Source organism: Felis catus, chromosome B1, assembly GCF_018350175.1.
Source record: "Felis catus isolate Fca126 chromosome B1, F.catus_Fca126_mat1.0, whole genome shotgun sequence".
Classification (NCBI taxonomy): domain Eukaryota; kingdom Metazoa; phylum Chordata; class Mammalia; order Carnivora; family Felidae; genus Felis; species Felis catus.
Genome location: NC_058371.1, coordinates 106,759,757 through 106,831,845, shown reverse-complemented (window position 1 = coordinate 106,831,845; position 72,089 = coordinate 106,759,757). Strand labels below are relative to the sequence as shown.

Genomic DNA, 72,089 nt, shown 5'->3' with positions numbered 1-72,089 from the left:
ATTCAAAATGGATGAAAAGCCTAAATGTGAGACCTGAATCCATCAAAATCATAGAGGAGAACACAGGCAGTTACCTCTTTGACATGAGCCATATCAACTTCTTACTAGACACATCTATGGAGGCAAGGGAAACACAAGTACAAGTGAACTATTGGGATTTCATCAAGATAAAAAGCTTCTGCACAGTGAAAAAACAATGAACAAAAGTAAAAGGCAGCCTACATAATGGGACAATACATTTGCAAATGATATCTATGACAAATAGCTAGTATCCAAAATCTATAAAACACTTACCAAACTCAACACTCAAAGAACAAATAATCCAGTGAAGAAATGGGCAGAAGAGATGGACAGACATTTTTTTCCAAAGAAGACATAGAGATGGCCAACAGACACATGAAAAGATGCTCAACATCACTAAATACCAGAAAAATATAATTCAAAACCTCAATGAGATACCATCTCACACCAGCCAGAGAGGTTAAACGTAACAACACAGGAAACAAAAGATGTTGTCAAGGATGCCGACAAAGGAGGGACCCTCTTGCACTGTTAGTGCATATGCAAACTGATGCAGCCACCCTGAAGAACAGTGTGGAGTTTCCTCAAAAAACTAAAGAATAGAACTAGCCTATGATACAGCAATTGGACTACTAGGTATATACCCAAAAGATACATAGATACTGATTTGAAGGGGCACATACACCCCAGGGTCTATAGCAGCATTATCAGCAGTAGCCAAATTGTGCGAAAAGCCCAAATGTCCATCAACTTATGAATGGATAAAGATGTGGTGTATATACATACACACACACACACACACACACACACACACACACACACGAGACTAATCCTCAGCTATGAAAAAGAATGGAATCTTCCCATTTGCGATTACATGACTGGATATATAATGTATTATGCTAAGCGAAATAAGAGAAAGACAAAATTTCACTCATATGTAGAATTTAAGAAACAAAACATATAAACATAAAGAAAGGGGAAAAAAGAGAGGGAAGCAAACCATAATAGATTCTTAACTACAGCGACCAAACTAAGGGTTGTTTAAAAGTGGGTGACAGATGGGCTAAATGGGTGATGGTTATTATAGAGAGTACTATGTGATGAGCACTGGGTGTTATATCTAAGTGAGATATATATATATATATATTACTCATATTAGCATTATTGCTTCTATTATGAAATAGATTAACCCAGTACTAGGTTAGGAGTTGGTTGCATATTTTTGGTATTAAGATATTTTAATTGTTGAGCTTGAACACTTTGTTAATTGATGGCTGCTTTTAAGACAACTATGGTTGGTGTGTAGGCTTACTCTTTAAAAAAAGGCTGTATCCTAGTTCTAAAAACCTGTACCTTTTTAGATTATATTTTAAACTTGCATTAGAATTTTGAGGTTTTTGGGGCGCCTGGGTGGCGCAGTCGGTTAAGTGTCCGACTTCAGCCAGGTCACGATCTCGCGGTCCGCGAGTTCGAGCCCCGTGTCAGCCTCTGGGCTGATGGCTCAGAGCCTGGAGCCTGTTTCCGATTCTGTGTCTCCCTCTCTCTCTGCCCCTCCCCCGTTCATGCTCTGTCTCTCTCTGTCCCAAAAATAAATAAATGTTGAAAAAAAATTAAAAAAAAAAGAATTTTGAGGTTTTTGGGTAAGTTTAAAGTTGAACTAAAATTCTGTTCTGGGTAACCAGCTATTACCAGGCTCGTTAGGCTTTTCACCTCTACCTACAAATCTTCTCACTATTTTGCAACATAGATGAGTTTATCCTGTAAATATTGTTCATAGATAGCTCATCTGGTTTCGGGGGGGCTACCTTAAGTTCTCTTTGTTAGGTTGTTCTAGCTAATTCATTATGCAAAAGGTACAAGGGGTAATCTTTGTTGTGTAGTGCTTCTAATTTTTCTTTCATCTTTCCCTTACTGTACTCTCTCTATAGTACCAAGTTAAATTTCTATCTTCTATACTTTTAAGAATTGACTAAATGTTTTGGTTTATTGTCTTGTATTAGTTGAATGTATAGTCGTTTGGGCTAGTTTTGGCTCAAGATGGTCAGTTTGATATGAAATCTTCTGGGTGTAAGCCAGATGTTTTGTTTAAGCTACATCTTGTTTATCCAAGCACACTTTCCAGCATGCTTACCTTATTACAACTGGTCTCCTCTCGTGGTTTTTGTAGTTTGAATAGGTTGTCTTTGGGTTTTGTCACTTGAGGAGGGTGACTGGTGGTGTGTGCGTGCTTCATGGCCCAATTCAATTGAAGTCTCTGTTCTCAATTTACTACTAAATCCTCCTTAGTAGTTTCATAGGGACTTTAGTCCTTAGTTTCATAGGGACTTTGGTGGGGGAATGTTCTAATATAGAAAATGTAACTCATTACTTCCCACCTCATGAGCTATACCTTGACCTAAGTTTTTTTGTTGTTGTTGTTATTGAGATACTTGTGCTTACTTTTCTTCCTTTTTAGGGTTTGCTGAAGATGGCGGTATATAGACTGGATTAGCAAGAGGTGGTGAGGTGTATCAGGGTTGATAGATTATACAACAGTCTCCACTAGAGGGATATAAAACACCACCAAGTCCTGTGAGTTTTAAGCTGTTGCTAGTAGTTCTCTGGCAGATAAATTTGGTTAATTATCTAAATTTAAGGCTAAACATAATGGGGTATCTAATCCCAGTTTGGGTCTTAGCTATTGTGTGGTCGGAGATATTAAAGTTACTTTCGTGTTGTATTTTTGCGTTAACTGTAGGTTTTTACAGCCTGAAGTTTAACTTTAGTGTGGGTTTTTCTGCAACACGTTTTACACTGTGAGTCTATTAGTTTGGGTTAATTGTATGACCGCGGTGGCTGGCAAGAAATTTGCCAACCCTTATTTAATATGGCTTAGTCGAACTTTCAGTCATAGCTTAATTTTTATCACTGCTGTATCCCGTGGGGGTGTGGCTAAGGCATCATGAGATACAATAGTTGTGTGCTTGACACCCGCTCCTTTAGATCATTAATGACTTAGAGGGCATTTTCACTGGGGTGCAGAGGCTTGCATGTGTAATCCTATTAATAGCTAATGGAAAGGCTCGGACTAAACCTTTGTGTTTATGGAGTCTGGCGACTCATCTAGGCATTTTCAGGGCCTTGCTTTGTGTGTTTAAGCTACATTAACAAGGAGTGTTGGATTAGTTAGTTGGTTGTGGGAAAATACTGCTCAATCGGGACGAATTAGAACTCAAGGCTGCCTGTCTACAGATAGCTGCGATGGAAGTGTAATACTGGTATTTGTAGCTAACGTTTAGTTAGGATTTTGGTGCACTTATAAGTATTAATACTTAGGCCTTATGTTTGGCCTAGATATAACATTAGGAAAAAAAAACCCTAATCTGTTATATATATAACATTATGTTTTTAATGTCATATAAATGTATGAAAAAAATTATGTAAAAACATAATGTTTTTAATTCACATATATATGTGTATTTATGTATACATGTATATGTATATGTGTGTGTGTGTGTGTGTTTATACACACACACACACACACATACATATATGGTTAGGTTTTAGTTTTGTAATGTTCATAAAAAATGTATGTATCTGTCAGAATGGCCAAAATCAAAAACACAAGAACAAATATTGGCAAGGATGTGGAGGAAAAGGAACCCTCTTGCGTTGTTGATGGAAAGAGAATTGGTGCAGCATCTATGGCAAACAGTACGGAGGTCCCTCAAAAAAGTTAAAAATACAAGTGCCCTATGATCCAGCAATCACATGAGTGGATATTTACCCTCAAATTACAAAAACTCTGATTTGAATGGATTCATGCACCCCTATGTTTATTGAAGCATTGTTTACAATAGCCTAATTATAGAAGCAGCCCACCTGTCATCCAGTAGATGAATGGATAAAAAGATGTGATATATATATATATATATATATATATATATATATGTGTGTGTGTGTGTATATATATATATATATATATATATATATATATATGTAAATTGGAACACAACTCAGCCACAAACAGAATGCAATCTTGCCATTTGCAAGAACATGGAGCTAGAGTGTATAATGCCAAGTGAAATAACTCAAAGACAAATGGTATGTGATTTCACTCATATGGGATTTAAGAAACAACAACAAAATAAGCAAAGGAAGAAAAGGAGATAGAGACAAACTAATAAACAACTCTTAGCTATGGAGAAAAAAAAAAAAAACAGATGGTTACCAGAGGGGAGATAGGTGGAGGGATGAGTGAAATAGATGATTGGAAATAAGGAGTATATTTGCTGCACTGGGTGATGTAGGCAGTTGTTGAATCACTATATTGTACACCTGAAACTAATAATAACACTGTATGCTAACTATACTGGAATTTAAAACAAAATAAAAAACAGCCCACACTTCTCTTAAAAAAAGAATAATGAAAAGAAATGACTCTAGAAGCAAACCGCCCAGATTCACACAACTATTCTGCTAACTGCATGCTAGGCAAATTTCTTTTTTTGCTTTTTTTGCTTTATCATCATTTGTTTGTGTTCAATATTTCTTATTTATTTGATACGTAGAAGATGCTGGAGAGGATGACATTGCATAATGATGAGTGGTTGTTATTACACATTTTCTTCATCTACCTCTGCATTTCATTTTGTTTTGTAGTGAGCATGTTACTTTTTAGAATTAAAAATTAAAGAATCACAATTCCTGTTTTACATGACATAAGTAATTTATATTGCTAAATTCTATTTTTTATTTATAAAATACATATTTATTCAAATAATTTAAGAATCCAAAGTATTCCTAGATCATTCTACTGCTTTATTGAAGTACTCCATTGAAAATATTTATCTTTAGGGGCACCTGGGTGGCTCAGTCGGCTGAGCATCTGACTTTGGCTCAGGCCATGATTTCGCCATTTGTGAGTTCAAGCCCCGCTTCGGACTCTGTGCTGACAGCTCAGAGCTGGTGCTGCTTCAGATTCTGTGTCTCCCTCTCTCTCTCTGTCCCTCCCCTGCTCATGTTCTCTCTCTGTCTCAAAAATAAATAAAACATTAAAAAAATTTAAGAAAATATTTATCTTTATGACCTATTCAGTGTTAGATAAATCTTATGGATTATTCTTTCAACATTTCTTCTGAGAATGGTCGGTATAATCACTACCTTATGGTGTTGTCATAAGTAAACATCCAAGATTTGGATACCTAATTCCACCACCAAAATGGATATACTACCTTAAAACATTAGTCAAATACAGATATGAGGATGCCAAAGTCTTTGTCTGCCAAATATCTTTTACTGACCTGACCCCCACTCTCTTGCAGTGAGAACCATCACGGTGGGGTTTTAATGCCTGAATTGGATTTTTTTTCAAAAATAAATGCTTACTTTTAAGCTATAACTTTTTTTATATACCAAGATAAGCCTTTGTAGAACATCATTCAGGCTAGCCTATATGAGATTATATGTTTCCAACAAATAATTCCATTACTTGTCGATACATATCTGCTTTAGTTTGACAATGTAGGCAACTTTGCCTAAAGTTAATTGAAAGTTTTTTTCATGCATGATGACATAAATTTTAACATCTCATGTATAGCAACACATATTTTATATTACTAAAGCATTCTTTTAAATTTATCCTCTTGGAAAAATTCCTCAGCCTTTCATTATCTCATTAGATTTCCAGTCAAACCAATGAGATTTATTTCAAACAACATTTAAAAAGTACTACCGCCAAAAATATATTGTCAGCTTTTTGCAAAGGTGAACAAAATGAACCCTGTTATCCTAAGGTAACATAGTTCAAAAAGTAATGTGTTATTTCTTTACCTTCACAGAATACTCAATTTGAATTCATGTACCCACAGGCTAATAATTTCATGAAATGTTATAAAGATTCAAACCAATTGGCAAAATAAACCTAAGCTGTATAAATAAGAGAAAGAGTTGTTTTCAATGACTAGACAAGAAATCTTGTTTATGATTTTAAAAATAAGTTATAAGGAAGGCTCCATAACCATTAATTGTTTTTTTCCAATAATTTATTTCCATTAAATTGTAATATTCTAACTTAAAAGTATGTACAATAAGAATTTGGGCAAATGTTTGACAACTTATGAATTCTATATCTGTGAATTAAATACAGATCCAGAAATTATGGGAAAGTTTTTCACTGAGGACTACTTTTAACACTATACTTAGAAGTTAAGTTAATAAGCTCATCATTCTCATGAGTTTAAAAACAGGATTGTATATTCTGAGAGGCAGTGCCAAATGAATTATCTTTATAAACTTTTCTAACATGGAGCTTGCAATGTATTTTTCCATATCCATTAGAATATTTTGGAAATGTTTGTTAAAATAAACCCCAAACATCATCATTTTATATTCCTCATATATTAAAACCAATCATCAAGTACTGGGAGCCATATTTTGAAACCTCAGTATTAGAGCTATGTAAACAATTTTGTTTTAAGAAGTAATATTAGGAAGCTGTGGGAGGGAAGATGGCGGCATAGGAGGACGCTGGGCTCACCGCGTCCTGCTGATCACTTAGATTCCACCTACGCCTGCCTAAATAACCCAGAAAACCGCCAGAAGACTAGCAGAATGGAGTCTCTGGAGCCAAGTGCAGACAAGAGGCCCACGGAAGAGGGTAGGAAGGGTGGAGAGTCAGTGTACGCTGCACAGACTGGCGGGAGGGAGCCGGGGCAGAGGGGCAGCCCGCCAGCCAAGCAGAGGCTCCAAGTCTGGCTTGCAAAAACAGAGGGGCCGGACGGAGTGTGTTCTGACAGCAAGCAAGAATTAACTTCTGGAAGGTTATAAGTTAACAGCTCTGCTCAGAGAGCAGGAAGACTGGAGGACAATGGGAGGGAAGTTGTTGAGTCCTGGACAACAGAGGTTAGCCTGGCGGGGAACAAAGGCGCTAGCCAGTGCCATCTCCCTCACCCATCCCCCAGCCAAAATCCCAAAGGGAACCAGTTCTTGCCAGGGAATTTGCTTGCACTGCGCAAACACCCAAAGCTGTGCTTCTGAGGATCCAACCCTCCAGTGGGTCTGATTCCCTCCCAGTGCTGCAGGGCCCCTCCCAAAGCAGATCACCTAAGGATAAACAAGCTGAACCTACCACTCCGGCCCCTCAGCACCTTGCCAATCCACCCCAGCTAATACGCCAGATCCTCAGCACCACAAGCCTGGTAGTGTGCAAATAGCCGAGACGGGCCACGCCACCCCACAGTGAATCCTGCCCCTAGGAGAGGGGAAGAGAAGGCACACACCAGTCTGACTGTGATCCCAGCGGTGGGCTGAGGGCAGACATCAGGTCTGATTGCGGCCCCGCCCACCAACGCAAGTTATTCAAGACAGCACAGTGGAAGTGCCCTGCAGTTCGGCAAACTCCAGGGACTATCCAAACAGACCAAACGGAAGAATTCCCCTCAAAAGAATCTCCAGGAAATAACAACAGCTAACGAACTGATGAGAAAGGATTTAAACAATACAACAGAAAATGAATTTAGAATAATAGTCATAAAATTAATTGCTGGGCTTGAAAACAGTATAGAGGACAGCAGAGAATCTATTGTTACAGAGATCAAGGAACGAAGGAACAGTCAGGAGGAGCTAAAATATGCTATAAATGAGCTGCAAAATAAAATGGAAACAACCACAGTTCAGATTGAAGAGGCAGAGGAAAGAATAGGTGAACTAGAAGATAAAATTATGGAAAAAGAGGAAGCTGAGAAAAAGAGAGATAAAAAATCCAGGAGTATGAGGGGAAAATTAGAGAACTAAGTGATGCACTAAAGAGAAATACTCTATGCATAATTGGTATTCCAGAGGAGGAAAAGAGAGGGAAAGGTGCTAAAGGTATACTTGAAAAATAATAGCTGAGAACTTCCCTGATCTGGGGAAGGAAAAGGGCATTGAAATCCAAGAAGCACAGAGAACTCCCTTCAGACGTAACTTGAATTGATCTTCTGCATGGCATATCATAGTGAAACTGGCAAAATACAAGGATAAAGAGAAAATTCTGAAAGCAACTAGGGATAAACACATTCTAACATATAAAGGGAGACCTATAAGACTTGTGATGGATCTCTCTACTGAAACTTGGCAGGCCAGAAAGGAATGGCAGGAAATCTTCAATGTGATGAACAGAAAAAATATGCGGCCGAGAATCCTTTGTCCAGCAAGTCTGTCATTCAGAATAGAAGGAGAGATAAAGGTCTTCCCAAACAAACAAAAACTGAAGGAATTCATCACCACTGAACGAGCCCTACAAGAGATCCTAAGGGGGATCCTGTGAGACAAAGTACCAGAGACATCGCTACAAGCATGAAACCTACAGACATCACAATGACTCTAAACCCATATCTTTCTATAACAACACTGAACATAAGTGGACTAAATGTGCCAACCAAAAGACATAGGGTATCAGAATGGAAAAAAAAAAAACAAGACCCATCTATTTGCTGTCTACAACAGACTCATTTTAGACCTGAGGATACCTTCAGATTGAAAGTGAGGGGATGGAGAACTATTTATCATGCTAATGGAAGTCAAAAGAAAGCTGGAGTAGCCATACTTATATCAGAGAAACTAGACTTTAAATTAAAGGCTGTAACATGAGATGAAGAAGGGCATTATATAATAATCACAGGGTCTATCCATCAGGAAGAGCTAACAATTATAAATGTCTATGCACCGAATATGGGAGCCCCCAAATATATAAAACAATTAATCACAAGCATAAGCAACCTTATTGATAAGAATGTGGTAATTGCAGGGGACTTTGACACTCCACTTACAGAAATGGATAGATCATCTAGACACATGGTCAATAAAGAAACAAGGGCCCTGAATGATACATTGGATCAGATGGACTTGACAGATATATTTAGAACTCTGCATCCCAAAGCAACAGAATATACTTTCTTCTCAAGTGCACATGGACCATTCTCCAAGATACATCACATACTGGGTCACAAACAGCCCTTCATAAGTATACAAGAATTGAAATCATACCATGCATACTTTCAGACCACAATGCTATGAAACTTGAAATCAACCACAGGAAAAAGTCTGGAAAACCTTCAAAAGCATCGAGGTTAAAGAACACCCTACTAGGGGCGCCTGGGTCGCACAGTCGGTTAAGCGTCCGACTTCAGCCAGGTCACGATCTCGCGGTCCGTGAGTTCGAGCCCCGCGTCGGGCTCTGGGCTGATGGCTCAGAGCTTGGAGCCTGCTTCCGATTCTGTGTCTCCCTCTCTCTCTGCCCCGCCCCCGTTCATGCTCTGTCTCTCTCTGTCCCAAAAATAAATAAACGTTGAAAAAAAAAAAAAAGAACACCCTACTAAAAAATGAATGGGTCAACCAGACATTAGAGAAGAAAGTAAGAAATATATGGAAACAAACGAAAATGAAAATACAACCATCCAAGCGCTTTGGGATGCAGCAAAGGCAGTCCTGAGAGGAAAATACATTGCAATCCAGGCCTATCTCCAGAAACAAGAAAAATCCCAAATACAAAATCTAACAGCACACCTAAAGGAACTAGAAGCAGAACAGCAAAGACAGCCTAAATCCAGCAGAAGAAGAGAAATAATAAAGATCAGAGCAGAAATAAACAATATAGAATCTAAAAAAACTGTAGAACAGATCTACGAAACCAAGAGTTGGTATTTTGAAAAAATAAACATTTGATAAACCTCTAGCCAGACTTGTAAAAAAAGAAAAGGGAGATGACCCAAATAGATAAAATCATGAATGAAAATGGAATTATTACAACCAATCCCTCAGAGATACAAACAATTATCAGGGAATACTATGAAAAATTATATGCCAACAAATTGGACAACCTGGAAGAAATGGACAAATTCCTAAACACCCACACGCTTCCAAAACTCAATCAGGAGGAAATAGAAAGTTTGAACATACCCATAAACAGTGAAGAAATTGAATCAGTCATCAACAATCTCCCAATAAATAAGAGTCCAGGACCAGACGGCTTCCCAGAGGAGTTCTACCAGATGTTTAAAGCAGAGATAATACCTATACTTCTCAAGCTATTCCAAAAAATAGAAAGGGAATGAAAACTTCCAGGCTCATTCTATGAAGCCAGTATTACTTTGATTCCTAAACCAGACAGAGACCCAGTAAAAAAAGAGAACTATAGGAGAGGAGGGAAGATGGCAGCATAGGAGGACGCTGGGCTCACCGCGCATCCTGCTGATCACTTAGATTCCACCTACACCTGCCTAAATAACCCAGAAAACTGCCAGAGGATTAGCAGAACAGAGTCTCTGGAGCCAAGCGCAGATGAGAGGCCCACGGAAGAGCGTAGGAAGGGAGGCGAGGCGGTGCGCGCTCCACGGACTGGCGGGAGGGAGCCAGGGTGGAGAGGCGGCTCGCCTGCCAAGCAGAGCCCCCGAGTCTGGCTTGCAAAAGCAGAGGGGCCTGACAGACTGTGTTCCTACAGCAAGTGTGACTTAGCGTCTGGGAGGTCATAAGTTAACAGCTCTGCTCGGAAAGCGGGAAGGCTGGAGGACAAAGGGAGGGAGAGCTGCTGAGCCCCCGGACGACAGAGCTCAGTTTGGTGGGGAACAAAGGCGCTCGCCAGCGCCATCTCCCCCACCCATCCCCCAGCCAAAATCCCAAAGAGAATCAGTTCCTGCCAGGGAACTTGCTCCCTCCGAGCAAAGACCCAACCCTGCGCTTCTGCGGAGCCAAAGCTCCGGCATCGGATCTGACTCCCTCCCGCTGCCACAGGGCCCCTCCTGAAGTGGATCACCTAAGGAGAAGCGAGCTAAGCCTGCCCCTCCTGCCCCCATGCAACTTGCCTACCCACCCCAGCTAATACGCCAGATCCCCAGCATCACAAGCCTGGCAGTGTGCAAGTAGCCCAGACAGGCCACGCCACCCCACAGTGAATCCCGCCCCTAGGAGAGGGGAAGAGAAGTTACACACCAGTCTGAATGTGGCCCCAGAGGTGGGCTGGGAGCAGACATCAGGTCTGACTGAGGCTCCGCCCACCAACTCCAGTTATACACCACAGCACAGGGGAAGTGCCCTGCAGGTCCTCACCACGCCAGGGACTATCCAAAATGACCAAGCGGAAGAATTCCCCTCAGAAGAATCTCCAGGAAATAACAACAGCTAATGAGCTGATCAAAAAGGATTTAAATAATATAACAGAAAGTGAATTTAGAATAATAGTCATAAAATTAATCGCTGGGTTTGAAAACAGTATACAGGACAGCAGAGAATCTCTTGCTACAGAGATCAAGGGACTAAGGAGCAGTCACGAGGAGCTGAAAAACGCTTTAAACAAAATACATAACAAAATGGAAACCACCACGGCTCGGATTGAAGAGGCAGAGGAGAGAATAGGTGAACTAGAAGATAAAGTTATGGAAAAAGAGGAAGCTGAGAAAAAGAGAGAGAAAAAAATCCAGGAGTATGAGGGGAAAATTAGAGAACTAAGTGATACACTAAAAAGAAATAATATACGCATAATTGTTATCCCAGAGGAGGAAGAGAGAGGGAAAGGTGCTGAAGGGGTACTTGAAGAAATAATAGCTGAGAACTTCGCTGAACTGGGGAAGGAAAAAGGCATTGAAATCCAAGAGGCACAGAGAACTCCCTTCAGACGTAACTTGAATCGATCTTCTGCACGACCTATCATAGTGAAACTGGCAAAATACAAGGATAAAGAGAAAATTCTGAGAGCAGGAAGGAGTAAACGTGCCCTCACATATAAAGGGAGACCTATAAGACTCGTGACTGATCTCTCTTTTGAAACTTGGCAGGCCAGAAAGAATTGGCACGAGGTTTTCAGGGTGCTAGATAGAAAAAATATGCAGCCGAGAATCCTTTATCCAGCAAGTCTGTCATTTAGAATAGAAGGAGAGATAAAGGTTTTCCCAAACAAACAAAAACTGAAGGAATTTGTAACCACTAAACCAGCCCTACAAGTGATCCTAAGGGGGACCCTGTGAGACAAAGTCCCAGAGACATCACTACAAGCATAAAACCTACAGACATCACAATGACTCTAAACCCGTATCTTTCTATAATAACACTTAATGTAAATGGATTAAATGCGCCAACCAAAAGACACAGGGTATCAGAATGGATAAAAAAACAAGACCCATCTATTTGCTGTCTACAAGAGACTCATTTTAGACCTGAGGACACCTTTAGATTGAGAGTGAGGGGATGGAGAACTATTTATCATGCTACTGGAAGCCAAAAGAAAGCTAGAGTATCCATACTTATATCAGACAAACTAGACTTTAAATTAAAGGCTGTAAGAAGAGATGAAGAAGGACATTATATAATAGTTACAGGGTCTATCCATCAGGAAGAGCTAACAATTATAAATGTCTATGCGCCGAATACCGAAGCCCCCAAATATATAAAACAATTACTCATAAACATAAGCAACCTTATTGATAAGAATGTGGTAATTGCAGGGGACTTTAACACCCCACTTACAGAAATGGATAGATCATCTAGACACACAGTCATAAAAGAAACAAGGGCCCTGAATGAGACATTGGATCAGATGGACTTGACAGATATATTTAGAACTCTGCATCCCAAAGCAACAGAATATACTTTCTTCTCGAGTGCACATGGAACCTTCTCCAAGATAGATCATATACTGGGTCACAAAACAGCCCTTCATAAGTTTACAAGAATTGAAATTATACCATGCATACTTTCAGACCACAATGCTATGAAGCTTGAAATCAACCACAGAAAAAAGTCTGGAAAACCTCCAAAAGCATGGAGGTTAAAGAACACCCTACTATCGAATGAGTGGGTCAACCAGGCAATTAGAGAAGAAATTAAGAAATATATAGAAACAAACGAAAATGAAAATACAACAATCCAAATGCTTTGGGACACAGTGAAGGCAGTCCTGAGAGGAAAATACATTGCAATCCAGGCCTATCTCAAGAAACAAGAAAAATCCCAAATACAAAATCTAACAGCACACCTAAAGGAACTAGAAGCAGAACAGCAAAGGCAGCCTAAACCCAGCAGAAGAAGAGAAATAATAAAGATCAGAGCAGAAATAAACAATATAGAATCTAAAAAAACTGTAGAGCAGATCAACGAAACCAAGAGTTGGTTTTTTGAAAAAATAAACAAAATTGACAAACCTCTAGCCAGGCTTGTCAAAAAGAAAAGGGAGATGACCCAAATAGTTGAAATCATGAATGAAAATGGAATTATTACAACCAATCCCTCAGAGATACAAACAATTATCAGGGAATACTATGAAAAATTATATGCCAACAAATTGGACAACCTGGAAGAAATGGACAAATTCCTGAACACCCACACTCTTCCAAAACTCAATCAGGAGGAAATAGAAAGCTTGAACAGACCCATAGCCAGCGAAGAAATTGAATTGGTTATCAAAAATCTCCCAACAAATAAGAGTCCAGGACCAGATGGCTTCCCAGGGGAATTCTACCAGACGTTTAAAGCAGAGATAATACCTATCCTTCTCAAGCTATTCCAAGAAATAGAAAGGGAAGGAAAACTTCCAGACTCATTCTATGAAGCCAGTATTACTTTGATTCCTAAACCAGACAGAGACCCAGTAAAAAAAGAGAACTACAGGCCAATATCCCTGATGAATATGGATGCAAAAATTCTCAATAAGATACTAGCAAATCGAATTCAACGGCATATAAAAAGAATGATTCACCATGATCAAGTGGGATTCATTCCTGGGATGCAGGGCTGGTTCAACACTCACAAATCAATCAACGTGATACATCACATTAACAAAAAAAAAGAGAAGAACCATACGATCCTATCAATCGATGCAGAAAAGGCCTTTGACAAAATTCAGCACCCTTTCTTAATAAAAACCCTCGAGAAAGTCGGGATAGAAGGAACATACTTAAAGATCATAAAAGCCATTTATGAAAAGCCCACAGCTAACATCATCCTCAACGCGGAAAAACTGAGAGCTTTCTCCCTGAGATCAGGAACACGACAGGGATGCCCACTCTCACCGCTGCTGTTTAACATAGTGCTGGAAGTTCTAGCATCAGCAATCAGACAACAAAAGGAAATCAAAGGCATCAAAATTGGCAAAGATGAAGTCAAACTTTCGCTTTTTGCAGATTACATGATATTATACATGGAAAATCCGATAGACTCCACCAAAAGTCTGCTAGAATGGATACAGGAATTCAGCAAAGTTGCAGGATACAAAATCAATGTACAGAAATCAGTTGCATTCTTATACACTAACAATGAGGCAACAGAAAGACAAATAAAGAAACTGATCCCATTCACAATTGCACCAAGAAGCATAAAATACCTAGGAATAAATCTAACCAAAGATGTAAAGGATCTGTATGCTGAAAACTATAGGAAGATTATGAAGGTAATTGAAGAAGATTTAAAGAAATGGAAAGACATTGCCTGCTCATGGATTGGAAAAATAAATATTGTCAAAATGTCAATACTACCCAAAGCTATCTACACATTCAATGCAATCCCAATCAAAATTGCACCAGCATTCTTCTCGAAACTAGAACAAGCAATCCTAAAATTCATATGGAACCACAAAAGGCACCGAATAGCCAAAGTAATTTTGAAGGTGACCAAAGCAGGAGGCATCACCATCCCAGACTTTAGCCTCTACTACAAAGCTGTCATCATCAAGACAGCATGGTATTGGCACAAAAACAGACACATAGACCAATGGAATAGAATAGAAACCCCAGAACTAGACCCACAAACGTATGGCCAACTCATCTTTGACAAAGCAGGAAACAACATCCAATGGAAAAAAGACAATCTCTTTAACAAATGGTGCTGGGAGAACTGGGCAGCAACATGCAGAAGGTTGAAACTAGACCACTTTCTCACACCATTCACAAAAATAAACTCAAAATGGATAAAGGACCTGAATGTGAGACAGGAAACCATCAAAACCTTAGAGGAGAAAGCAGGAAAAGACCTCTCTGACCTCAGCCGTAGCAATCTCTTACTCGACACATCCCCAAAGGCAAGGGAATTAAAAGCAAAAGTGAATTACTGGGACCTTATGAAGATAAAAAGCTTCTGCACTGCAAAGGAAACAACCAACAAAACTAAAAGGCAACCAACGGAATGGGAAAAGATATTTGCAAATGACATATTGGACAAAGGGCTAGTATCCAAAATCTATAAAGAACTCACCAAAATCCACACCCGAAAAACAAATAACCCAGTGAAGAATGGGCAAAAAACATGAATAGACACTTCTCTAAAGAAGACATCCGGATGGCCAACAGACACATGAAAAGATGTTCAGCGTCGCTCCTTCTCAGGGAAATACAAATCAAAACCACACTCAGGTATCACCTCACGCCAGTCAGAGTGGCCAAAATGAACAAATCAGGAGACTATAGATGCTGGAGAGGATGTGGAGAAATGGGAACCCTCTTGCACTGTTGGTGGGAATGCAAATTGGTGCAGCCGCTCTGGAAAGCAGTGTGGAGGTTCTTCAGAAAATTAAAAATAGACCAACCCTATGACCCAGCAATAGCACTGCTAGGAATTTATCCAAGGGATACAGGAGTACTGATGCATAGGGCCACTTGTACCCCAATGTTCATAGCAGCACTCTCAACAATAGCCAAATTATGGAAAGAGCCTAAATGTCCATCAACTGATGAATGGATAAAGAAATTGTGGTTTATATACACAATGGAATACTACGTGGCAATAGGAAAAAATGAAATATGGCCTTTTGTAGCAACGTGGATGGAACTGGAGAGTGTGATGCTCAGTGAAATAAGCCATACAGAGAAAGACAGATACCATATGTTTTCACTCTTATGTGGATCCTGAGAAACTTAACAGGAACCCATGGGGGAGGGGAAGGAAAAAAAAAGAGAGGTTAGAGTGGGAGAGAGCCAAAGCATAAGAGACTGTTAAAAACTGAGAACAAACTGAGGGTTGATGGGGGTGGTAGCAAGGGGAGGGTGGGTGATGAGTATTGAGCAGGGCACCTTTTGGGATGAGCACTGGGTGTTGTATGGAAACCAATTTGACAATAAATTTCATATATAAAATAAAAAAAAGAAAAAAAAGAAAAAAAAGAAAGCTTATGAAAGAAATTGAGGAAGACACAAAAAAAATGAAAAAGATTCCATGCTCCTGGATAGGAAGAACAAATATTGTTAAAATGCATGAAAAGATGCTCAACATCGCTCCTCATCAGGGAAATACAAATCAAAACCACACTCAGATATCACCTCACGCCAGTCAGAGTGGTTGAAATGAACAAATCAGGAGACTATAGATGCTGGAGAGGATGTGGAGAAACAGGAACCCTCTTGCACTGTTGATGGGAATGCAAACTGGTGCAGCCAGTCTGGAAAACAGTGTGCAGGTTCCTCAAAAAATTAAAAATAGACCTACCCTATGACCCAGCAGTAGCACTGCTAGGAATTTACCCAAGGAATACAGGAGTACTGATGCATAGGGGCACTTGGACCACAATGTTTATAGCATCACTCTCAACAATAGCCAAATTATGGAAAGAGCCTAAATGTCCATCAACTGATGAATGGATAAAGAAATTGTGGTTTATGTACACAATGGAGTACCACGTGGCAATGAGAAAGAATGAAATATGGCCTTTTGTAGCAACGTGGATGGAACTGGAGAGTGTGATGCTAAGTGAAATAAGCCATACAGAGAAAGACAGATACCATATGGTTTCACTCTTATGTGGATCCTGAGAAACTTAACAGAATCCCATGGGGGAGGGGAAGGAATAAAAAAAAAGAGGTTAGAGTGGGGAGAGCCAAAGCATAGGAGACTGTTAAAAACTGAGAACAAACTGAGGGTTGATGGGGGGTGGGAGCGAGGGGAGGGTGGGTGATGGGTATTGAGCAGGGCACCTTTTGGGATGAGCACTGGGTGTTGTATGGAAACCAATTTGACAATAAATTTTATATATTTTGAAAAAAAAAAGAAGAATCCCAAATACATAATCTAACAGCACACCTAAAGGAAATAGAAACAGAACAGCAAAGACACCCCAAACCCAGCAGAAAAAGAGAAATAATAAAGATCAGAGCAGAAATAAACAATATAGAATCTAAAAAAACTGTAGAGCAGATCAATGAAACCAAGAGTTGCTTTTTTGAAAAAGTAAACAAATTGATAAACCTCTAGCCAGGCTTGTCAAAAAGAAAAGGGAAATGACCCAAATAGATAAAATCATGAATGTAAATGGAATTATGACAACCAATCTCTCAGAAATACAACCAATTATCAGGGAATACTATTAAAAATTATATGCCAACGTACTGGACAACTTGGAAGAAATGGACACATTCCTAAACACCCACACTCTTCCAAAACTCAAACTGGAAGAAATAGAAAGCTTGAATAGACCCATAACCAGTGAAGAAATTGAATCAGTCATCAACAATCTCCCAACAAATACGAGTCCAGGACCAGATGGCCTCCCAGGGGAATTCTACCAGACATTAAAAGCATAGTTAATACCTATCCTTCTCAAGCTATTCCAAAAAATAGAAAGGGAAGGAAAACTTCCAGACTCATTCTATGAAGCCAGAATTACTTGATTCCTAAACCAGACAGAGACCCAGCAAAAAAAGAACTACAAACCAATATCCCTGATGAATATGGATACAGAAATTCTCAATAAGATAATATCAAATTGAATTCTACACCATATAAAGAGAATTATTCACCATGATCAAGTGGGATTCATTCCTGGGCTGCAGGGCTGCTCCTAGCAGAACAAAGCTCAAGGTTAGTAGAAGGAAAGAAATAATAAAGACCAGAAATAAATGAAATTAAGAATAAAAAATAGTAAAGATAAATGAAACCAAGATCTTTTTTTTTAAGATAAACAAAATTAGTAAATCTTTAGCCAGACTTGTCAAGTAAAAGAGAAGATACAAATAAAATCAGAAATAAAAAAGAAATAACAAATGACACCACAGAATACAAAGGATTATTAAAGACTACCATAAAAATTTATTTGCCAGTGGGACACCTGGGTGGCTCAGTTGGTTAAGGGTCCTATTCTTGACTTCGGCTCACGTCATGGTATCTTGGTTTGAGAGTTCGAGCTCCATGTCAGGCTCCATGCTGACATTGTGGAGCCTGCTTGGGATATTGAACCATATTTGCAAATTAATCAATATGATATGCCACACTAACACAACATTGATAAAAATCATGTTTATCTCAATAGATCCAGGAAGAGTAGCTGAAAAAAGTCAACATCTTCTCATGATTAAAAAAACTCTCAACAAAATAGATTTAGAGGGAACATATCTCATTATAATACAAATCATATATGAAAAACCCACAGCTAACATGAATCATACTTAATGATGAAAAACTGAAAATTTTCCCTCTAAGATTAGGAATAAGACAAGGATTTCCACTCTTAGCAGTTTTATTCAATATAGTACTGGAAGTCCTAGCCACAGCAATGAGACTAGAAATAAAAAGTATCCAAATTGGTATGAAAAAATTTAAACTGATACTACTGGCAGAAGGAATGATACTATACACAGAAAATACTAAAGACTGAACCAAATAACTATTAGCAATAATGAATAAATTCAATAAAATTAATGCAAAATATTCAGATTGGTTGTATTTTAATTTACTACAGGGGTACCTGGGTGGCTCAGTTGGTCAAGCATCTGACTTCAGCTCAGGTCATGATCTCACAGTTCATGGGTTCACGTCCTGCTTCGGGCTCTGTGCTGACAGCTCAGAGTCTGGAGCCTGCTTTGAATTCTGTGTCTCCCTCTCTCTCTCTGCCCCTCTCCTGTTCACACTCTGTCTCTCTGTCTCAAAAAAAAAATAAACTTAAAAAAATACTCAAGTAGCAGAGAAATTAAGAAAAAAAATTCATTTATAATTGCACCAAAAAAAAAAAAATACCTAAACATAAACTTATCCAAAAAGGTGAAAAACCTGTACTCTCAAAACCATAAACACTGATGAATGAAATTGAAGACAACACAAATATAACAACAGTCCTCACTCATGGATTGGAAATATATTATTAAAATGTCCATTCCACCCAAAGCAATCTACAGATTAAATTCAATCCCTGTCAAAATACCACAAGAATATTTCACAGAACTAAAATAATCTTAAAAGATGTATGGAATCACAAAAGACCTCATAAAGCCAAAACAAACTTGAAACAAACAAAAAAGAACAAAGCTGGAGGTATCAGAATCCCAATTTTGAGACACAGTACAAAGGTGTAGTAATAAAAGCACTATGGTGGTGGGGCGCCTGGGTGACTCAGTTGGTTTAGTGTCCAACTTCAGCTCAGGTCATGATCTCGCACAGTTAGTGAGTTTGGGCCCCACATTGGGCTCTGGACCGACTGCTCAGAGCCTGGAGCCTGCTTTGGATTCTGTGTCTCCCTCTCTCTCTGCCCCTCCCCCACTTGCACTCTGTCTCTCTCAAAAACAAACATTAAAAAAATTATAAAAACAAAACAAAACAGAAAAACACTATGGTAGTGGCAAAAAAAAAAAATGGACACATAAGTCACTGGAACAGAATAGAGAGCCCAGAAATAACTCATGCCTATGTAATCAAGTAATCTATGACAAAAGAGGCAAAAATACAATGCAGAAAAGATTTTGTCTTCAATAAGTGGTGCTAAGAGAACTAGAAAGCTACATTTAGAAACATTAAACTGGAGCACTTTGTTACACCACACACAAAAATAAACTTGAAATGGATCAATGTGAGATCTGAAACCATAAAATGCATAGAAGGAAACATAGGCAATAATCTCTTGGACATAGGCTTTATCAACACCTCTCTAAGTTAAGTCTCCTCAAGCAAGGGAATTAAAGCAAAAATATACTATGGGGGGATAAAACCAAAAAAGTTGTGCCACAGAAAGTAAACAATCAATAAAACAAAAAGGCAACCTACAGAATGGGAGAAGATATTTGTAAAGGATATATCCCAAAGGGGTTAATATCCAAAATACACGAAGAACTTATATAACTCAACACACACACACACACACATACACACACACACACACACACACACACACACACACACACACACCACCTTACTAAACATGGACAGGGGCTCCTGGATGGTTCAGTTGGTTAAGCTTCCAATTTCAGCTCAGGTCATGGTCTTGTGGTTTATGAGTTTGAATCCCAAACAAGATAAACCCAAGGAGGTCCACACTGAGCTACGTGATGATTAAAAATGGCAAAAAAAAAAAAAAAAAAAAAAAAAAAGTAGTGATCAAAAGAGAATTTTATAAGCAGTAAAAGAAAACAGTTATAAAGGAAATCCCTATCAGTTTATTTTTCAGCAGAAACCTTGCAAGCCCAGAAGGGAATGGCAGGATATATTCTAAATGCTGAAAGAGAAAAATTGTACAACCAAAAATATTCTACCTAGAAAAGTCATCGTTGTGAATTAAAGAAGAGATAAAAAAATTTCCCCAAGTTAAAGGAGTTCATTATCACCAAGCCAGCATTACAAGAAATGTTATAAAGAATTCATTAAGTGTAAAGAATAAGCCAAATCTAGAAAAAATTATGACAGGAAAACATTTCACTGGTGAAAGCAAATATATAATAAAGGTAGGTCAATCACTTGAAAAGCCAGTATTGAGGTTAAAACCCAACAAGTAATAAAATGAATACAAAAACTAATCAAGGGATACATAAAATAAAGCATGTAATTACAATATGACATCATATATATAATACATCGAGGAATAAAAATGTACTGTTTTAGAATGTGTTCAAATCTAAGTGACCATCCACTTAACATAGACTGCTATACACATAGATGTATTAACCCCAAAATAACTGCAAATCAAAAAACTTCATGTAATATAGACACAAAAATCCAAGCATTATACTGAAAGCAGCCATCAAACCACAGAGGAAAAAAGCAAGAGAAGAAAAGAACAGAGAAGAACTACAAACAAACAAACAAATCTAGAAATGAAAAAAAATGGCAGTAAGTACATACCTGTTGTGTAAGACTCAAAGCCAAGAGTGGGCAATAACTTAGCAGGCCCAAAAGAAATGACTTGGGACAGCAATTGAGACATAGATTTATTAGGAGAAGTTATATACAGGGAGCTGAGGAGCGGCAGTCTGGACAAAGCATCCACTGCTATAACCTACAGAGCAGGCATTTATTGTGTAGTAACTGGCCTAGTAACTATCTGTAGCCTTTTACCTCCTTTTTGGCCAGAGTTCCAAGATCAAGTCCCCTCATCCAGACATTCTTCATTACAAAGGAGATATTCCAGTTGGCCACCGCCGGAGCCCCTGACCTTGAATGCTGAACCATAGGTTTCTCTACATACCCTGCTTGATGGGAACACAGAGAGAAGACAGATCCGTACATTTTCAAGATAATGATTGACAAGGGCATTCAGGGTGGACATGTACAAACCAGCCATCCAGGATGAACCATTAATCTACTGATAATTATTGTAAATATAAATGGAGTAAGTGCCCTAATCTAAAGAAATTAGGACTAAACAGATACTAAAACCAGGGCCATCTATATGCTGCCTGCAAGAGACTCACTTAAGACCTTAAGGCACATATAGCCTGAAAGTGAAGGGATGGAAAAATAGATACCATGCAAATGGAAATTAAAAAAAAAAAAAGCCAGGATAACAATGCTTATATCATACAAAATATGTTTTGAAATAATGACAATAGCAAGAGTCAAAGAAGGGCACTACATAATAATAAAGCCACCAATCAATCCATAACAATGGTAAAATCTAGGAATCCAACATAGGAACACATACATACATAAAGCAAATATTAACAGACATAAAGAGAGAAACAGACAGTAATACAATAATAGTAAAGGACTTTATTACCCCACTTACATCAATGGATTGACCATCAAGATAGCAAATCAACACGGAAAGAGTAGCTTTGAATAACATCTTAGACAACATGGACATTACAAATATACACAGAACATTCCAAACAAAAACAATGGAATGCACATTTTTTTCAAGTGTACGTGGAACACTCTCTGGGATATATCATAGGTTATTCCACAAAACAAACCCCAAAATATTTAAGATTACTAAAAACATATCAAGTATCCTTTCTGATCACAAAACTAGAAATTACAAGAAAAGTATCTGGAAAAACACAAATAAATGGAACTTAAACAATGAATGAGTCAACCAAAAAACCAGAGGAAATAAAAAATACATGAATATATATGAAAATAAAAGCACAATGGTCCAAAACCTTTGGAATTCAGCAACAGAATTCTAAGAGGGGAGTTTATAGTGATATTAGCGTATCTCAAGAAAAAGGAATAATCTCCAACAATCTCACCTTAAACCCAAAGGAGCTAAAAAAAAAAAAAAAAAAAGAGAATAAAGCCCAAACCTAGTAGAAGGAAGGAAATAATGAAGATTAGAGAAGAAATTGAGAGATCAATAGAAATGATCAATAAAAGCAAGAGCTGTTTCTTTGAAAAGATAAAATTAATAAGGTCAGATCCATCAAGAAAACTCAAAATCAGAAATGAAGGAGGAGAAATAACCAACCCCAAAGAACCGAAAAGGATTTAAAGTCAATATTATAAAAAGCTATATACCAACGAATTGGATAACCTATAAGAAATGGAAAAATCCCTAGAAACATACAGTCTTCTAAAGCTGAATTGGAAAGAAATAGAAAATATGAACAGACTGATCACTGGTAATGAAATTAAATCAGTAAAAAAAAAAAAAAAAAAAAAAAAAAAAACAAAAAACTACCAACAGACAGAAGTCCAGGACCAGTTGGCTTCACAAGCAAATCTAACAAACATTTAAAGAAGAGTTAATATCTATTCTCTTCAAACGATTCCAAAAAACAAATAGAGGAAGAAAACCCCAAATTCATTCTATGATGCCAGTATTAACCTGATGCCAAAACCAGACAAAGACACCACAAAAAAAGGGAAATCATGGACCAATATATCTGATGAAAGCAGACGCAAAAATCCTCAAAAAAATGTTGGAAAACTTCATTCAATACATTAAAAGGATAATTCATCAGGATCAAAAGGGATGTATTTCAGGGACACAAGGGTGATTCAATATTTGCAAATCAATCAACATCAACAGGACATGCCACATTAACACAACAAAGGCAAAATCATGATCATCTCAATACATGCAGTAAAAGCATTTGACGAAATCCAGTATCTTTCATGATAAAAAAAAAAATCTCAAAAAATGGGTTTAGAGTGAACATACTTCAACATAACAAAGACCATATATGAAAAACGAACAGCTAACATCATACTTAATGGTGAAAAACCGAAAGCTTTTCCTCTGAGATCAGAAACAAGACACACATGTCTACTTTTACTACTTTCATTCAATATTGTACTGGAAATCTAGGTACAGCAGTCAAACCAGACAAAATCATTCAGTTTGGCAAAGAATGAAGTGTCACTATTTGCAGAAGACAGTATACTACCCCTAAAGAATCTACCAAAAATATATGAGAACTGATTAATGAAATCAGTAAAGTTGCAGAATATAAAATATACAGAAATTAGTTGCATTTCTTTGTGCTAATAACAATGTATCAGAAACCCAAAGTAAACAAACAGCCACATTTACAACTGCACCAAAAAGAATTGGATGTCTAGGAATAGATTTAACCAAGGAGGTGAAAGACCTCTACACTAAAATGTGTAAGACAGTGATGACAGAAATTGAGGATGACAGAAACAAACTGAAATATATATCCTGTTCATTAAGTATAAGAATTAATATTGTTAAAAGACCTATTCTACACGAAGCAATCTATAAATTCAATGCACTACCCATCAAAATACAATATTATTTTTCACAGAACTAGAATAATCCTAAAATTTCTATGGAATCACGAATAACTTGAATAGCCAAAGCAATATTGACATGGCAACCCATGTTCCTCTATAGATGGGATTTAAATTGTTTTTTAACGTTTATTTATTTTTGAGACAGAGAGAGACAGACCATGAATGGGGAAGGGTCAGAGAGAGGGAGACACAGAATCTGAAACAGGCTCCAGGCTCTGAGCTGTCAGCACAGAGCCCGACGTGGGGCTCGAGCTCACGGACCGCGAGATCATGACCTGAGCCGAAGTCGGCCGCTAAACCGACTGAGCCACCCAGGCGCCCCTAGATGGGATTTAAAGAGGAGTTACATATACATAATGGAATATTAGTTAATGGTAAAAAATAAGATATTGCTATTTGGGACATGGAGAAACCTAGAGTATATTATGCTCATATAATAAGTCAGACAGAGAAATAAGTCAGACAGAGAAAGACAAATAACATACAATTTTAGTTCTATGTGGAATCCACAGAGTAAAACAAACAGACTCAAGTCCAGAGAAAAACTGGTGGCTACCGGAAAAGAGACACACAGGAAGATGGGTAAAATGGGTAAAAAGGATTAAGGGGTGCAAACTTCCAGTTTTAAAATAAATCTCAGGGATGAAAAGTACAGTATAGAGAATATAGTCAATATCATCATAATGTTTTATGGTGACTACCCCTATTGTGATAGACATTTAATAATGTATAGAATTGTCCAATATGTAGTATATCTGAAACTAATATAAGATTTTATGCCCATTACACTATAATAAAATTAAATATGTATATGTATGTATATATATATATATGAGAATATTATGAATAGTTATGTCAACAAGTTGTAGAACCTAGAAGAAATAAATTATAAATTTCTGGAAATATGCAATCTGCAAAGACTGAATAACAAAGAAATAAAAAAATGTGAACAGATTTGTAACAAATATATAATTTGAATCAGTAATCCAAAACTAACCCACAGAAAAGTCCAGAACCAAATAGATGGCTTCAGCGAAGAATTATATTAAACATTTTAAGAACACCAATGCTTCTCAAATTCTTATCAAAAAATGAAGAAGAGAGAACATTTCCAAATGCATTTTATGAGACTGGTTTTACCCTGATACCAAAGCTAAAGACACCACAAGAAATGAAACAACAGACCAGTATCTTAGATGAGTATTGTTGAAAAGATCAACAAAATACTAGCAAACCAAATTCAACAGCACATAAAAAGACTATACACTATGACCAAGAGGGATTTATTCTTGAAAGGTAAGGTAGTTCAATGTATGAACATTTATAATGTAAATAACACACCACATTAACAGAACTAAAGACAAAATCACGTGATCATCTCAACTGATGCAGAAAAAGCACTTGACAGAGTGTACACTTTCATAATAAAAAACAGACTATAAATTTAAAAAAATTACATTAGCATAATAAAGTTCATATATGAATATTCCACGATTAATGGTGAAAAATGATTTTCCTCCAATACAAACAACGGCAAGGATTCCCACTCCTGTTACTTCTAATTCAACACATTATGGAAGTGCTAGCTATGGAAATTAGGCAAAAACAAGAAATAAGCTTATCCAAATTGGGAATAAAAGTAAAATTATCTCTTTTCACAGATGACAAGATCTATGCAGAAAATGCTAAATATTCCAAAAACAAAAGGTAGACCTAAAAAATGAATTCAGCAAATGTGCAGAATAAAACAACATCAAATACACACACACACACACACACACACACACACACACACACAAATCAATTACATTTTTCTACATGAACAATGAACAAACGAAAGGGAAATTTAAAAAACTAATTCTATTTCTAATAATATAAATAAAAATAAAATACTTAGGTATAAATATAACGAAGAAGGCAAGATCTAGTATACTGAAAACTGCAAAACACTGTTGACAGAGATTAAACATGACACAAATTAGTGAAGACACTTCATGTTCATGAATTGCAAGACAATATTGGTAAAATGTCCATTCTATGTAAAGAAATGTGCATGTTCAAAATGATCCCTATCAAATTTCATGACAATTTTTGCACAAAAGAAAAACTCATTGTAAAATTAACTAGGAATCTCAAAGGACCCCAGTAGCCAAAATAATCTTGAGAAAAACCAAAGTTGAAGGTCTATACTAATTAATAAAGTTACATAAGCTACATTAATCAAAAAAGAATGTTATTTGAATAAACACAGATATACAGAGCAATGAAACAGAATAAAGAGTCTAGAAATAAACCCACATTTATATAGTTAAATGATCTTCAGAAAAGGTGAAAAGACAATGGAAAATGAATAGTTTCAACAAATTGTGATAGGAAAACCAGATATACACATGAAAAAGAATTAAAGTGGTCTTTTTTTTTCTACAACAAAAAATTAACTCAAAATAGAATCAAGATCTAAAGATAGACCTGAAGCTATAAAAGTCCTGGAATAAAATACAAGGAAACAATTTCACAACACCATAACAGGAAAGGATTTCTTGGATATAACACAAAAAAACACAGGGAACAGAAGCAAAAATAAACAAGGGGACCACTTCAAACTTAAAAACTTCACTGCAGCAAAGAGAACATCAATAGTGTAAAAAGGCAACCTATGGAAAGAAACTCTTTCTAGGTTATATATTAGTTAAGAGGTTAATATCCAGAATATATAAAGAACTATAATTCAATAACCAAAAACAAAAACAATGAACAACCAATGAGGCAAAGAAAATCTCAAAAGAGAAAAGTAAAAATACCTTCAGGCAAATTAAAATGGAAATACAAAATACCAAACATTATGGGATGGAAAAGGCTGTCCTAAAAGGGAAGTTCATGCAGTAAATGCCTACCTCAGGAATCAAGAAAAACTGCAACTAAAAAACCTAACTCAATATTTCAAAGAACTAGATAAAAAGCACAAACAAAGCCCATAGTCAGTAGAAGTAAGGAGATAACAAAGATCATAGTGGAAATTTATAAATAAATAAATAAATAAATAAATAAATACATACATACATACATACATACGTAAATACATAAATACATAAATAAACACATAAATAAAATTGAAAAGATGATATAAGGAGTTTGTTCTTTGAAAGGATTAAAAAATTGACAAATCTTTAGCTGGACTCACATAGAAAAAAAGAACTCACAATTAGAAATGAAATAGGTGACATTATAACTGACATCACAGAAATACAAAACAGAAGAGATTACTACTATTAACAAATATATGCCAACAAATTGGACAACCTAGAAGAAATGAATAACTTCCTAGCAACCTAAAACCTGTCAAGACTGAATCATGAAGAAATAGAGTATGAGAATATACTGATTACCAATAAGGAAAATGAATCCATAACTGAAAACTTCCCATCAACAGAAGTCCAGAACCAAAATGCTTCCCTTGTGAATTCTACCAAATATTCAGAGAATTAATACTAATCCTTCTCAAACTCTTCCAAGGGGGAGGGGGGGAAATGCAAGAGAAGGAAACACTTCCACACTCATTTTATGAGGAAGCCAGCATTACCCTGATAACAAAACCAAATGAGCACATCACAAGAATATTACAGGAAAATATCCTGTGAACACAGAATTAAGAAAATAAAACCTCAACAAACCTCAACAAACTGAATTCAATAGTACACTAAAATGATCGTACACCAGGATTAAGTGGGATTCATTCTAGGGATGCAGGGATTGTTCAACATCCTGAAACTGATCAATGTGATACATCACAGTAACAAATAAAGGTTAAAAATTATTTGATCATCTTAATAGATGCAGAAAAGCATTTGACTTAATGCTTGTCTTTGGTAAAAATTCTAAGTGGGTATAGAAGGATCATGTCTCAACATAATAAAATCCATAGTTGACAGGCTCACAACTAACATCATAGTCAATGGTAAAAAGTTTAAAAGCTTTTCCTTTAAAATCGGGAAGACAAGGATGTCTATTCTCGCCACTTTTAATTAACATAGTATTGGAAGTCCTAGCCAGAACAATCAGGCAACAAAAAGAGATAAAAGCATACAAATTGGGAAAGAAGTAAAACAGTCATTATTTGCTGATGATAGTGACACTACCTATAGAAAATTCTGAAGACTCCACCAAAAAAATTTGTTAGAACTAATGAATGAATTCAGTAAAAATGCAGTATAAAAAATCAATATACAAAATTCTGTTGTGTATCTAAACACTAATAACAAACTATTAGAAAAAAGTTAAGAATCTATTTACATTTCCATCAAAAAGAATAAAATACCTAGGAATAAATTTAGCCATCACAAAATACCTGTATGCTAAAAACTTTAAGACATTAATGAAATAAAGATGAAACAAATAAATGGAAAAAAATTCCATAATCATGGATTGGAAGAATATTGTTAATTGTCTATATTACCCAAAGAAATTTAGAGATCCAGTGCAACCTCTACCAAAATACCAGTGGCAATTCTAAAATTTGTATGAAACCACAAAAGACCCCAAATAGATAAAAGAACCTTGAGAAAGAAGAACAAAGCTAGAAGCATCACATACCATGACTTTAAAGTATATTACAAAGCTAATCAAAACCAGTATGATATTGACATAAAAACAGACACATAGATCTTGGAACAGAACAGAGATAAGAAACAAGCCTACCCATTTATGGCCAATTAATTTACAACAAAGGAGATAAGAATTTACAATGGGGAAAAGACAGTCTCTTCAATATATAGTGATAGGAAAATTGGACAGCCATCTGAAAAACAAAGGAACTAGATCACTATCTTATAACATATAGAAAACTCTTTTACGTTACTCTTGGCAGTGATTTTTTGGCTTGGACACTAAAAACAAAAGCAACAAAAGCAAAAAACAAGTGGGACTACATGATACTAAAAAGCTTCTGCACAGCAAAGAAATCTATCAAGAAAATACAAAGGCAACTAACGAATGGGGAAAAACAGTAGCAAATTGCACATCTAATAAAGAGTTATTATCCAAATTATATAAAGAACTCATCCAACTCAACGGCAAATAAAAAACTGATTTAAAAAATGGGAAGATCTGAATAGCTCCAAATAGATCACATCTGTTTGATTGGCTATTATCAAATAATCAAGAGACAAGTGTGGGCAAAGATTTGGAGAAGAGGAAACCCTGGTATGCTATTGGGAAGGTAAATTCCCAATGGTTGCAGCCATTATGAAAAACAGCATGAATGTTCCTCAAAAAGTTAAAAAATACAAGTATTTATATGATCCAGCAATTCTCTTCTTGGTAGTTATCTGATCGAAACAAAAACACTAACTCAAAAACATATCTCACAATAACCAATATATGAACACAACCTAATTGTCCATCAGTGGATGGATAAAAAATATATGCTATATGCACACAATGGAATATTAGTCATAAAAGAGAATTAAATCTAGGGCATCTGGGCAGCTCAGTTGGTTAAGTGTCCAAATCTTGATTTCGGCTCCGGTCATGATCTCATGGTTCGTGAATCCAAGCCCTGCAACAGGCTCTGCACTGACAGCGTGGAGACTGCTTAGGACTCACTCCCTCTCTCTTAAAAAAAAATAAACAAAAAAATTAAAAACTGGGGCACCTGCACTCACTCAGTTAAGCATCTGATTTGATTTTGGCTCAGGTCATGATTTTATGGTTGGTGGGTTCAAGCCCCATGTCAGGCTCCACACTGGCAGTGTGGGTGGACATTAAGGGCATTATGCAAAATTAAGTAAGAGAACACTAATATATATTTTACTTACATGTGGAATATAACAAACAAACTCACAGATACTGAGAATAGATTTTTGGTTGCTAGATGCTGTGCATGGAAGATGGGCAAAATGTGTCAAGAGGTTCAAAAGATACAAACGTACAGTTAAAAAATAAGTCATGAGGATGTAACATACAGCATGATAACTATAGTTAATATTGTATTGCATATTGAAAATTGCTGAGGATAGATCTTAAATTTTCTGATCACAAGAAAAAAAGTTCAACTTTGTACAGTAATAGATGCTAACTATACTATTATAATCATGCTGCAATGTATACAAATATCAAATAATTACTTGTGCATCTGGATATAATATTATATGTCAATTATATCTCAATAAAAAGAAAAGAAACAGCTTGAAGCCATTTGGATATTATTTTGTAAAGACCTTGTATAGAGCAAAAAAATATTTTGCTAAATAGATTCATATGTAGGAAACTTGGGACTGAATACTTGTATTCCTTTTAATTACTTGGATACAAAGATGGGATTCAGAAGTTCAGACAAGTTATAGGGAAGTAGTAAATATGATTAAAAGGCAAATTAATAGTGTGAAAGTGATAAAAGTAAACCACATTAGAGATGGGGACAGTAGGGGGAGCTCTCACACACTGCCCCTCCTTGTCTACTGCAGGGAAGAGAGGTACCTTACATTCTAAACAGGAATAAGCCTACACTTTACTACCTAAGAAGAAGGAAGAAAGATTCCCCTTTGTGCAGTAATAGCAAATGAATGTGTCACAACTCAACCAATGAAAAGCCACTATACTTCAAACTGCCAGTTCACTCCCTCCAATAGACTTTTTATTTATGAGTTTCTCTCAACTCCCTTTTCTTCTATAAAAGAGCCCTCCTCTCCTTTGTTCTTCAGATTGTCTATGGTTTTGCTGTAGCTTGCTTGTCCTGAATTGCAGTTCTCCACTATTCCTAAATAAACTAATTTTCAGTAGTAAAATAACTGACAGTTTTATTTTTATGGTTAACAATAGAAATAAAATATGGGAATATATGTGTTTAATGTACCATATCTAAAGGACTGACCATAGAGGAGATTTGAGGTTTAACAAATACATAAATAACTCAGAGAAGAAAATATAACTTTACCTTGAAAGAGTCCGTGGTGGAGATTGATGAAAGTCACATTGAGGTCATGTTTAAAAATATAAATCAAGCACCAATTCAGCTGGCACTAGTCCTGTTGGCTACAGGTCCACTCACATAGAGATAGGTAGCACACAAAACTTGATAGGACTACATATCCTGCCTCTGGGGCTTTGGGGGTTCCAAATCGCCAAATTCCAGACCACCTTTCCTCAGTCTCTGTGAATGGTGATCCTCTCAGCAGAGGACTGGCACACAAACTTTGCTAATATCACATCTTATTTTCATAAGCTTCTGTAAATCTTCCCCTTTCAATAAACTCTTGGTCAGAGTCCATCAAAAGCAGTACAAGACTGGCAGTGTGCATGCAGCCCCAGTAGGGGTCAGCATTATCCAAAGTGGCTCCCCCTCCCACTCCCTGAGGAGATGGGAAGATAACCTTACGCAAGTCAGGCTGCAGTCCCAGAAGTGGGTTGGGTACAGACTGCTGGTCTGAGTACATGCCCCACCCACAAAAATAAGAGTTTCGGAGGAGGGGGGCAGTAATTTGGTGATATTGTATCTCTGCACCTATCTGGTGTGACTCAACTCAAGCCCAGGGTGGCCCCAGACTGGCCCACTAACAACATAAGGACTAAGCACTACCTACAACAGGTAAAGAGGGCCATTACAAACCAATGGACTAAAGGAAAAAGTGGCTTGGCCACAATATCAGGGTGCATACAATACACATAGGTGACAACCCTAAATTTCCAGGTTCAAGTGAACAGGGGACACTGTCCTGCAGGACACTACAGGACTTCTTCTTCATAAAGACATTACTTTCAAATAAAGGAGATCTAGCTGACTTTACTAACAGACAGAAATAGACACAGAGAGTTAGACAATGTGAGAAGACAGAGGAATATGTCCCAAATGAAAGAACAGGACAAAAATCCCAGCAAGAGACCTAAGTGAAACAGAGAAAAGCAATATGCCTGATGGAGAATTTAAAGTAATAATCAGAAAGATATTCATTGGGCTTGAGAAAAGAATAGAGGATCTCAGTGAGACTGGTAAGAAGATAAACATACAACAGAACCAATCAGAGATGAAGAACTCAATAAATGAAATTAAAGATATACTAGATGAAATAAATACTAGAGTAAAGGAAGAACGGATCAAAAACCTAAAGTACAGAGTAATGGAAAGCAAGTAAGTTGAACAGGTAAGAGGAAAAAACAATACAAAGTGAAAATAGACTTAGGGAACTCAGCAACACCATCAGGTGTAATAACATTTGCATTATAGAGATCCCAGAAAAAAAAAAAGAGAGGGAAAAGCTAGCAGAAAATTTACTTGAATAGGTAATAACTGAAAACTTCCCAAATCTGGGGAAGAAAACAGAAATCCAGATCCAGGAGTCACAGAGAGCCCCCCAAAAAATCAACCCAAGAAGGTCTACACAAGGACTCATAGTAATTAAAATGGCAAAAGGTAGTGATAAAGAGGGAATTTTAAAAGCAGCAAGAGGGGCGCCTGGGTGGCGCAGTCGGTTAAGCGTCCGACTTCAGCCAGGTCACGATCTCGGTCCGTGAGTTCGAGCCCCGCGTCAGGCTCTGGGCTGATGGCTCAGAGCCTGGAGCCTGTTTCCGATTCTGTGTCTCCCTCTCTCTCTGCCCCTCCCCCGTTCATGTTCTGTCTCTCTCTGTCCCAAAAATAAATAAACGTTGAAAAAAAAATTAAAAAAAAAAATAAAAGCAGCAAGAGACAAGAAAACAGCCATATACAAGGGAAACCTATAAAGATATGAACTGATTTTTCAGCACAAATTTGCAGGGCAGGAAGGAGTGGCATGATATATTCAAATGTTGAAAGAGAAAAATCTACAGCCAAGAATATTCAATTTGCAAGGCTCAGATCAACAACCTGGAGGACAGAGTAATGGAAAGCATTCAGAATAGGAGAGATAAAGTTTTCCAGATAAACAAAAGCTAAAGGAATTCATGACCACTAAATGAGCCCTACAAGAAATTAAAGGGGACTCTTTGAGTGGAAAGGAAAGACAGTAAGAGTAATAAAAGTAGAAAGCACAAAAGTGATAAAAAACAAGTACATCTATAGAAATCAGTCAAAGGACTCAAAAAGCAAAAAGAATGTGGATTTTGCACCATATACCTAAAACATGGGGGCAAAGAGGAGTAAAGAATGCGTTCAAACTTAAGTAACCATAAACTTAATATAGACTGCTATATGCAGAAGATGTAGCCACAAATCAAAAACTAGTGTTAGACAGGCAAAAAATAAATAGAAAGGAATTCAAGTATATCACTAAAGAAGGTCAACTAAACACGAGAGAACAAGAGAAAAAAGAAACAGGGAAGAACTTCAAAAAAATAACAATGAAACAAGAAACCAAGTGGCAATAACTGCATACCTATCGATAATTACTTTGGATATAAGTGGATTAAATGCTCCAGTCAAAAGACATAGGGTGACAGAGTAGATAAAAAACATGACCCACTTATATGCTGCCTGTGGGAGACTTATTTCAGACCTAAGGACACTTACAGATTGAAAATGAGGAGATGGAGAAACATTTATCCTGCAAATGGATGTCAAAAGAAACCCAAGGTAGCAATATAAGTATGGAGAAAATAGACTTTAAAATAAAGACTATAACAAGAGACAAAGAAAGACACTATAATAATAAAGGGGAAAATACAACAAGATGTAACAATTGTAAATATTTATGCACCCAACATGAGAGCATCCAGATACATAAAAATTAACAATAAACATAAAAGAAGTAATCAATAGTAATATAATAATAAGGGGACTTTAACAACCCACTTACATTAATAGACAGATCATGCAAACAGAAAATCAACAAGGAAACAGTGGCTTTGAAAGACACATTAGACCAGACAGATAACAGATATATTCAGAACATTCCATCCTAAAACAGAATACACATTCTCTTTAAGTGTACATGGAACATTCTCCATAATAGATCACATATTAGGCCACAAAACAAGTATCAAAAAATTGATAAAGACTGAAGTCCTACTATGCATTTTTTCTGACCATAACACTATGAAACAAGCAATCCATCACATGAAAATATCTGGAAAGAACACAATTACATGGAAATTAAAAACATGCTATTAAACAATGAATGGGTAAGAAATCAAAGAGAAATTAAAAAAAAAGAGACAAATGAAAAAAACAATGGTTCAAAATATTTGGGATACAGTAAAAGCAGCTCTAAAAGGGAAGTTTATAACAATACAGGTCTAATTCAAACAGCAAGAAAAAATTCAAATAAACAAACTAAGACAGTTAAGACAAGAACAAACAAAACCCAAAACCAGCAGAAGGAAGGAGATTATAAAGATTAGAATAGAAATAAATGAAAAAGAAACTAGAAACACAAAAGAACAGATCAATGAAACCAGGAGCTGGTTCTTTGAAAAGATCAACAAAATTGATAAATGTTTAGCCATACTCATAAAAAAAAGGACTCAAACAAAATCTGAAATGGAAGAGAAATAACAACACCACAGAAATACAATGAACTATATATAAGAGAATATTATGAAAATTATATGCCAATAAATTGGACAACCTAGAAGAAATAGATAAATTCTTAAAACATATAACCTACCAAAACTGAATCAAGACAAAATAGACAATTTGAATGGATCAATTATCAAAAATGAAATGGAATCAATAACAAAAAACTCCCAACAAAAGTACAGGACCAGATGGCCTTACAGGTGAATTAATCCAAGCATTTAAAGTCAATACCCATTTTTTTTCAAACTATTCCAGAAAATAGAAGAGGATGGAAAGTTTCCAAATTCATTCTATGAAGCAGCATTATGCTGATACCAAAACCAGATAAAGACACCACAGAAAAAAGGAGAACTACAGGCCAAAATCTCTGATGAACACAGATTTCAAAAATCCTCAACAAAATATTAGCAAACTGGATCCAGCAATACATTAAAACTTACATTAAGACAATATATTAAAACAATACATTCCCCATGATCAAGTTGGTTTTATTCCCAGAATGAGAGAACAGTTCATTATTCACAAATAAATCAACGTGATACATCACATCAATAAAAGAAAGGATAAAACATATGATTATTTCAATAGATACAGAAAAAGCATGTTGAAAGGGTACAACATCCATTCATGACAAAAACCCTCAAAAAATTAGGTTAATAGTTAACATACTATTAGTTAACATACCTCCACATAATAAAGGTCATATATGAAAAACCCAGAGCTAACCTCATCCTTAATGGGGAAGTACTGAGAGCTTTTCCCCTAATGTCAGGAAGAAGACAAGAATGTACACTCTCACCACTTTTATTCAACATAGTACCAAAAATCCCAGCCATAGCAATCAGAAAATAAAAAGAAATAAAACACACCCAAATTGGTAAGAAAGAAGTAAAATTTTACTATTTGCAGATGATGTGGTACTATATATAGAAAACCCAAAAAACTCCACCAAAAACCTGCTAGAACTGATCAATGAATTCAGTAAAGTTGCAGGATACCAAATCAATGCATAGAAATCTGTTACATTTCTATACATCAATAATGAAGTGGCAAAAAGAGAAATTTAGAAAACAATCCCATTTACAGTTACACCAAAGTAATAAAATACTTAGGAATAAGCATCCCTAACAAGGTGAAAGACCTATACTCTGAACATTATAAACCACTAATAAAAGATATTTTAGAAGACATAAAGAATTGGAAAGACATTCTATGCCCATGGATTGGAAGAATATTATTAAAATGTCTATATTACCCAAAACAATCTACACATGTAATGCAATCCCTATCAAAATACCAACAACATTGTTCTCAGACCTAGAATAAATAATTCTAAAATTTGTATGGAACTATGGAAGACTTCAAATAGCCAAAGCAATTTTGGAAAAGAATAGCAAAGCTGGAGGCATCACAATTCTGGACTTCAAGTTATATTACAAAGCAGTAGTTATCAAAACAGTATGGTACTGGCATAAAAATTAGATCAATGGAACAAAATAAAAAATACAGAAATAAATCCACAACTATATGGTCAATTAACCTTTGACAAAGCAAGAAAGAATATCCAATGGGAAAAAGACAGTCTTTTCAGCAAATGGTATTGGGAAAACTGGACAGTAACATGCAGTTTTCTAGTTTCATTTTCTAGGCCATTTTCTCTTAGTATAGACAAAATATAAATTCAAAATGAGTTAAGGACCTAAATTTGAAAGCTCAAACCATAAAAATCCCAGAAGACAGCACTGGCAGTAATTTCTCTGACATTGGTTGTAGCAACATCTTTCTAGAGAAGTCTCCTGAAGCAAGAGAAACAAAAGCAAAAATAAACTGTTGGGGCTACATCAAAATAAAAAGCTTCTGAAAAGCAAAGAAAGTAATCAACAACAACAAAAACAAAAACCATAATCAACAAAACTAAAAGACAACCTGCTGAATGGGAGAAGATATTTGCAAATGATAATGAGTAGTATTGGATAATGGTTTAGTATCCAAAATATATAAAGAACTTACACAACTGAACACCAAAACTACAAGTAATCCAATTAAAAAAACGGGCAGAAGACATGAATAAACATTTCTCCAAAGAAGATATACAGATGGCCAATAGATACATGAAAAGATGCTCAAATAAATGATAATCAGGGAAACACGAATCAAAAGCACCATGATATATTACTTAATACTTGTCAGGATGGCTAAAATAATAATAATAATAATAATAATAATAATAATAATAATAATAATAAAACAAGATTCCGTTTGCTACAAAGAAAATCATCAGAGACAGCAGAAATAGTGGCAGAATGAGCCCAGTAAGTCTAGTGGTTCCAACAGTCCTACCTCAGATTCTGCTACTGTACAGAAAACAGAGACTAGTTTAAACAACTGCGAAGGTGCTTCTGGCAGCATATCTGAAAAATCAAGGAATGGGCGGTGGCTGCCTTGCCTGTAACTCACCAAATGACAGAAATGAGCATTTCGAGAGGACGAAATAAATACCTCCAAAACAGAGGTATCAGACCCAGTTGTCACTCAGCCCAGTCCATCAGTTTCTCAGTCCAGTACTTCTCAAAGTGAAGGAAAAGCTCCTGGGTTGCTGAAACCAAAGAAGAGATGTTTTATGTGCAGAAAGAAAGTTTGGCCTTACAGGGTTTGACTGCTGATGTGGAAATTTGTTTTGTGGAGAAGCACAACTGTCCATATGATTACAAAGCAAAAGATGAAGCAAAAATCAGAAAAGAGAATCCAGTTGTTGTGGCTGAAAAAAATCCAAAGAATATACGTTGCTACTTGTGAAGAGACTTAAGCTTTGTTTTTATTTTAATATATCATAGGAAAACATTAAAGAGCAGATGCATGGCCATTTTCCTTTGATGTTCTCTAGAGTTTTACTTCACACTTTTCTGTCTTATAATTAAAATTTTAGGATGTTTGGGTGTTTGTTACAGGCAGAAATGGATAGATCCAGCCCTGCAAAATGTATATGCCTTGCCATAAATAAAATAGGATGAAAATCTGCACAGCAAATTGCAATACACAGTTAGGGACAAAATTTAGTTTTCATGTGCCAAACATAATACATGAAATATCTGCAGGTTTGCAGCGTATCTGCCTTTTGGAATGTAATCAAGACATAATCTTTTGCTAGTGTTATATACCTGTATTTTTTATTTTTAATGGTACACCAGAAAAAGACTGGCAGTCCACTTCTACCGTAAACTTCATCCTGTTAATTTCCACAACATGTTCTTTGGAAGGAGGAAAGCTATAAAGAGGATCAGACGTTTCCATGAAATCAGTATTTGTTACCACATATAAGCCTGGCTAATTGGTCTTCTAAAAGCTGTCAAATAAGACATTCTGTGAATGGTAAACATCACAACTGGTTATCATGAGTAAAGCCATCAAGCCAACAGGGTCTTGAGCTATCTTTGAAGCTTATTGTGCTGGCCTGCACTAGAAGATGTCTGCATTACTCTCATTGCCAAAAATGTTGTGTAGCAAAGAACTGCACTAGGATTTATTTGTTTATAAGAAGAAATTAAAAGTACATTTGGTTTTTACATACAGAGTCCCTGTTGAATAACATGCATCTGAATTTTAAGTTGCAAAAGTATCTGAAAAGTTAATTTTTCATGAGCAACTTTTATTGAATGTTTTGGTTCAAGAAAGGATGTTTAAAGCTAATGATTACCAGAGGTTAAGTGGGTGGGGTTGTGGGTGAAATAGGTGAAGGGCATTAAGAGTATACTTATCGTGATGAGTATTATGTAAGGTATAGAACTGTTGAATCTCTAACTTGTATACCTGAAACCAATAAATATAACAATTTATATTAATTATACTGGAATTGAAAGGAAAGAAAGAAGGGAAGATGAATCAAAGAATAAAAGATGAAAAAATAGAAATCAAGGAACAGAATGTCAAAAAATCTCTGACAAATGAAAATTAGTAACTGAAATAAGCAGACATGGGACTGTTTGTTGGATTAACATTCCATCCACTATGAAAACATTATGGAGATTCCTCAAAATTAAGTAAACCTACCACATGGTCCAGCAATCCCACTTAAAAAAATGAAAACTAGATTTTGAAGATAATATTTGTGTATCTGTGTTCACTGAATCATTATGTGAATTGCCAAAGTACTGAGAAAACCTAAATACTCATCAACAAATGAATGGATAAAGAAAATGTGATAAGTACATACAATGGACTATTCAGCCTTAAAAAGAAAGGATATTTTGTGATATGTGACAGCATGGTTAAACCTGGAGGACATCATGCTAAGTGAAAAACAAAAAGTCACAGAAAGAGAAACTTGCATTAGTTATCTAAAATAGTTAAGCTCATAGAAGCGGAGAATAGAATAGTGGTTGCTAGGGCCTAGAAAGAAATGAGGAGTTGCTTTACAACGGGTATAAAGTTAAAGTTATATAAGATGCATCCCTTTTAGTGATCTGTGTTACAACATTGTGCATATAGTTAAAATATTGAGTGCATAATACAGCATTGTGAGAGTGTATTTCATTTTAAGTGCCTTATCATAAAAAGTCAGATCAAAATTATTCTCTGGATGGTAGTGAACATAGTGCTATTATAACTAATAATCAGAATCCAGACTCCTTGCATTAAGTATTATGCAATGTCCATGTGATATTTTGCAGATATAACTAATTTGATATATCTCTTAATCTTCACAATTTTCCAATTAAATTTTCCTAAAATTCTAGGAGAGATTTTATATCTGAATTATAATTATCCCTATGATCTCAGTCAATAGTAATATATGACATACTAGAACCTTTCTCTACAGAGTTGCCTATAGAGTTGTCTGAAAAGGTATTTTAGAGTTAGGGGGTTCATAAACAAGTACATTGACAATTATGTTATAGTCACATATTTGCATTGTGTTCCCATGTTTCGAAATTCAGTAAGAAATATATTAGCCAACATCTGCTTGAAACATCACAGCTATATTTCTTCCTAAGTTTTGATATTTCCTATTTTTATTTACAGGTCTTTTTTTTCTATACATCTTTTCAGTGTTAGTGTGTTCCAAAGCAGCATTTTATGCTTATCTTTCATTTTTTTTCCTGCACTCTACCCATAGTTAAAATCTCACCCCTCTAAATGATAACAATTCCTATAAATACAAACACAGACACACAGAATTTGTGTCTGTTTCCTAAGTTTTTGTCCTGGACAACCATATAAGCCTATCTCCTCTTAAAGACTGTGCAAGCTCTTCAAAATCCTTGCTTTAAATACTTTAATAATAGTATTCATGACACCTTTCCTAAAAAACAAACTGTAGCTTATATATAAATACCTCAGCTACACTTTTGACTTTTACTGTGCTTTTCTTGGTAACCTTCCATAAATGGCATCCTGCATATATATAAGGAGGTACACATGCTATTAAAATTCTTCCCTAAAAATCTGTGTTTTACAATGGGGGAAAGAAGGTTGGTCTCATCTAAGAACCTAGAAAGTTAGAGGGAACATTATTTTCCTCTTCCATGTATATTACCAATCTCAGTGTTTTCCACAATTTTCCAAATTTGAAATTATCTCACTGATATTGTACTATATTTCAATAACAAAATCTACTTGTGCATTGAGCACTAGATCTACTTAGACGTGATCTATTTCTTGATTTTTTTTTTTGTATTTCCCATCATTCCTTTCTTGTTGTATTTATAGCACCAGTGGTAGGAATTCTTTTGTTGTTTTTTCCACTATCTATCCAGTTCTATGTTGGTGTGTTAAAAAAGAGACAACAGGAACACCTGGGTGGCTCAGTAGTTTAAGTGTCTGACTCTTGATTTCAGTTCAGGTCATGATCTCATGGTTGGTGAGATCAAGCCGTACATCAGGCTCTGTGCTGAAAGTATGGAGCCTACTTGGGATTTTCTCCCTGCCCCTTTCTCTTTCTCCCTCTCAAAATAAATAAGCTTTAAAAAAAATTAAAAAAGTAAAAAGAGACAACAAACACAAAATAGAGTCATTTATGTTAAGCCCACATCACTAAATCAAAACTTAATACCTAACTTATGGTTTCAACTCTACCTGGTAAGCACTAGTAAAACAATCTGCCTGATAGCCTCCTGCTGTCTCCTAGAGGAAGTTGACCTTCCAAAACAATCCACTTTTTTCTAGTAACTTCCTTGTGTCATTCTCTTCTGCCTATAAGCCTTTCATTTTGTATAGCTTTTCAGGGCTCCTTTCCATCTGCTCATGGGTTGCTGCCCAATTAATAAATCATTAAATAAATCTAATACAATCTTTAAAATCTACTCAGCTGACTTTTGTTTTTTAATAGGGGCCTAAAAATTATCATTACACTTTAGATAGTGTTTTCTATCTAAATTATCAGTTTATTATAGATCAGCATATATTTTCCATTTGTTCAATGATCCTGTCCCCTACTTTTTACTAGGTGGGGTGACTCAATTGCTTATTTTATGCATGTTTAACTTCAGGCTACCAGCTAAAAATTTATTGTCAGTGTTCTTTTAGATGTGCATGATAAAAATCCATCTAGTGGCTTAAACAAAAAAATTGTTTGTTCAAGGAATTAATACTACACAGGAAAGGCAATACCTTTAGCAGAGGCAATAGGACTCACTTTGTAACACCAAAGTCATCAGCAGCTATTTATCCTTGAAGCTGACTCCTTTCTTCACAACTTTATGCCAACAATTCCAAAGGGAAGATGTAACTTGTACCTTTTATTATAATGAAAATTCTTTAACTTCACTCAAAACAGATTATTTCACACATGTGTATCTGTAAATCACCCACCATGACTCAGTGTATGTAACATTTATTAAGAAAATAATAGATATACTTAGAAATAAGGAGGAAGTGATCAATTCCACTCAAAAGAAATGAGGTAACAGCAAGGGGTGGTTTCCCAAGGAAAATTCTAGAGTTTATTTTCCGGAAGAAAAGTAGAAAGGTACACTATTATTCCAGGAAGCTACAGTGTTTTTAAAATGCTAAAGGAGAGTTTCTTGAGGGCAAAGCCTCTGTCTTAATTGTCTGTCTGCAGTGTTTAGCACAACATCAATAACAGAGGTTGAATTAATTAATTGTTTTATACCAGAAGAAGGCTGATCTAGCTTTAAACTATGGACTTAATCTTTAAGACTTTTTCTCCTGCTATTGCAAATAAAGGCCAGAGTTTCTGATTTCTGGTATCCATTCATTATCTTCCCAGCATTAGGATAATGTGATTAGATTCACATAGAAATTTTTTCCTTCATTCCTTCTCTGAACTTTACCTCTTTATTTTGTAGCATAAAAAGTGCTGGTAGATGGGAAAGCTTACAGATTTTGCTGTTCAGGTGTGGGAATTTATACTGGCCACATATACCCACATATGTATTCAGGTATGTTTATTTCTCCATGTCCATGTATAGGTAGGTGGGCAGCTGCATACATACACACAAAAATCCTTCTTATTTTATTATGGCTTAATGATGAGAAAGTGAAGTGATAAGAGCTCTTATTTGTACAAAATCTGTATATAGCCTCTTTTGTCACAACAAAGACCCTTTGAAAGTTCTTTTGTTTTTTCTATTTTTCTGGTTCTTCCTTTTTACAGGCTTTTAAAATATGAACTATCGTGCTATTATAAGCTTCTTTATTTAAAAGTTCACAATTATATTTTATCTAATTCACAACTACAATCAAAATAATTCAGTTTTTAAGCTAATTGATACATGCTCCCTAATTCTAATATTATATTTAGTATAACCAAAGTAAAATCTCTTTCCGCTTTTTTTTTTTTTTAATAAGCTCTACACCCAATGTGGGTCTTGAACTCATGACCACGAGATCAAGAGTCACATGCTCTACTGACTTGGCCAGCCAGGCACCCCATCCATATTTCACTTATGAATACAAGCAAGTTTCAACCACATAGCTGGCCAAAAATGACCTATATATTATGCATTTGTGAAAGGAACACTATTTCTAGATGAATGTTGATAAGAGGCCCTGGTATTAAATTAGGATTTAACCCTAAAAATTATTAGTGAGACACATTTTTAAAAATTTGAAAATTATCAGTATACATATTTCTTCCCCCAAATCTGCCTACCTGCTCAGTGATCTGACACACTGCATTACGTACAGTAGGCACCTTCTAAAATCATAGAGAAAACATTAACTATGTACATTGATATAGATGAAACCCAAATGTATTTAATGTTTCTAGCTAGAATTTAATATTCTTAAACATATACTTTGTTTAAATTATCCAGGAGATTAATTTTTATTCACAGGTAACAGGAAATCATTTCTGGCAGAAAACTTACTCTACACCAGGATTGTGAGATTTTTCTAGCTGGCACAGTAAAGAATAAATTTCCATATAGTGAGTTCATTATGACTAATTTTACAGCCTACTGGTAGATTTATGGCATACTATCTGAATGGTTTTGATAAGTCTCAACTTTTAAAACATGTTACAGAAACCACTAATAGGAAATTTCCCTCTGAATTTTTATAACAACCTGTTGATTACAATAGTACTCGTTTTGGTTTGATAGTGCTATAGAAGAGTGCCGCCCCCCTCCTCTGGGTTAGTTACATTTTACTTTTAGTACACAATTGATATTCACAATAATAAATATTGTTAAATTTATTTATTTATTAAAAATAAAAAACAATTTGTTCAAAAATGCCATCCTTAATAAAGCTAGAGAAGCTGGTGGAATAGAAGAATCATAAGCTCACTGCTCCCATGGACACACTGAGGCAACAACTACATCTATGTAAGCAACTCTGAAAATGACCTGAAGAATGCAAAACAGATTTTCCATGGCTAGTTATAGAGAAAAGGCCATGCTGAAAAAGATAGTAGGGGCAGAGAAGTGGTCAGAATCTATACTTCTGACCACAAACTGGAGGGACATCCCAAGAACAGAGGAGTGAGGGAATCATGCTCCACACCAAGCACTCCTGACCACAGGGACTATCACTGGTAACACAAGTCTCTATTATGTCTAGATTTGAAAATCAGTGGGACTTAACTCCTAGAGATCCAGAGTGATAGAAAACTTAGTACTTTCCCATAAAAATCCAGCAAACTAAATAAATAGCTAAAACCAACACAGAAGCAGCAATTTGAAAATTATCTGGGGTATACATGAAGGAGACTTATAGAAAAATCTTAGGACCTATGCTGGAGAGGCATGGATTTGCAGAAGATATCTCTGGGAGAAAAGTGCTGACTGGTGTCATTTTCTTACTATCCTTCAGGCTAGCCAGCTGGATACATATAGAAGCCAGTTCTAACACTCTGAAAATATTTTGCTAGCACTATGTGCCCCACCAGGCATTCCCCTGCAGACCTGCCCCACTCAAAGTGATCACCGCAGCAGGCATCCTTTCAAAGCAGTTCCTGCCCAGATACATACCCAGCGGGCAGCCTCAGTCATGACCTGCAGCACTACAAGGAGACTCCTGCCTTGGAGAGGAGACTGGTGGAGATCTCCACATACCAGCACACCTGGAAATCCTGCAGCTGGGTTTCTTAGCTGGCTGCACAGGGAGAAAGCCCTACCCTTCCGTATGCCTCCAACTGTGTCAGGAGCAAATTGTAGACAGCTAGGCTGAATGCCAGTCCCATTCCCCAAGAGGCCAGTGGCCACCACACCCAGGACTCTCAAGAAGACAGGGGCAAACCTTGCCTAGTGCACCCACAGCAGGCAAAACAGGTTATTGTAGTGAGTTGGGCTGAAGGCAATGGTGGCTCACCACAACAGGAGGGCACATACAGCTCACATGGTGGACACCCCAGGAATGCCTGGTTCTGGTGACCAGGAGGGATCGTGCTATGGGCGCCACAAGACTTCTTCTACACAAGGTCCTACGTTCAAGACCAGGAGACGTAGCTGGCCTACTGAATAGTTAGAAACAAACACAGAAAGTTCAACAAAATGAGGAGACAGAGGAGTGTGTCCCAAATGCAAGAAGAAGAAAAGTCATGGAAAAAGAGCCAAATGAAAGAGATAATCAATATGCCTGATGAAGAGTTCAAAGTAATGGTCATAAAGATACTCAGCAGACTTGAAAAGAGAGGAAAAACTCAGTGAAAACTTTAATAAAGATATACAGAATACTTTAAAAAAAGAACCAATAAAAGTTGAAATATATAACTGAAATGAAAAATGCATTAGACAGAATCAAAACAGATTATAAAAAGCAGAAGAATAGATCAGCAATCTGGGAGGCATAACAATGTAAAGCATTCAAGTTGAACAGGAAAAAGAAAAATGAATTTTAATTTTTTTAACTTTATTTATTTATTTTTAGAGAGACAGAGACAGCATGAGCAGGGCGAGTGGAAAAGAGAGTGGGAGAAAGAATCCCAAGCAGGCTCATGCTGTCAGCATAAAGCCTGACATATGGGTCAAACCCACAAAACCATGAGATCATGACCTGAGCCAAAACCAAGAGTCAGATGCTTAACCAGCTGAGCTACCCAGGTGCCCAAGAGAAAGGAATTTTAAAAAGTGAGACTAAATTAAAGGATCTCTGGAACAACATCAACCAAACTAACATTCACATTATAGAGGTCCTAGAAGAGATAGAGGAGGCGGCAGAAAATGTACTTGAAGAAATAATAGCTGAAAACTTTTCTTACCTGTGGAAGAAAACAGATATCCAGGTCCAGGAGGCAGACAGGAGCCCAAACATAATAAACCAGAGGAATCCCATACCAAGACATAGAATTATATAATTATATTGTGTTATAATAATGTCTTAAAATGCCAAATATTAAAAATAAAGACAATCTTAGAACTAGTTAAGAGAGAAACAACTAGTTAAATATAAGGGCAACCTCATAAAGCCACCAGCTTATGTCTCAGCAGAAACTTTGCAGGCCAGAAGGGTGTGGCAAGATATATTTAAAGTGATGGGAGAAAAATACAACCTAGAAACAAGAATACACTATAATGGCAAGATTATTATTCAGAAACAAAGGAGAGAAAAAGTTTTCCAGACAAACAGACGTTAAAAGAGTTCATTACCACCAAGCCAGCCCTACAAGAAATGTTAAATTAATTTAATTTAATTTCCTTAATTTTTTTTTTTTTTGAGAGAGGGGTACAGAGGATCAGAAGCAGGCTCCTTGCTTACCACAGCAAGCCTGATGTGGAGTTTGAAATCATGAATCACAAGATCATGACCTCAGCCGAACTTACCAGTCTGAGCTACCCAGGTGCCCCAAGAAGTGTTAAAGGAATTTTAAAAGTAGAATGAAAAGTCCATAGCTTGAAGAAAATTATAAAAGGAAAAATTCACAGGTAAATGCAAACACTCAGTAAAGGTAGTAGAATAATTATTTATAGGGCCAGTATGCAGGTTAAAACACAAAGATAGTAAAATCAATTATATCTACAAAAGTTAGTCAAGTGATACATAAAATTTTAAAAAATGGCATGATATACATAATATAAAAGAGTGGAAAGTAAAAAAAAATGTGCTTTTAAAATGGGTGTGAACTTAAGCAAACATCAATGTACTCTGATTTAAGCATAGGATGATATTTTCAAGCCCATTTACTGTTCTTATGACCGTTGTTATAAATTCTTGTTCAGATATATTGCTTATACCTATTTTGAGTAAATCCCTGGCTGTGATTTCTTCTTGATTTTCTTTTGGGGAGATCAATAAGATACCTAGCCAAAGAGGTCAAAGATCTGTACTGTGAAAACTATAAAACATTTATGAAAGAAATTGAAGAAGACACAAACAAATGGAAAAAACATTCCATACTCATGGATTAGGAGAGTAAATATTGCTAAAATGTCTATACTGCCCAAAGCAATCTACATATTCAATGCAATCCCTATCAAAATACCACCTGCATTTTTCACAGAGGTAAAGCAAATAATTCTAAAATTTGTATGGAACCAGAAGATCTCAAATAGCCAAAGCAATCCTGAAAAAGTGGGAGGAAGCACAATTCTGGACTTAAAGCTGTTTCACAAAGCTTTTTAATCATCAAGACAGTATTGTACTGGCACAAAAAAAGACACAGAGATAGATCAATGGAACAGAATAGAGAACCCAGAAATGGACCCACAAATGTATGGCCAACTAATCTTTGACAAAGCAGGAAAGAGTATCCAATGGGAAAATCTCCTCAGCAAATGGTGTTGGAAAAACTGGACAGTGGCATGCAGAAGAATGAACCTAGACTACTTTCTTACACCATAACACAAAAATAAACTCAAAATGGATTAAAGACATAAATCTAAGATAGGAAACCTTGAAAATCCTGGAGGAAAAAATAGGCAACAACCTCTCTGACCTCAGCTGCAGCAACTTATTAGACATGTCTCTGGAAGACAGGTAACCAAAGCAAAAATGAAGTATTGGGACTTCATCAAGATAAAAAGTCTTCTGTACAGTGAAGAAAACAATCAGCAAAACTAAAAGGCAACTGATGAAATGATAGAAGATATTTGCAAATGACATATCATATAAAGGGTTAATATCCAAAATCTATAAAGAATTTATCAAACTCAAAACCCAAAAAGCAAGTAAATAACCCAGTGAAGAAATGTCAGAAGACAGGAACAGACACTTTTCCAAAGAAGACATCCAGATGGCAAACAGACACATGAAAAGATGCTCAACATCACTCATCATCAGGGAAATACAAATCAAAACCACAATGAAATACCACCTCACACCTGTCAGAATGGCAAAAGTTAACACAGGAAACAACACTGCTGGGTGTTGAGTTTGGTAAGTTCTTTATAGAATTTTATAGAAGATGTGGTATATATATATATATATATATATATATATATATATATACACACACACACACACACACACACACACACACACACACATACACAATGGTGATATATTACTCGGCGGTCAAAAAAGAATGAAATATTGCCCTTTGCAATGACATGAATGGAACTAGAGTGTATTATGCTAAGCAAAATAAGTCAGATAAAGATAAATATCATATGATCTCACTCATATGTAGAATTTAAGAAACAACAGATGAATATAGGGAAAGGCAAGGAAAATAAGATAAAAAACAGAGAGGGAGGCAACCATAAGAGACTCTTAAATACAGAGAACAAACTGAAGGTTGCTGGAGGGGTGTAGGGTTGGGGGATGGGCTAACTGGGCGATATGCACTAAGGAGGGTACTTGTTGGGATGGGCACTGGGTGTTATATACAAGTAAGTAATAAGTCACTAAATTCTACTCCTGAAACCATTATTACACCATATGCTAACTAATTTGGATTTTAATGAAAATTGAAAAAAAAATAATACCTGTAACACTGAAATTCTCTGCTGTGACCTCTGTGTCCTGAAGGGGGTGGGTCTGTTTCCTCTTCTTTTCTACACTCTAGCCCTGGTCATTTTGTTTTTCATATGCAATATGCTTATTAGATTCCTTCTACACTTGGATATCCCTCTTCCTAGAGTTCTTTGTTCTCATATCTACATGCATTTGGCTGCTTCTTGGTATGAGTTCTAATGTCACTTCTTTGTAGAAACCAACCTTAAGTAGACCAACTAAAAATCTCCATCATCACTCATCATTTTCCAAATTTTTATGTCCTCATGGTATTCATCACTATCTGAAATGTCAGTTTATCTATGGATATGTCTAATATGTCTTTCTCTCCCAATTTAGGTATCATGAAAGCAGATATTCACTGTTGTAACATCAGTTGCTAGGAAATAATAGTGCAAGACCCATGGTACGTGCTTAATACAAGGCATTAATATGTGTAAATCATGAGTTAGAATCTGTTTTTTAAACATATTTGAGGCAGAGTTCTTTACTATTCTGTTTAGGTAAAACAAGTCTATGCATTTTTTTTAATCTTCAGAATCCTTCATTTCTTTTCACAGAAACTCATTGTCAACATATAACCTTTGGAAACTTCAAAAACATTTTTACTGGAAAAGTCAAAGAAGACTAGATGAATTGGGTTAAGTAAACAGAACCTCCAAACTGGTAATTTTCTATTCCTATGACAGGTAAAAAAAGGTTTATCATCTGTAAGTCTTGATGAAGATGGAGAACAGATAGTGCTCTCATTATCAGGTTGAAGCAGAATATGAGGAGGTTTACTAAAGGCTTTAGATCTGATAATTGACTCTATCTAAAATAAAGTAATAGTTTATGGATTGAGGATTTAAACCACAGCTTCCTGGGAGGAGGCACAAGCAAACTCAAGTTCTGATGCACTGAGATTCCAGAAAAGCAGATTGAGATTCAAGGACTGAGCCTAATTTTTGTGTAGGGAAATGGAGAGCTAATTAAAAAAAAATCTCAGATCAAGGCCTTTGTATTGTCTGGAGTAATGAAGAGACTGGAGCTCCTCCTTGGGTGCTCAGGTACCGGGACCCTGCAGACTATGGGGTCATCAAGGATGGTGACACAGTCAATTTTACTTTAGGGTATAAAAGTTTCTTCTGATTATAGAGGAAATTGAGAGGATTAATGCTAACACAAATACAACGTAAGCAAAAATGTTTTAACTGAAAAATAAGATCTTATATAACAATAAGTAAAATAAAAGCAATAATGAAGACAATACATCATTCCAAATTGATGTGACTTTTAATAACATCAATGTGTTAAATATCTAGCAGCATTTGAAAAATATGAATCATGTTATATAAAGAATGAGTAAAATCCTACGTCTAATTTGAAACTTGAAAGGTTACTAAATACTGAAAGAAAAATTAATGAAACCATTTCACTTGGGATAGATATTGTGTTACCATCATTTAACAAAGTCTAAGTTTCTGGCAAATTTATGCAAAACACACACAAAACACAACATTTTTCAAATATGATAAGGTGGCTGGATACAAACACATTCTACAGAAAAGAGGTCTGTCTACTTGAAAAACTAGTACTTAGCAATGAAAATGAGAATAAGTATAAATACTAAGAAATGTAAGTAGAATTTATCAGGACCTATAGGAAGAATATGAAGTGATATTCAAACGTAAAACAAGGTCTGAACAAGGAGGGAGATACACCATATTTATGTATTCTATGTGCATTTTGTTCATCTAAATTTAACTAATCTAATTAGAATTTGTCTGTTGGCCTTGGAAATAAACCTTAAAATCTAAAGTACACTTGTGATGAACACTTGGTATTGTGAAGAAGTGTTGAATCACTATATTGAACACCTGAAACTATTACACTGTATGTTAACTACATAGAGATCTCCCCTTACCAGCTAGCAGAATACATGGTAACATCTGTATGCTCAATAGGACCTAAGGGCCTACATCACAGGATACATATGGGAAATCAAGCAGATATAAGTAAGAGAATTCAACTATTATAAAGATGTTGGCCAAATTCATGGACAGTGAATGAATTATTTGAATGAAAAGTATTGGCATTATTACCTAACTAGAAGATGCATGGATGCTTAAGTTACATCATATACAAAAGTAAATCTCACGCTTTTTTGGTGTATCTGTTTTGTTTTAAACTCTGCTCCCTGATCCATTACAAGATCCTCTTTCTACAAACCAGACAACCATAACTGCTCTTCCATTTTTATTCAGTTACTCCTCAGTCTCCTTCTCCTAGACTCACTCCTATCTAGCTTATCAAAAGAGAAATTATTTTTACAAGCAAATCTCCTGGTCTGGCACTTAGGTCAGAATATTCTTGGAATATGTTTATATATTGGTATGAAAAAGAGACAGTGACCCTTGAGAGAAAAACAAGTTAGAAAACACCAGAAATATCAATATTTGAGATAAACTCGGCCTCACATTATTTTAGATGATGCAAATTAATCACTTTGATTTCTAAATTAGGACCAAAAATACTTCTTGCCAAGTATTTGTCATTTAACTATATGTGTAACTGATATATTTTAATCCAGAAAATCAACTTTTATCTATGGCAGTATTCAAATTGAGATGAACCCAGGCATTTTCTGAGTTTTTATATTTACTAAATATTTGAAGTGCACTTATTATTAATATTGTCACTCAAAGACAGCATAGGTCACACATGTTTCAAAATCTGTCTAGTGATATAGTTTACTTATCTGATCTCTTTTTTCAGATCCCATTTAGCAATGTGTAGAAGCATGCTTTTTTGAGAAAAAAAATATATGCACAATATCTCTTCCTATTACTTCATCAGTGTATCTTTAAAGTTTCCTTCACAGCAAAATAGTGGCATGCCATCCCTGAAGGATGAACTTTTAGGTAAATGAAACTCCAAAAGACTTTAAAACTTTATAAAAAATAACCTATTTATATACTGTGTTTTACATACATATATATTATGTATAAATATATAAATGTTATAAATATATATATATATATATATATATATAGAGAGAGAGAGAGAGAGAGAGAGAGAGAGAGAGAGACATACATACAGACAGCAGGAGAAAGCATTTTCATGTAGTAAATATAAAAACTCAGAAAATTCCTGCATTCATCTTAATTTGTGTTTGTATACACACACACACACACACACACACACTGCTTACAATTCAACTAATTTTATGTGTGTATATAATATTATCTAAGTTAATAAGTCAAATAAGATCTTAGATCCATGTTAGAATCATGATTTTTTCCTTTCAGTTATACTAATGTGTATATATTGTCATATGTTCCATTAACACTGATACTTTTAGATAAGAATTTGCCTCATGACTAATAGCCCAATTTTTTATATCCATTAGGAAAAAGATAGTTTCTTCAATAAATGGTGTTGGGAAAACTGGATAGCAACATCCAAAAGAATGAAACTGGATCACTTTCTAACATAAAAAATAAATAAATAACTTTAAAACAGATTAAAGACCTAAATGTGAGACATAAAACCATAAAAATCCTATATGAGATTACAGGTAGTAATATCTTTGACATTGTCTATAGCAACTTGTTTCTAGATAGATCTCCTGAAGCAGGGGAAACAAGAAAAAAATAAATGCTGAGACTTCATCAGATAAAAATCTTCTGTACAGTGAAGGAAACAATCAACCAAACTAAAAGGCAACCTTTAGAATGGCATAAAATATTTGCAAATGACATATCTGATAACAGGTTGGTATCTAAATTATAAAGAACTTACAAAACTCAACACCCAAAAACCAAATAATCCAATTAAAAAATGAGCAGAAGACATAAATAGATATTTTTCCAAAGAAGACATCCAGATGTCCAGCAGGCACATGAAAAGATATTCAACATCACTGATCATCAGGGAAATGAAAAAACTAAAATGAGCTAGCACCTCACATCAATCAGAATCGCTAAAATCAACAACACAGGAAACAAGAGGAATTGGCAAGGGTTGTAAGAAAGGGGAATCCTCTGACACTGCTGATGTGAATTCAAACTGGTGCAACCACTCTGGAACACAGTATGGAGGTTCCTCAAAAATTTAAAATTAGAACTACCCTGTGATTCAGAAATTACACTTCTAGGTATTTACCCAAAGGACACAAAAATACTGATTGGAAGGGAGACATGCACCCTGAGTTTTAGAGCATTGTCTACAATAGTAAAATTATGAGAAGAGCCCAAAAGCCCACTGACTGAAGAATGGATAAAAAAGAAGTGGTGTGGGGGCGCCTGGGTGGCGCAGTCGGTTAAGCGACCGACTTCAGCCAGGTCACGATCTCGCGGTCCGGGAGTTCGAGCCCGCGTCAGGCTCTGGGCTGATGGCTCGGAGCCTGGAGCCTGTTTCCGATTCTGTGTCTCCCTCTCTCTCTCTGCCCCTCCCCCGTTCATGCTCTGTCTCTCTCTGTCCCAAAAATAAAATAAACGTTGAAAAAAAAAATTAAAAAAGAAGTGGTGTGTGTGTGTGTGTATGTGTGTGTGTGTGTGTGTGTGTGTGTGTGTGTGTGTGTGTGTAAGAATATTTTCATAGGTCTGCTGGACATCAGGATGTCTTCTTTGGAAAAAATATCTACTCATGTCTTCTGTCCTTTTTTAATTGAATTATTTCATTTTTGGGAGTTGAGTTTTACAAGTTAGTTATAATTCAGATACCAACTCTTGATCAGAAATGTCATTTGCAAATATTTTATCCCATTCCAAAGGCTGCCTTTTAGTTTGTGTACACACACACACGCACACACACACACACACACACACACACACACACACACAATGGAATATTAGTCATGAGAAAGAATGGAATCTTGCAGTGACATTGATGGAACTAGAGAAGATTATGCTAAGTGAAATAAGTTAGAGAAAGACAAATACCAAACGTGGAATTTCCACACTCATATGTGGAATTTAAGAAACAAAACAGATTAACATAGGGATAAAATAGAACTGAGATTAAAAATAACTGAGAGTTACAGGAAGGGAGGTGATTGTGGGGGTGGGTTAAATGGGTGATGGGCATGAGGAAGGGGACTTGTTGTGATGAGCACTGGGTGCTGTATGTAAGTGATAAATCACTCAATTCTATACCTGAAACTAATATTAAACTGTTTGTTAACTAAATGGAATCTAAATAAAAATTATAAAAATAAGAAAATAAATATCTTTATTATTTTATGTATTCTTTGTATCTCCAACTTTTGGGTAAAGAAATTCTACATCGGCATTTAGCCATTTGGAAATTCATTAAGATGATGATCATTATCCGTATGTGAAGTTATGAAGTGATCATGTAAACAAATTTGCCGTTTGTTGCTGTAAGTGCTAGAAACTATATGAATCCTCCATATCAAGAAAACTTAGATACAACACATTTAACTCCTATATTGTTAATGCTTTATATATTATAATTGTAGAACATAATTCAAAGGTATCAAAACAAACATATTTCTTTACCCTTATTTGAATATATTGGATTTGAGTATCTAGTTTTAGTTAAAGGGGGAGTGAAGTTTCAGTCTGTCATAGCACCTGCTATTTACACATTTGATATATAGCTTTTATCATAATAGTTTTGTAGAAAATGCTTATATTATAAATTAAAAAGGCTAAATTGAGTCATTAGCAAGCATACACAGTTCATTATAGGTAGTCTTGGCTTCCCTACATACATATATATATATATATATATATATATATATATATATATATATTCTTAAATTAAATTGCATGTGATAAATATACTGATTTATAAAATATATACAACTTTAATATAGTATTTCAAAACTGTTTATGTCATTGCTTGGCTTAAACATATATACTAAACAGTAATATAGGGGTGCCTAGTGGCTCAGTCAGTTAAATATCAGACTCTTGATCTCAGCTCAGTTCATGATCTCACAGTGAGATTGAGTCCCACATTAGGCTCTGCACAGATAGTACGAAGCCTGCTTGGGATTCTCTCTCCCTCTCTCTCCTCCCTTCCCCCACTCTCTTTATCTCTCTCTCAAAATAAACCAACTTAAAAATTTTAAACAGTAATATAAAATGTAAAATTTCTCATTCTAAAACTTAAGAAACTTCTGAGAAGGCAGTCAACAGGGCAGAGAAGTCAGGGGACCTGAAGTTCCCTCATCCCTCAAACACAGCAGTGTAGAGGCCACAAGACTTGGAATTCCAGGAAACAGGCTACAGAGCAACAGAAACATATCAAGGGGCCCATGGGGACAACTTGGCAGGCCATAGGTGCATGATTGTGAATTAGGAGAGATAAAATTGGGCAGTGTAGACATAGAGGGGAGAGATCCCCTTCTGTGGAGAGACAAAAGGTAGAAAAAGAGAGGCTATGTAGGATTGTACTTGGACAAGAGCAAAACCTCACCAGACCACAGACCAGACAGGGTAATGGAAAAAATAGAGAAAGAACCAATTTATAACTTGCAAATAGTCTTAAGAGTGAGGATCCAGGGTTTCAGGGCTTTCTCTGGACTACGGATGGCCATCCTGTGCAAATGCCTGGGGAGGAGAGGAGCCAGCCCTAGGGTAAGTAGTGAGCTCAGAGGCACAGTCAGAGAGAGCAGTCCCCTCCCTCAAGTGCTGTGGGAAGAAGGAATAGTCTCGCTCCAAGGACAAAAGACCCTGTAGGTGCCTGCCAGCCAGAGGCCCTTGGTCTGCTGGGTGGAGTGGCACTATCCTGAAACCAGGGTGTGTGTAGCAGGATCCTTTAAGATGTCAGGGTTTGAATCCCAGTTGAGCATCTGGGAGGCATGGGAGACTGTGGAGTGAGACAAATTGGCCACTCACGCCTGCGCAGCACTATGAGGATGGCCTGAACAGAGTGATCTAGGACACCTGGTCTGGAGAGGAGAGACTGAGGTGTCACCATTTTTCTCCCTATCGCCAACAAGGTGGGGCTTCAGGGAATAGACAGCCAGCCCACAGTGAAGGAGGGAACCACCTATATCAAACCATGCCCTGAATTAAGTCATAGAATTCCTTTGATTCTCTGATTGATCAATTCTTTTTCTTTTTTTTTTCTTTCCTTTTCTTTTCCCTAACCCCTGTAATTTCTCTCTTTGTATGGGATAAGGCTTCTTCTACCACTCCCCATACCTTTTCTAAATTTTTTCCAGAGTTACTTCAATGAACAAATCAAAGCACACCTAGTGGAAAGTCCAAACCACCACTAACAGTAGGGAGATAAAGCAGCCAGCATCACAACAACAGAGAGCATGCAACACACTCCAAAAACACCTTCTGATGGGCCAGGCCCTGGACAGTATATGACCCCTTTTTAATATAGTAGTGCTCACAGGTGAAGAACACATAACAATATCAAAACAAGGGAAGAAAACTAGCCAAAATGATGACATGGAAGAATTCTCTTCAAAGGAAATTACAGGAAGAAATGGCAGCAAAAGAATTGCTAAAAATATATATAAATAATATATCTGATCAAGAATTTAGAATAATAGTCATAAGATTAATAGTTGGGCTTGAAAAAATCCTAGAAGACAGGAGAGAATCTATTGCTACAGAGATCAAGGAACTAAGAAACAGTCACAATGAAGAAATTCTGTAAATGAGATGCAAAATAAACTAGATCAAGTGACAGCAAGGATGGAGAAATCAGAGGGGAGAATAAGTGAAATAGAAGATAAAATTATGGAAAATGAAGCTGAGAAAAAGAGAGATAAGAAAATACAAGACCACAAGGGCAAAATTAGAAAACTAAGTGATTCAATGAAACTTAATAATATCCGTATCATAGGAGTTCCAGAAGAAGAAGAAGAGGGAAAGGGGCAGAAGGTTTACTTGAACAAATGATAGCTGAGAACTTCCCTAATTTGGGGAAGGATGCAGACATCTAAATCCAGGAGGCACAGATAACTCCCTTCAGATTCAACAACAATAGTCCTTCCCCACAGCATATCATAGTGAAACTGGCAAAATACAAAAATAGAGAATTCTGAAAGAAGCTAGGGACAAATGGGCCTTAACCTACAAGGGCCTTATGTGTGTAGACACATAAGGGTAGTAGCAGACCTGTCCACTGAAACTTGCTGACCAGAAGGGAGAGGCAGGAAATCTTCAATGTGTTGAAAAGGAAAAATATGCAGCCAAGAAACCTTTAGCCAGCAGGGCTGTTATTAAGAATAGAAGGAGAGATAAAGGCTTTCCCAGACAAACAAAAACTGAAGGAGTTCATGACCAATAAACCAGCCCTGAAAGAGATCTTAAGGGGGGCTCTGTGAATGAAATTATGCAAAAACTACAAAGGAACAGAGACATCACCACAACCATGAAACCTACAGATAACACAATGACACTAAACCCATATTTTTCAATAATAACTCTGAATGTAAATGAACTAGTTACCCCAATCAAAAGACAGAGGGTATCAGAATGGATAAACACACACACACACAGAAAAAACAAAAACAAAAAAAACAAAAACAAAAACCCAAGATCCATCTATATGCTGTCTACAAGAGATGCATTTTAGACCTAGGAACATCTTCATATTGGAACTGAGGGGATGGAGAACCATCCATCATGCTACTGGAAGTCAAAAGAAAGCTGGAGTAGCCAAACATATCAGGCAAACTAGATTTTAAACTAAAGGCTGTAACAAGAGATGAAGAAGGGCATTATATCATAACTATGGGGTATATCCATCAAGAAGAGCTAACAATTATATTTATTCCCCAACTTGGAGAACCAATAAATTATTATATATAAATAGACAGCCAGATTTATATTATATATATATATATATATATATATATATATATATATATATCTGGCTGTCTGTGTATACATATATATATACACACTAATCACAAACATAAGCAATCTTATTGATAACAATACATTAATTTCAGGGGACTTTAATACTCCAATGACAGCAATGGACAGATGATATAGACAGAAAATCAATAAAGAAACAATGGCCTTGAATGGTACACTGGACCAGATGGACTTGATGGATATATTCAGAACTTCTCATCCAAAAGCAGCAGAAAACACATTCTTCTTGATCACACATGGAACATTCTCCAAGATATATCATATACTGGGTCAAACAAATATACCTCAATAAATATAAAAGATTGAGATTATACCATGCATATTTTCAGATCACAACACTATGAAACTTGAAATCAACCAGAAGAAAAACATTTGGAAAGCCTTCAAATGCCTGGAGTTAAAGAACATCCTACTAAAGAATGAATGGGTCAACAAGGAAATTAAAGAAGAAATTTAAAAATATATGGAAGCAGTGAAAATTAAAACACAACAGTCCAAAGCCTTTGGGATGGAGCAAAGGCAGTCCTCAAAGGAAAATACATCACAATCCAGGCCTATCTCAAGAACAAGAAAAATCCTAAATACCTAACTGCACACGTAAAAGAACTAGAAGCAGAACAGCAAAGAAACCCAAAGCCAGCAAAAGAAAAGAAATAATAAAGATTAGACCAGAAATAAACAATATAGAATAAAAAAAAAAGAACACAGTAGAATAGATCAATGAATCTAAGAGCAGTTATTTTTGAAAAAATAAGCCAAGGTGATAAATTCCTAGTCAGACTTCTCAAAGAGAAAAGAGAGAGGACCCAAATAGGTAAAATCATGAACAGAAAAGGACATATTGCAACCTACAACACAGAAATGCAAACAATTAATAGAAAATACAATGAAAAATTATATGTCAAAAATTTGGACAACCTGGAAGAAATGGGCAAATTCCTAGACACCCACACACTACCACACTCAAACAGGAAGAAATAGAAAATTTGAACAAACCCATAACCAGCAAAGAAATTGAATCAGTTATCAAAAATCTCCAACAATAAGAGTCCTGGGACACTTGGCTTCCCAGGGGACATTCTAGCAGACATTTGAAGCAGAGTTAATACCCATCCTTCTCAAGATGTTCCAAAAAAATAGAAATGGAAGGAAAACTTCCAAACTCTTTCTATGAAGCCAGCATTACCTTGATTCCCAAACCAGACAAAGACTCTACTAAAAAAGAGAACTACAGGCCAATATCCTTGATGAACATGGATGCACAAATTCTCAACAAGATACTAGTAGATAGAATTCACCAGTATATTAAAATAATTATTCACCATGATCAAGTGGGATTCATTCCTGGGCTGCAGGGCTGGTTCAGTATTTGCAAATAAATCAATATAATACATCACATTAATAGAAGAAAGGATAAGAACCATATTATCCTTTCAATAGATGCAGAAAAAGCATTTGACAAAATACAGCATCCTTTCTTAATAAAAACTCTCAAGAATGTTGGGATAAAAGGAACATACCTTAACGCCATAAAAGCTATATATCAAAAGCTGACAAGCTAATATCATCTTCAATGGGGAAAAACTGAGCAATTTCCCCGATGTCAGGAATGCGACAAGGATGTCCACTGTCACCACTGTTGTTTAATATAGTGTTGGAAGTCTTAGCCTCAGCAATAAGACAACAAAATGAAATAAAAGGCATCCAAATTGGCAAAGAAGTTGAACTTTCACTTTTCGCAGAAGACATTTTACCCAACCTGGAAAACCCGAAACATTCCACCAAAAAGCTACTAGAACTGATACATGAACTCAGCAATGTCACAGGATACAAATTGGTTGCATTTCTATACACCAATAATGAAGCAACAGAGAGAGAAATCAAGAAATCAATCCCATTTACAATTGCACAAAGAACCATAAAATCCTACGAAAAAACCTAAAAAGATGTAAAAGATCTGTATGCTGAAAACTATGGAAACTTACGCAAGAAATTGAAGAAGATACAAAGAAATGGAAAAACATTCCATGCTCATAATTGAAGAACTAATATTGTTAAAATGTCAAAACTACCCAAAGCAATCCACACATGAATGCAATCCCAATGAAAATTGCACCAGTATTCTTCTCAGACTTAGAACAAACAATCCTAAAATTTGTATGGAACTACAAAAGACCCCAAATAGCCAAAGTAATGTTGAAAAAGAAAACCAATATATGGGAGACATCACAATCCCAGACTTTATCCTCTACTACAAAGCTGTAATCATCAAGACAGTGGTACTGGTACAAAACAGACACATAGACCATGGGAATAGAATAGAGACCCCAGAATTGGACCCACAAATGTAATGCCAACTAATCTTTAACAAGTCAGGAAAGAGTATCCAATGGAGATGGTGCTGGGAGAACTGGACAGCAACATGCAGAATAATGAAACTAGGCCAGTTTATTTTCTTACACAAAAATAAACTCAAAATGGATGAAAGACCTAAATTTGAGACAGAAAAACCATCAAAACCCTAGAGGTGAAAACAGACAACAACCTCTTTGACCTCAGCCACAGCAACTTCTTACTTGACACGTCTCTGAAGGCAAGGGAAATAAAAGCAAAAATGAACTACTGGGACCTCATCAAGATAAAAAGCTTATGCACTGCAAAGGAAACAGTCAAAAAAAAAAAACTAAAAGCAAACTGATAGAATGAGAGAAGATATTTGCAAATGACATATTGGATAAAGGGTTAGTATCCAAAATTTATAAAGAACTTACCAAACTCAACAACCCAAAACCAAATAATCCAGTGAAGAAATGGGCAGAGGACATGAATAGACAATTTTCCAAAGAAGACATCCAGATGGCAAATAGACACATGAAAAGATGCTCAGCATCAGGGAAATACAAATGAAAACCACACTGAGATACCACCTCACACCATTAAGAGTGGCTAAAACTAACAACCCTGGAAACAACAGATGTTGGCAAAGATGTGGAGATACAGGAACACTCTTGCACTGTCGCATGGGAATGCAAACTGGTGCAGCCGCTCTGGAAAACAGGGTGGAGGTGTGGAGGTTCCTCAAAAAACTAAGGATAGAATTACCCTATGACCCAGCAATATATTACTATGAATTTATCCAAAGGATACAGGAGTGCTGATTCATAGGGGCACATGTACCACAATGTTTATAGCAGCTCTTTCAATAGTAGCCAAATTATGGAAAGAGCCCAAATGTCCATCAACTGATGAATGGATAAAGATTATATATATATATACAATATATATAATAGATAATATATTTATCATATACTTATATATTATATATAAATATATAATTATATATTTGTAATACATATAAATATATTTATTATATATCTAATAAAATACTAGCTGGAATGAAAGCAGAAAGAATGAAATTTTGCCAATTGCTACAATGTGGATGGAACTGGAAGGCATTATGCTGAGTGAAATAAGTCAGTCAGAGAAAGACAGATACCATATGTTTTCATTCATATGTGGAGTTTGAGAAACTTAACAGAAGACCATAGGGGAAGGGAAGGGGAAAAAATAGTTACAAACAGAGAGGAAGGCAAACCCATAAGAGGCTCTTAAATACAGAGAACTAAGGGGAGAAGGGGAAATGGGTGATGGGTTTTGAGGAGGGCACTTATTGGGATGAGCAATGGCTGTTGTATGTAAGCAATGAATCATGGGAATCTACTCCCAAAGCCAAGAGCACACTGTATACAGTGTATATTAGCTAACTTGACAATAAATTATATTTAGAAAAAATTGAGAAGTTTCTATCTTTATAATAAGCAAAATAATCTTACCCAGGGTGAGGAAAATAATTTTATGAAGAGTGTTTGCATAATAGAAGTGAAATTATGTTAGCAAAAGAAAATTCAAAATAAGCTTTCAATATTATGAATATTCATGTCTATTATTCACTATTTCATTGGAAAAGGACAAAGAGGAAATTCTGGCTACTATTTGTAAGGACATTCAATGTCTTACTTGGCAAAAATTGGGACAAGAGGTTAGTGAATGTTGTTTAACATCAAGTTGGTTACTAATTAGATTCCATACCTTGTAGTCATGTATTCAACTACATGTTCCAGAGCATTTAGTCACCCAAGTTCCATTATTGGTGCTGGTTCATTTTCTGCTCACAAGAAATACAGTCTAGAAAAAACAATAGGCAAAACAAGCTATATGATATTTTTAAAATTTAAGCCTGTAATATATGGTATGAATCTAGAAGAGTGTTATGCAATAAATGAATAAATGAATGAATGAATGAATAAATAAATAAATAAATAAATAAGAATTTAAGAAATCCTAAGAAAGTACATAAGCTTGGTAGAGGAGCACATTCTTGTGGAAATCAAAATTTAAAATAAAGTTGACATTTAGTGCAAAAATTAAACAAGGTAAAAAACCAAGATTCCAAAAGAGACAAGAAATTTAAATATATTGGAATGGACTTTAAGAAAATGTCATTTTAAGAGTAGTTTATCATTTGGAAGGGAAATTGACTTCCATATTAAACAAATGTTTTCTACACCTTAATTTTTATTGACCATCTGTGCTGACAGCTCAGAGCCTGGAGCCTAATTTGGATTCTGTGTCTTCCTCTCTCTCTGCCCCTCCCCTGTTCATGCTCTGTCTCTGTCTCAAAAAATGAATAAATGTTAAAAAAATAAAAAAAAATAGTAAATACAACTGAGTAATGGAGTAAAAGTTAAACTTTGATAGATATCTGAAAATTTTACCTATCAAAAATCTTCCCTATATGAGGCTTTTCTATTTTACATGTTGCTAGGTTAAAAAGTGATCTGAACAGATTTGAAGTGTTGCAACTTTTCTCACTCTGTACAATACCATCACAGTATCACAATATATTCAAAGTATCAGTGTAAGGCAAGATGTTGACTTCCTTTTCCCTGAAGAAATTGTGAGCTCTTATGCTGAGAGTTAGATGGCTAAATATTTCAGGGGGGGGGGGGGTTGGTGGCAAATTTTTGAAGTAGCTGATGTGAAAATAGGAGACAGATGAAAGGCTGTCCTGCAACAGTGAAGGCACAATGGAGTTGAATGCTCTATATTAGTAGCAGAAACACAGAGTTCTTACAATTTCATACAGAAGTATTCAGCCACCTCAGATTTAGCATAGGAAGGAGTAGTTGGAGTTTCTCAGACTACAGTTTTCCTACAGAAGTTTAAAGAATGTTAGGAAAAAGGAGTTGAAATAATATGCCATAAAACCTTTCTGGACAGCTGATAGGACAAATGAAAAAAGCTCATTTTAAAAGAACTCTAAAACTTAGAGGTTACAAGATTCAGGTTTTCAATAAAGCCAAAGAATATAGTGACAATAACTGAATGGTAAAAAGGACCCAAAATGTGCAACTGGAACTTGAGATGTCCAAGATGTAGTAAGTCCATGTTATTAAAAAGAATAGAGAGGTTAGAAGGAAGATGGTGGCATAGGAGGACGCTGAGCTCACTGCGTACTGCTGATCACTTATATTCCACCCACACCTACCTAAATAACACAGAAAACCACCAGAAGACTAGCAGAATGGACTCTCTGGAGCCAAGCATAGAAAAGAGGCCCACGGAAGAGGGCAGGAAGGGCCAAGAGGTAGTGCATGCTACACGGACTGGCAGGAGGGAGCCGAGGTGGTGGAGGGGCAGCCAGCCCACCTGGCAAGGCAGAGCCTGTGAGTCTGACTTGCAAAAGCATAGGGGCCAGACTGCGTGAGTTCTGACAGCCAGCGGGACTTAACATCTGGAATGTTAAAAGTCAACAGCTCTGCTCTTGGAGAGCAGAGGGTGAGAGGATACCTGGAGGGAAAGTTGCTGAGCCCCGGAAGACAGAGCTCAGCTCGGCGGGGAACAAAGGCGCTAGCAAGTGCAATTTCCCTCTCCCATCCCTCCAGCTGAAATCCCAAAGGGAACCAGTTCCTGTCACCAAAATTGCTTGCACTGCACAAACACCCAACACTGCTTCTGTGGATCCATCCCTCCCACGGGTTTGCCTCCCTCCTGGTGCTGCAGGGCCCCTCCTGCAGGGGACCACTGATGGCAAAGCCAGCCAAGCCTGCCCCTCTGCCACTGTGCACCTTGCAGATCCACCCTGGCTAATACACCAGATCCTATCAAAGCAGTACCACAAGCCTGGCAGTGTGCAAAGCCCAGACAGGGGCCACACCACTCCACAGTGAGTCCTGCCCCTGGGAGAAGGGAAGATAATGTACACACCAGTCTGACTGTGGCCCCAGAAGCGGGCTGGGGACAGACATCAGGTCTGCCTGTGGCCCTGCCCATGAACACAAGTTACTCCAGACAGCACAGGGGAAGTGCCCTGCACTTGGGAGCCACCCCAGGGACTACCCAAAATGATGAAATGGAAGAACTCTCCTCAAAAGAAACTCCAGGAAGCAGCAACAGCTAACATTGATAAAAAACGATTTAAGCAATATAACAGAATATGAATTTAAAATAAGAGTCATAAAATTAATCCCTGGGCTTGAAAAAAGTATAGAGGACAGCAGAGAATCTATTGTTACAGAGATCAAGGGACTAAGAAGCAGGAGGAGCTAAAAATGCTATAAATGAGGTGCAAAATAAAATGGAGGCGACCACAGCTCGGATTGAAGAGGCAGAGGAGAGAATAGGTGAATTAGAAGATAAAATTATGGAAAAAGAAGAAGCTGAGACAAAGAGAGAGAAAAAAAATCCAGGAGTATGAGGGGAGAATTAGAGAATGAAGTGATGCAATGAAAGGCAACAATATCCATAAAATAGGAATTCCAGAGGAGGAAGAGAGAGAGAAAGGGGCTGAAGGTATACTTGAAGAAACCATAGCAGAGAAATTCCCTGATCTGGAGAAGGAAAAAGGCATTGAAATCCAAGAGGCACAGAGAACTCCCTTCAGACATAACTTGAATCAATCTTATGCATGACATATCATAGTCAAACTGGCAAAATACAAAGATAAAGAGAATATTCTGAAAGCAGCTAGGAATAAACATGCTCTAACCTACAAAAGGGAGGCCGATAAGACTAGTGATGGATCTATCTACTGAAACTTGGCAGGCCAGAAAGGAATGGCAGGAAATCTTCAATGTGATGAACAGAAAAAAAATATGCAGCCAAGAATCCTTTATCCAGCAAGTCTGTCATTTAGAATAGAAGGAGAGACAAAGGTCTTCCCAAACAAACAAAAACTGAAGGAATTCATCACCACTAACCCAGCCCTACAAGAGATCCTAAGGGGGATTCTGTGAGTGAAACGTTGCAAAGACCACAAAGTGCCAGAGACATCACTACAAGCATGAAACCAACAGACATCACAATGACTCTAAACCCACATCTTTCTATAATAACACTGAATGTAAATGGACTAAATGCTCCAAAAGACACAGGGTATCAGAATGGATAAAAGAACACGACCCATCTATTCGCTACCTACAATAGACTCATTTTAGACCTGAGGACACCTTCAGATTGAAAGTGAGGGGATGGAGAACTATCTATCATGCTACTGGAAGTCAAAAGAAAGCTGGAGTAGCTATACTTATATTAGACAAACTAGACTTTAAATTAAAGGCTGTAACAAGAGATGAAGAAAGGCATTATATGATAATTACAGGGTCTATCCATCCATAAGAGCTAACAATTATAAATGTCTATGCGCCGAATATGGGAGCCCCCAAATATATAAAACAATTAATCACAAGCATAAGCAACCTTATTGATAAGAATATGGTAGTTTCACGGGACTTTAATACTTCACTCACAACAATTGATTGATCATCTAGACACATGATCAATAAAGAAACAAGGGCCCTGAATGATACATTGGATCAGATGGACTTGACAGATATATTTAGAACTCTGCATCCCAAAGCAACAGAATACACATTCTTCTCGAGTGCACATGGAACATTCTCCCAGATAGATCACATACTGGGTCACAAAACAGCCCTTCATAAGTATACAAGAATTGAAATCATACCATGCACACTTTCAGACCACAATGCTATGAAACTTGAAATCAACCACAGGAAAAAGTCTGGAAAACCTCCAAAAGCATGGAGGTTAAAGAACACCCTACTAAAGAATGAATGGGTCAACCAGGCAATTTGAGAAGAAATTAAAAAATATATGGAAACAAACAAAAATGAAAATACAACAATTCAAACGCTTGGGGATGCAGAGATGGCAGTCCTGAGAGGAAAATACATTGCAATCCAGGCCTATCTCCAGAAACAAGAAAAATCCCAAATACAAAATCTAACAGCACACCTAAAGGAAATAGTGGCAGAACAGCAAAGATACCCCAAACCCAGCAGAAGAAGAGAAATAATAAAGATCAGAGCAGAAATAAACACTATAGAATCTAAAAAAACTGTAGAGAAGATCAATGAAACCAAGAGTTGTTTTTTTGAAAAAAATAAAATTGATAAACCTCTAGCCAGGCTTGTCAAAAAGAAAAGGGAGATAACCCAAATAGATAAAATCATGAATGAAAATGGAATTATGACAACCAATCCCTCAGAGATACAAGCAATTATCAGGGAATACTATGAAAAATTATATGCCAACAAACTGGACAACCTGGAAGAAATGGACAAATTCCTAAGCACCCACACACTTCCAAAACTCAAACTGGAGGAAATAGAAAGCTTGAACAGACCCATAACCAGTGAAGAAATTGAATCAGTTATCAAAAATTTCCCAAAAAATAAGAGTCCAGAACCAAATGGCTTCCCAGGGGAGTTCTACCAGACGTTTAAAGTAGAAATAATACCTATCCTTCTCAAGCTATTGAAAAAAATAGAAAAGGAAGGACAACTTCCAGACTCATTCTACGAAGCCTGTATTACTTTGATTCCTAAACCAGACAGAGACCTAGCAAAAAAAAAAAAAAAAAAAAAAAAAAAAAAAAAAAAAAAAAAGAGAGAACTACAGGCCAATATCCCTGATGAATATGGATGCAAAAATTCTCAATAAGATACTAGCAAATTGAATTCAACAGCAGATAAAAAGAATTATATACCATGATCAAGTGGGATTCATTCCTGGGCTGCAGGGCTGGTTCAACATTCGCAAATCAATCAACGTGATACATCACATTAATAAAAGAAAAGATAAGAACCATATGATCCTGTCAATTGATGCAGAAAAAGCATTTGACAAAATTCAGCATCCTTTCTTAATAAAAACCCTCGAGAAAGTCGGAATAGTAGGAACATACTTAAATATCATAAAAGCCATTTAGGAAAAGCCCACAGCTAATATCATCCTCAACGGGGAAAAACTGAGAGCTTTCTCCCTGAGATCAGGAACACGACAGGGATGTCCACTCTCACCGCTGTTGTTTAACATAATGTTGGAAGTCCTAGCATCAGCAATCAGACAACAAAAGGAAATCAAAGGCATCAAAATTGGCAAAGATGAAGTTAAGCTTTCACTTTTTGCAGATGACATGATATTATACATAGAAAATCCAACAGACTCCACCAAAAGTCTGCTAGAACTGATACATGAATTCAGCAAAGTTGCTGGATACAAAATCAATGTACAGAAATCAGTTGCATTCTTATACACTAATAATGAAGCAACAGAAAGACAACTAAACTGATCCCATTCATAATTGCACCAAGAAGTATAAAATACCTAGGAATAAACCTAAACAAAGATGTAAAAGATCTGTATGCTGAAAACTATAGAAAGCTTATGAAGGAAATAAAGAAGATATAAAGAAATGGAAAAACATTCCTTGCTCATGGATTGGAAGAATATTGTTAAAATGTCAATACTACCCAAAGCTATCTACACATTTAATGCAATCCCAATCAAAATTGCACCAGCATTCTTCTCGAAGCTAGAACAAGCAGTCCTAAAATTTGTATGGAACCACAAAAGGCCCCGAATAGCCAAAGTAATTTTGAAGAAGACCAAAGCAGGAAGCATCACAATCCCAGACTTTAGCCTCTAATGCAAAGCTGTAATCATCAAGATAGCATGATATTGGCACAAAAACAGACACATAGACCAATGGAATAGAATAGGAACCCCATAACTAGACCCACAAAAGTATGGTCAACTCATCTTTGACAAAGCAGGAAACAACATCCAATGGAAAAAAGACAGTCTCTTTAACAAATGGTGCTGGGAGAACTGGACAGCAACATACAGAAGGTTGAAACTAGACCACTTTCTCACACCATTCAAAAAACAAACTCAAAATGATAAAGGATCTGAATGTGAGACAGAAAACCATCAAAACCTTAGAGGAGAAAGCAGGAAAAAACCTCTCTGACCTCAGCTGCAGAATTTCTTACTTGACACATCCCAAATGCAAGGGAATTAAAAGCAAAAATGAACTATTGGGGCCTCATCAAGATAAAAAGCTTCTGCACTACAAAGGAAACAATCAACAAAACTAAAAGGCAACCAACGGAATGGGAAAAGATATTTGCAAATGACATATCGGACAAAGGGCTAGTATCCAACATCTATAAAGAGCTCACCAAACTCCACTCCAGAAAAACAAATAATCCAGGGAAGAAATGGGCAGAAAACATGAATAGACACTTCCCTAAAGAAGACATCCAGATGGCCAATAGGCACATGAAAAGATGCTCAATGTCGCTCCTCATCAGGGAAATACAAATCAAAACCACACTCAGATACCACCTCACGCCAGTCAGAGTGGCCAAAATGAACAAATCAGGAGACTATAGACGCTGGAGAGAATGTGGAGAAATGGGAACCCTCTTGCAGTGTTTGTGGGAATGCAAACTGGTGCAGCCAGTCTGGAAAACAGTGTGGAGGTTCCTCAAAAAATTAAATAGATCTACCCTATGACCCAGCAATAGCACTGCTAGGAATTTACCCAAGGGATACAGGGGTGCTGATGCATGGGGGGCACTTGTACTCCAATGTTTATAGCAGCACTCTCAACAATAGCCAAGTTATAGAAAGAGCCTAAATGTTCATCAACTGACGAATGGATAAAGAAATTGTGGTTTGTATACACAATGGAATACTTTGTGGCAATGAGAAAGAATGAAATATGGCCTTTTGTAGCAACATGGATGGAAGTGGAGAGTGTTATGCTAAGTGAAATAAGTCATACAGAGAACGAAAGATACCATATATTTTCACTCTTATGTGGATCTTGAGAAGCTTAACAGAAGTTCATGGATGAGAGGAAGAAAAAAAAAGAAGTTAGAGAGGGAGGGAGCCAAAACATAAGAGACTCTTGAAAACTGAGAACAAACTGAGGGTTGATGGGGGGTGGGAGGGAGAGGAGGGTGGGTGATGGGTATTGAGGAGGGCACCTTTTGGGATGAGCACTGGGTGTTGTGTGGAAACCAATTTGACAATAAATGTCATATTAAAAAAAAAAGAACACAATATATCCTTGAAATAGTTAAGCAAAGGAACTCAATGGATAGGAGGGTATCAAGCAACCAAATTACTAGATGATCTTGTATATAAGAAACAAAACCAACATCAGCAAAAATCTTAAGTGTGTTCTATGTTGTAAAATCAACACTAAATGAACTTACGTTTACTTGTAAATAAGAAGATCTAGAGAGTAGTGTAGCTTATGGTTTTTAGCCTCAGTGGAAGAAGACCATAAGTCAGGGTTGGGGGTGTTTACAAGCAGCAGATAAACACCATCACACAGGTCTCAGTTCCCAACTTCTTGTTTTTAGAGCCAAGGATAATGGAGAACAAACAATATTTAACAGAGAAAATAGCAGAAGAAGTTTCCAATTTCAGACAAAGGGAATGTGGAAGAGATAAGTTAGAATGAGAATCTGCTTTCCCAATACATATACCAAAAGAAAAAGTTCCCAGAGTGCAGTGATATGATTTGGGAATGGAAGAGAGGGCTTTGGGTAAAGCCAAGTAACCACAGGCTTAGATGGGATGATAGTGTGGGAGACAAAACACAACAGGACAGGATCATTTTGGGACCATATGTATTGGATATAAAACTGGATAGTTTTAAGTGTCCAAAGCATTTCCTCAAGTATTAGTTAAAACAGTACCGGGGTGGATTGGTGCACACCAGGCTTTGTCAGGGACTAGACTTTGGCTTGTTAGGCTATATGTCTGGTACATATTTAATGTCTAGTACTTATGGAGACTCTATCCTACCTGAAAGTATAGAAGCTTGACATCTGTAACTTTAAAAATCTTTTTCACATGCTTAACTAGAAAGAAAGTATGAATTAGAGTAGGGTTTTAAGAAAATCATCAATACTATATTGAAATTGAAAGTTGATAATCCTGTTAGAATTCAGATGAGAAAACAACAGAAATTTTGGCATAATATATAGCTTAATCACCTAAGGAAGAGAATAAGATTTAGTTAAGTGCCTGGCTATTGAAGGAAACACACAACTTGATTAAAATACACACTCCATCCCTGTTGTGTTTTGAATAAGTTGAGAGGAATCTAAACAGGGACACTTATTCTAAAATTTCCACTTTCTTCCTTTTAGAAGCTATTGGATATTAAGCCTTCAGAGCTGCCTGTCAAGCCAGTCTCATACTGAACCCAGAAATCAGGCCGACTTACTCAGTAGGATACAGACATGCTAAAGCTGCAGGACTTACCCTCACAAGGGTGGAGCTCCTGCACAAACAAATGCCTGGCTTGGAGGAGGAGACTACTCTGTGAAGCAGGATGGCTCTAGAGGGAGGGTGTGAGCCTGGCATGTCCGAATGCTCTTCTCAGGTTACCGGGTAAGCCAGGATAAAGTGGGTAAAGGAGAAGAGAATCTAAGAACATCCTCAGGGAAAACCTGAACACTAAGAGTAGGGAAAACACATTTCTAATGTAAAGCAATTTGAAAAAAAAATTAAAAGGACAGTAAATAAGTTGACCTTTTTCATTGGATATTCAAATAAAAACATGTTAAGGAAGTTTTACGTTTCAGAGAAAAAAAATGTAAGTGTTAAAAAAAAAGAAAAAGAAAAAGACAAAAACATGTTGTGGTGGTGGTGGGGGGGGTTCAAATCTGCCCTTAAGCTATCCATTAGTTTTACTTTCTTATAATTAATCAGTCTTTCTGTTGTCTGTTTCAGCCAAAGCTCTTAAGTCTGTATATTCCAAATGAAACATGTAGTCTCAATTTGTCCTTTTTCATTCAATCTACTAGTCATTAGTGTGTTTATTTTGCACTTTGATCCACTGATTCATCCTAGGACTATTTTTTCAATGCCACTTTGTGCTTAGTTTGCAAGTGCAAGGCATTGTATAGATTAGAAGCAGGGTCAACATCCTCTGAAAATGTATAATTTTCAATGTAAATTGGTTGGAAAGTAAACCAAAGTTTTGACATACACAGTAAAAGTGAAAAAAAAAAAAAAACACTTTTTAACCCAGATGAACAGGACCATGAGGTAAGCTAGCTTTATACTTTCCAGCCACAAACATTCAATAGGTCTATGTGTGTCATTGTTAATTAAACTAAGGCCCTCCAATTAAGATCACATCTGTGTTATCAAATTGATCCTTTGCTTGGCTAAAAGAAAACTTTTTCTCAACACAGTTTACAAACCACTTACATAGGTTGGATTTGTGGGACTGGTTCATTTACTGACAGATGGGACTTTTTTTTGTTCTTTTCATCTTTACAGGCATATATGTGATGGAATGGACATAGACTTGAGAGAAGGCTTGCTTGGTGGTGATCTGCTTGAGGGGTACTCTCTCTCTGCCTTGAACATATTAGTGATATACACAGAAAAGAGCATATTCTTAAAATGTTGGGAAATAAACTGAGTGTTAATTTTTCTTCAGTAGGGAATTAAAAAAATATTGCTCACAGGTGCACTCGCTGGTTCAGAAGAGCATGTGGTTCTTCTAGACTATTGATATTCAAAATTATTTGTACAGCTAGATTACCCCAGTTGTATTAGTTTTCTCTTTGGCTGCCCTTGTTCTTGGTTCCTTTTATCTTCCACTGTGTTTTGTGATTTTTATTGAAGATTATATAATTTCATTTTAGCATATAAATTATACTTTGATTCTACTTATTTAAAAAAATGGTTAACCTAGAATTTGCAATAAATGTTAATGGATAATTCAAGTCCAGTTTCATATAACACCGTATCACTTCAAGAGTAGTAAATGTACCTTATTACAAAATAATCTTTCTATAAGCCCTTATATTATTGCTGTCATTTATAGACAAATGTATCAACCTGTCACCAAGTACATCGTAAACTATTATTTTTTAAGCAAGCTTCTGTTAGATCAATCAACAAAAAGTCTGTTACCTTCACTTATTCCTTCTTTGATATTCTTGCTTTCTTATCTAGAGTATGACCTATATTTCCTCTTTAAAGAGTTACTTTTAAACTACCTAGCAAGGAAGGTCCACAGTTAAATTCCCTCAGTGTTTAAGACCACCTTCATTTCTCCTTCATTTTGAAGTATAATCTTACAGCGTACAAAATTCTAGGTTAGTGGACTTCACCTCTGACCATTTTTCGCTCTTCTCTTGCTTGTATGGTTTCTGAAGAGAAGTCAGATGTAATTCCTATTGTTTCTCTACAGGTTATTTTTCCTCCTCTGACTTTTAAAGTTTTATTTTTTAGTAGTTAGAAGATGACATGCCAAAGTGTAACTTTTTTTTCCCACATTTGTGTTGCTTTTTTTTTTTTTTTCCTGATACTTCTGGACCTGTGGTTTGGTATCTGAGGTTAAATTGGGGTAACTCAGTTGTTGTTTCAAGTATTTATGTTCCTTTTTCTCTTTCCCCTTCTGATATTCCCATTAGGTCGATGTTACAACTTCCATAGATGTTCCACAGTCTTCCTGCCCCCATCGAGGTTCTTTTGTTTCCAGTATTGGAGAGCTCTACTGATAGACCTTCAAGCTCAGAGATTCTTTCCTCAGCCAAGACTAATGTATTATTAAACCCAAGGCCATTCTTCATTGGTGTATTTTACCTCTATTTTTGTTGTTGTGGTTTTGTTTTCATTCTAAGGATTTTGATCTGTTTACACTACCCTCCTATTCTTGTATGTTTACTTTATCCTTTGGAATTCTATCATATAGCCTATTAATCATTTTTTTTAATGCCCAGTCTGATAATTGCAACCTCCCTGACCTATCTGGCTCTAATGCTTGCTCTGTCTATCCAAATTGTGATTTGTTTTTTCCTTTTGTTAGGCCTTGCAATCTTTTTTCCTAAGAGCCAGACCTGATGTATCAGGTAAAAAGAACTGCTTTAAATAGGCTTTTAATAATGTGGTGGTGGGGGTGGGGGGGTCGTGGGAGGGGAAACATACAATAGTCCTATAATTATCTCATTCTTTTAATGAGTTTATGTCTCTGGCCTGTGACCATAAGTCTCATTTTCTCTTTCCTCCATTAGGTGAGACAGGATTGCTACAGGAGGCTGGAATTTGTCGGATCACTTCTCCCAGTTCAGTTA

At 36.3% G+C, this 72,089-nt stretch overlaps 1 pseudogene; it reads left to right on the top strand.

Moving 5' to 3' along the window:
• Positions 1 to 31,928: 31,928 nt before the first annotated feature.
• Positions 31,929 to 37,192, top strand: LOC101096724 (annotated as a pseudogene).
• The last annotated feature ends 34,897 nt before the right edge of the window (positions 37,193 to 72,089 follow it).